At 34.0% G+C, this 72,089-nt stretch overlaps 2 protein-coding genes and 1 pseudogene across 3 annotated transcripts; 2 read left to right on the top strand and 1 right to left on the bottom strand.

Annotated features, from left to right (window-relative positions):
- The first annotated feature begins 2,147 nt into the window (after positions 1–2,147).
- Positions 2,148–6,206, top strand: LOC143587109 (eukaryotic translation initiation factor 3 subunit F-like; annotated as a pseudogene). The gene is made up of 6 exons (XR_013144815.1): positions 2,148–2,378; positions 4,862–4,941; positions 5,036–5,266; positions 5,351–5,472; positions 5,566–5,679; positions 5,756–6,206. The product of XR_013144815.1 is annotated as a eukaryotic translation initiation factor 3 subunit F-like (transcript).
- A 23,847-nt stretch (positions 6,207–30,053) lies between these two features.
- LOC143587110 (WUSCHEL-related homeobox 5-like) lies at positions 30,054–30,794 on the top strand. Its single transcript, XM_077068498.1, has 2 exons — positions 30,054–30,399; positions 30,466–30,794. Exons 1-2 carry the CDS (start codon positions 30,054–30,056, stop codon positions 30,696–30,698), a joined length of 579 nt encoding a protein of 192 aa, XP_076924613.1. The 3' UTR covers positions 30,699–30,794.
- Positions 30,795–50,907: 20,113 nt separating this feature from the next.
- Positions 50,908–52,675, bottom strand: LOC143587111 (uncharacterized). Its single transcript, XM_077068499.1, has 2 exons — positions 51,860–52,675; positions 50,908–51,702 (listed from the first exon to the last, which is right to left on the bottom strand). The coding sequence occupies exons 1-2, from the start codon at positions 52,673–52,675 to the stop codon at positions 51,088–51,090; spliced, it is 1,431 nt and encodes a 476-aa protein (XP_076924614.1). The 3' UTR covers positions 50,908–51,087.
- Positions 52,676–72,089: the final 19,414 nt, after the last annotated feature.

The following is a 72,089-nucleotide window of genomic DNA, read 5'->3' on the forward strand; positions in this document are numbered from 1 at the left end:
AAACTTAATTGTTTTAATATTATATATAGAGAGAGAGATATTTTGTATTTCATTTTTTTACATTTTAATCTTTCATTTTCTCTTTTTAATAATTCTTTCATGATTTAATCAATTAAATACTAACATAAATATATTTTTTTTTTGTTTTATATAAATATAGTATATTAGTTATTAATATTAGGCTTTTATAAATAACCAATTTTCACGTTGATATTGAATATTGATTCCAAAAATTAAGGTATTAAATATATTATATTAATTAAGGTTTTATAAGAAATGATATTATTGGATGAAGAGGCAACATTAATTTTAAAATTAAATTTCAATAAATTTTAACTTATTAAATATATAGAATTATTTATTAAATTACAAGTCTTTTTTTTTCAAACATTGAAAAGACAAATTCACTATCGATGTATTCTTTGTGTTTATGTTAACTTAAACAAGCGGGTTTCTTTAATAGGTTAAAATATCAAACATGGTTCAAGTGAAAACAATTTATGATTAAAATGAATTTCGTTCCACGGGTTGGCTTAAAAAAGTAACTATTTACAACTTCTTTTTAGTTAACTATTTAATCAACCCATCATTTATGTTAAGTTCATAATCTTAAAAAATCCACAAAAATATAAACACTAAACTACATATTTTGGTTTTTCAGGTGGATAAAACAAATTATCTTTGGAATACACATGTTAGACATTAGCACACTATTAATCATATGATAAATTGACTTTGTATATTCTTCTATTATTGAAGATTTTAATAATATAATTTCTTTAGTGAGCGATTTATACTTGCACCGAAAAATGAGGTCGCTCAAGAAACTAGCAAGAGTTCGCTATCCATGTTCTATCAGTCATAAAATGATACGTTACAAGAAAGTATTGGTGTCCTGATGTTTTAAATGACCTTAAAATCTAAGGTTGTCAAGTTATAGATTAGTCCTAAAAGGCGACGTTGAAGTAATGTTGCTTAAAATATTAACTAGAAAATTGGTATATGCAATGAAACTAAACTGTATGTGAAAATACAATATGATAACCGTGTTATAGAAGCCGAAATCATATACGAAAGTAATATTGGAACTCACATTTTTATTCTTAGAAAAAATCATATACCTTTAAATAAAATAATTAATTTCAAAGTATGAAATTTTCATTTTATTTTTGTTTTGCATTAAAGATTAATAAAAACTAAGATCAATCATTATAGATGGTTGGTTTGTTTTTGAGACAGTTTATTTTAACTCATGATAGTTATGTGTTGCATTATTTAGAGCTATAAACAGAAACGATGTAAAACTACTAAGTTTTCATATAGAAAATAAAATTACAAATAAAACTACAAGTGTTGTGTACAAAGAAATATTTAAATATTTATGAATTTCTAACAACTTTTTATTTCCATATTTTTGCAATGTGTAATTTATTCTACCATATAATATATCTTTATATCTTTTGAACATATATTCTGTAATTTACATTGTGTTATTATTTAAATAAATTTATTTATTCTAACTCGTGTGCTATACGGGTAACTAACATAGTATATAAATATATAGACAAAACACATAAATATAAGCTTACAATTTTTTAAACCCCTTAACTTTTTCCCATTCCGTCAATTTTATAGTTTTATTTGTTTGCTTTATGTTTTTAAAATACTAGAAGTTTGTTTACATGATCATTATATTTCACTTCAAACTTATTTAATAAAAATTTACAATATATTACACGTTTGTTTAGAAAATACAAATTTATTTATAAAATATATTATTTACAACCTTCAAATTTGTTTCTTATTGAAAATTTTCAAGTGAAAAAAATAAATAAATAATGCTCGAAATTGCTCGATGTTCGATCGAGAAATGCTCGATTCGATTTTGGCTCGTTGCAGTTTTCGCTCGGTTTGAATATCAACGGTTCAGTTCGGTTAGGTTGTAAATGAGTTAAGCAACGAGCAAGCCTTCGCTCGGTTCAGTTCGGCTCGTGAACAGCCCTACTAACAGGTTACGATGTGCCCCTCTAAATGGGCCTAAGATTGCATCACTTTTATGGACCATGTAACTAATGGGCCTTGATTTAGAATCTAATCTCTCTTTCTGTTCTGTTCAATCTCCGGCTATTCAAATTTCATTTCATCCGATGGCGTCAGCAGATCAAACAGTATTACAATTCGTCCCCTTATCAACCAGCTTATCCGCCAAGGTTCATCCTCTCGTCATCTTCAACATCTGCGATTGCTTCGTCAGACGCCCGGACCAGGCGGACCGGGTCATCGGGACGCTTCTTGGATCCGTGCTTCCGGACGGCACCGTTGATGTTCGGAATTCCTATGTCGTGCCGCATAATGAGTCGGCTGATCAGTTGCTAATTGTTTGCTTATAATTGAGTGTAGTGATTTACTTGAAATTGAGGTTTAATTTTTTATGATAATTACGGCTGTAATTTATGACTAGGCCTGCAAACGAACACATATATTTATTCCAACAAATATAAAACCCTTAAGTATACGACTTATCCCAATAACATTTAATTATGCTCTATTAATATGTAAAGGGACATGTTAAGGTTAGGGTTTACTTAACTTGGTAATTGTTTGTAGTTGTAGTTTTGTTGAGAATTAGTTGTAGGGTTTTAGCTGCTTTGAGTGAATTTGAAAATCTGTTAGGTTTTATGTTTGATGATAGTTAGGGCTGTAAACGAGCCCAGCATTAAGCTTTTATCTGACAAGCGAATGGTTCAAACGAGCCGAGCCCAGCTTGTTTAACTTACAAAGAGCTTGAGCTCTGTATCTAAAGCTCGAGCCTGGCTCGTCAGTAGTTTTCAGGCTCGAGCTCAGCTTAGGCTCGGCTCATTTACTACTTATTAATTAATTTTTTGAATATGTATAATTATTTATAGGAAAATTGGATTTTAATAATTCAAATTATTAATCATTGGCCAATAATAATTCCAACTAACAATGTGACCGGTGATAATCCCAACTTTCATTTTTGTTACCAATAACAATCTCAGTCTAACAAATTATTAACTCCGTTAGTTATTATTTTTAAGTTAGTACTAAATGACTAAAATACCCACTAACAAATAAATAATACTAAATAAAATTTAACAAACTCTTATTAAGTCACAGGTCACCGAATTCCCGTCACCACCTCCGGCCTGTCACCGTTGCTCCACCATCTCCGGCCTGTCACCGTCGCTCCACCATCTCCGGCACGTCGTTGTCGTTAATCGTCTCTGTCATCATCTTAGCCCGCTACTACCCATTTCCGGTCGACCACCATCATCTTCGCTCATCACCACCACGATTTTCCGGTGAAGTTTTCTGATCGGGGGTGGTGGTGTGGTTTGACGGTGGTGGTTGAACATTAGACAAGCGACGATATCGTGGCTGTTAACGGTTAGATCGGTGGCTAGGTTTTCTTCCGTTCATACGGCGGAGGTTGTTATGGTTGTCAGGGCCAGATCCGGTAACACTATAGGGATCCAATAGTTTGATGGTGGAGCTGGTATCATTCCGGTGTCTTATGATTGTCACAGCCTGATCTCAAGGATGTAGTGGGTGGCGGCGTTAAGTTCCGCCGGTACTCCGCAGCAGCTTTGGTTTTCTGGTGGTCTCAATAAGTTTGATCAAGAGATTAGTAGATATATCGGCAAATTGTAGATGTGGATAATGGTGGTTTGGCTGGAAATGGGAGCCGACGAACTGGTGTTGCCGGAGATGGTGAAGGTGACAGTGGCCGAAGATAGTTAACGGTATGGTGTGTGGGTATTGTGGTCATTTAAAACTAACTCAACGATAATAACTAACGGAGTTGATAGTTTGTTAGACTGAGATTGTTATTCGTAACAAAAATGAAAGTTGGGATTGTCACCAGTCACATTGTTAGTTGGGATTATTATTGGCCAATGGTTAATAGTTTGGATTATTAGCATCCAATTTTCCTTATTTATATATGTATAGTTTAAAAATTATAGATTTATAAATAGCATAATATATATATTATAGTTATTTTTTTTTTCACAATTGTATACGCACACATATATATAAAATAAAAAAATTATAAATGACAGGCTCGTGAGCTGCTTCAGCTTCGATAAGTGAAGCTCGGGCTTGTTTAGTAAACGGGCTTACTTTTAGGCTTGGGCTCGTTTAAGCTTGGCTCGATCAAGTTGTTTCATGAGCCAATTTTGAGTAGCTCGCGGTGTGTCGGCTTGTTTGCACCTCTACACAATACCTAATTGAATTTTGTTGTCATTGTGGTTTAGTAAGGAAATGAGCTTGTTAACACAAATGAACACAAAAAATGGTTTATTTTGATTTTGCTAATCGAGAATGATCGGTGTCAATGGTGGGTATGCCTACCAAATTTGTGTTGGTGGTTTTTTTTTAACATTCATATTTATATGCTAATTTTACTTATAAATTAATCACATATTACTCATGGATATTTTTGGTTTATGGTTAATAATTTTGTTAAGAGTCTATACTATAAGATAAGAAAAGTCATGAAAAGGTATTAAATACATTTAATGAATAAAGGAATGCATATTAACAAATAAATGGACGTAAAAGAACACGTTATTGAACTTTCATGAACACAATTGAACGAACATGGCTTATGTTCATGGTCGTTCATTTAGTTAATTGAACGAGTGTACTTGTTCATATCTTTATATTTATTAAACAAAAAACATAAACGAACTTTCCACTGAACTGTTCATGAGCAGCTCGCCGAACGTTCGGTCCGTTTACAGCTCTTAAATAAATGTTTTCTTTTTGTATTGAACGTTAGATATAATGAATTTATTATCTGACATGTGTTTCATGTTCTCCTTTATGTTGTTTCAAGGTTGCCCTGGATATAGATTATCATCACAGTATGCTATCATCTCACCAGAAGGTGAATCCAAAAGAAGTCATTGTTGGATGGTAATTCCTCATCAAATGTGTTAAATTTTCATTTTATTATTCAGTCAATGTAATCCTGGGAACTTATAATAATACCATGTTAAATCTGATTTAGGTTTTCAACTGGATTCGGCGTGACAGGTGGCAGTGCTCTTATTCATGAGTTTTATTCCAAAGAAGTCGCAAACCCTGTTCATTTGACTGTTGATACTGGATTCACAAATGGTGAAGCTTCCATCAAAGCTTTCGTCTCTGTGAACTTATCATTGGGTGATCAGCAACTCGCTGCTCAGTTTCAAGAAATCCCTCTGGATCTGCGTATGGTTGGAAGCTGAGCGTATTGGATGTAAGTCCTATAACATGTTCTTGATATAATAGAATATCTTAGTGATTAAACCGTTAAACCAAAGTATGGTATTTATGAATGTAGATGATGTTTTGAAGACCACAGCAGTTGATAAACTGCCTACCGATATGGAAGGAATGGAAGCTACAATGGAACGGTTGCTTGCACTAATAGATGATACCTACAAATATGTTGATGATGTTGTGGTGAGATTGATAGATTTCAAATTGGTTATATACTTATATCATATTATCATTACAATGTTTTTATTAATTTAAATATAAATTGTTGTTTTCCAGGAAGGGTGTGTTGCACCAGATAATACCATCGGAAGATTTATTTCAGAAACTGTATCCTCCATTCCAAAGATATCGCCATCAGCTTTTGATAGGCTTGTGAATGATAGTCTACAGGTAAAGATAATATTCCTAAACTACCCTTCATCTGTTGAGTACATTTGGTTGATGTTATGTTTTTGTTGTTGTGTAGGACCAATTGCTGCTATTATACTTGTCAAGCATTACGAGGACACAACTCAGCTTAGCGGGGAAATTGAACACAGCTGCCCAGATTCTGTAAACCAAATCTTATGTTTTTTTTCTTGAATTTGTTAAATCTGTGAGGTTGAGTTTGTTAGGGGAAGTTTGTAAGATGATTTTGGATATGTAGTAGCTGCAGATTATGTTCTGCTGGAACTGATATACTTCATGGATGCTACTAAAATGAGGCTTAGTTTCGACAAGTTGTGAAAAAGTTTTTTGCTTTTTTTTTTTGTACGCTTTGAACTAGAGTTGCACAAACTTGTTCGGTTTGAAACTGGATTTTGATAAAAACTAACATGTTCCGCCAAACCTGTTCGGCTGTTTGAATCCGGTTTCTGCCAAACCAGTTTCAACAGTTATAAGCATAGCGATTCCATACTGGCGGATTGGATTCGTTTTAAATCGGTACATAGCTTTTCTATAATCAAGCAAATGTAAACTAATAAAAAACTAAATCCTAGTCATTCACTCATACTTTTTATTGTTTTGTTGTAACCAATTATAAACATTTTCCTTTGCAGCTTATCTTGCCTTTTCCTGTTTTTCAAGCATATTCAATAAGCATGCAACCACCCTAATTATGGGTATGTGTTATGAGAGATGTAAATGTGAGATGTGATTTCCTTATGCTGGTGAGACGCAGATAGTGGAGCTTTCACATTTCACATAAAAAACATTGTTTTATGGTGTTGTGAGTTATGTAAAAAAACATTTTTTTACATAAATAATAATAAAAAAAAATCAATTTACACGCCCCTCACGCCCACGGTTTGGCTCACACAAGCACCCTTGCACACTGATCTCTGAGGTGGTGAGGTTTTAGCGTCATTTCGAGCTTCCATAACACATAGCCTAATTGCACATCCGATGGATTTGATGTTATCTTAAACTTTTCACAAGTCATAACCTTAACCTCACTATGAGTTACTTATGCAACAGCTTTATACACGGACAAACATAATTAGTGTTTTAATCAGTTTGGTCTGTGTCTTAACTGCCGGTTTCACACCGAATTAGAACTAAAAAACAGGACCATCTCAAACCATAAAAGCATTACATTACTTGTTTATTTGGGACCTAAGTATGGTCCCGATTAGATCCTTGGGGCCAGTCCGGTCCAGACCAAATATATCACAAACCAACTCATGTCACTATCTAAGAGTTTTATAAAAAGAATACAAAAATAAATAATAATATTATGAATGGCATGAATGATGGGAATGGTGGTCGGGTTAGTGAGGTTACCATTTTAACTAAAAGACGGATTTCAGGGCCGCCTCAATTTCACGCCTATACATACATACATTGATATATATTATCACACAGACAAAGACACAGACAGGCAGGCACACTTCACTATCACTTTTGTTTCTCTCGGTTTTAGACATTTATGGATTCTAAGAAAATATTATTATTGGGACATATGTTGTTCCACTTTTGAACACATTTTGTCACATTTTATTTTACTAGTCACCTACTTTAACTTTATACACAGTGTTTAATCAGTTTCATATCCTCCGATAATGTTGAAAGTGAATAATGTACGACATGCTGGGCCGGTTTTGATGAAAATTTTGGTTTGAACCGCTAATTGTGGTTTGTGGAAGGACAGACTGAACTGGATGGTTTCATGATTTTACGATTGAACGGTTTGATTTTTATTAGTTAGCGATTTTAGAAAAAAGTAGTTTTTTTAAAGAGCATAGTTTTGTATTAATTTTTAAAAAGCGGTAATGACTGTATATAAATTTAGTATACACATTACCTTATATATATATATTTCTTAAAATTATATAAAATATAATAAATATTAAAGGTCTGGTTCGGTTTACTCGACTGGTTCCAAATTTCAAAATTGTAAACCTAACTATCAAACCATTACAATCAAACGGGGTACCAGATCCCATATATACTGGCCAAATCAAACGACTTTCTTCGGTTTAGGTGGTTCAGTTAGTTTTAGCGGTTTATAAATAGACATGTAATAAACCCATGTTTATAGGCTTTACATGTGTCGTCAATGTTAGTTCCCATTCCAATGAAGTAAGAGATCCCCTCAAGGACTATCGAGCTGGCCACTTCTAGGGGGTGTTTGGCCTAGCTTTTATTTTTTGGCGTATGCTTATATCCTTACACAAATAAGCTTATTTAAATAAGTGAAAAAAACCATCTTCAAACAAGCTTATTCAAAATTAGCCTATATAAGAAAACTAGACAGGTGCCCGCGCTATGCAGCGGGGAATATGAACCTTGGTAATTACATTATAGATTTATGGGTGTTCGTCGTTTCGTATGTAATTGTGAAACCATTTATTGGTATATGTAGATTCATAGCTATTATTTTAAACTCATTTTAATATCGAAGTATAAACGAAATGGAACCAACCATTGTTAATGGTTTGATTTTGTTGGGTAATTTTCAATGGTTTAGTTTCAATTTTCGATGACCAAAAGCCGTTAATAATAGTTTGGCTCATGGTTTAATTTAAGACCATTAAAACCGGACAACAAACGGCTATATGTAAAATTTTATTTTTTTAACTAAAAAGAAATTATGACAATATCATACTCAAATTAAAGAGAATTAAATGTTCGTTTTTATGGTGCAATTTTTAAAAATAATATTAACGTATGAAAAAGTTATAACCGTTTAAAAATCGTTGGAGTATTTGGATTGGAAATTAAATTATGAAGAGTATATAGTTAAAAGATAAAGAACCAAAGTTATAACTATTTCTTATATTTGCAAAATATTATTAAAGTTAAAGGGACAATCTTGTAACTATTTTGGAGAAAAATGAAGCCTATGGACAATTTAATGTTAGAATGGCCACTTTGCCCTCATTTTAGGTAGTAACATATTCTTGAAAATTTATAAATCACTTAAAATCTACCGTCTTAATTTGCTCATCTTTCTCTCATTATATATAGTATAGATAAGCTTAAGCTTAAAAAGCTAAACCAAACATCAAATAAACTTATTTTATAAAAGAAAAAAAAACTAAAAAAACTATAAGCTTGGTTAAAAAAACTAGGCCACGCACCCTCTATTGCCCTCCAGTCAAAGGAGGCGAGTGGTATACATACATGAAATAGTTTTATTTGAGAAGCGATAAATAAAAATTCATTTTTAGTAGAGAAACCGTAAGAGTCATAAATATATGTATCTTTTGTTTTAGCTGTAATATGTAAGACATTTATGTAATTATAATTATCATTATACATATAATACCGTTAATTTATTTAACTGTTTTGGCAAATTTTTAAGAGAAGGAGACAAAAGACAGAAAGGAACCGCAGCCAACTAAGGTTCCAAATGCTATAAGACAAAAAGAACTAATTAAAATATTACATGTTTTGTCTCTGTTATTAAAGTTAACTATTAACAATTTATAGTGTATAATTAATTTGATCAAATGTCCAACATTTTGGGTTTCCAACAAGAAAAGAGAAAGGGCCAACATCTTATAGACTCTTAGTATATCACTTTAGCAACAAATATATATTTTACTAAGTTGATACAAAGCATTGTATTCTATTGCAATACTTTTGTAAATTAAAGTAAACATGATGCAAGAATATGATCAACACCATATTATGCAATTTTATTGTTATATATATATATATATATATATATATATATATATATATGGGAAAGTGAATATGAGACTGTTAAGCATCTAAGCTTATATGTGAAACCCTCAAAACTACATAGTTTTGATTAACAATTCCTAAAAAAGATGATTTTATTCCTTTCTTATTTTTGTTTCCTCTCCATTAAATTAACAAACTTCGACTAAATACCTACAGTAACTACTTCAATCATTCAACATTAACGATTACTAATTTTGCAGACTATAAGCAACTCATATTCTCAATCTTTAATCACAATTTCTCATATCAAAACTCAAAAGACGTCCTACTATTCTAACGAATAATGACTTCTCCTTTTTGTGTAAACCACCATTAATGTCCACTGATTCAAAAAAAATTTCTTATGTCTTATTGTTATGATTTACAAACATATATAATTTTTGTTGCAAAAATAAAGAATAAAAAAAATCTATTATTCAAGTGCTTCTGTTTAACCACATGCCCAGAGGTCTAGAAATGCTCCAACATAAATTTTGTTTTCAAACTTGTTTTCGTGCAAACTAGTTTTAAATGAATTGGAAAATTTAAACTAAAAATTTGATTGAAGAAGATTATTTGCTTGAAGATGAGAAATCCATGCGATGATATATTGAGTTAGGAATTTATCCTAAATTTGTTGAACTGATGGGAATGAAACAAAAATAAGAAAGGAATAAAATCATCTTTTTTAGGAATTGTTAATCAAAACTACGTAGTTTTGAGGGTTTCACATATAAGCTTAGATGCTTAACAGCCTCATATTCACTTGCTACATATATATATATATATATATATATATATATATATATATATATATATATGAAGACATAAAAATCTTACGTGTCGCGATATGGTCGCTCCCCCTTTTTTTGGAGTCACTAGATTTGCTTGATTTTTAAATGAAGACTTCTCATGCATTTGACCCGAATTCATGGGTATGAGTCTTACCAACCCCAGATATTCCTTAAACGGGTTATAACATCTCATTAAATTAAAAACTATTCTCACCAAATTATTAATGTAAAAATCCTATAAAATAGGATATAATAAAAATTAATATCTGATTTATTTAAAAAAAGTTATATATTATTTATAATTAAAAAACCAATTTGATAGTAAAAAAAAATAAACGGGTCATGGGTCTCATCAAACTGATATAGCTTTTAAACCGGGTTATAACATCTCATTTATTTATGAAACAATTTATCATCAAACCATAATTATATTATTAACTTTCATACAATAAAAAAATTAATAATTCTAAAATAAATAAATATTATAAACAAATAAGATAAAACAACCCCCGTAATACGGGGGATAAAAACTAGGATATATTTAAAAAAAATTATATATTATTTATAATTAAAAAACCAATTTGATAGTAAAAATAATAAGCGGGTCTTGGGTCTTCTTAAACCCAAATAACTTTTAAACAGGGTTATAACATCTTAGTTATTTGTGAAACCATTTTATCATCAAACTCTAAATATATTATAAATTTTCTTACAATAAATAAAAATTAAACTCAAAGAGTATATAAATATTAAAAACGAGTAATGCAAAACATCCCCCGTAATACGGGGGATTAAAACTAGTATATATATATATATATATATATATATATATATATATATAGGGGATGGTTCAAGAGAGAAATGATATTATTGTAAGAAATGAATATGGACCACTAGTTTTGTTTTAAGTTTTAAATGCTTAAAGCTAAACAAAGAAACTATTAATTATTTTCTTTCTTCAATTAATATAACTAATAACCCATAATACTTATTTATTTAATTAATATAACTAATTAAATTATTATAATTAGAAAATATTAAGAACTCATTTATTTTATAACTTACTTTTTGTTTCTTGAATTTTTATCCTACACAAGTATAATTTATTCATACATTAAAATTTCTTTCTATCCAAAACTAATTTCTTCAAACTCAATATATTAATATCCATCAACATATACTTACATTATGATGAATAATATCAAAAAACAATTTTACATGTGTTTACATTAGATATCAACAAAAAACATACAACCTACACAAAAGCGTATAATCTACACTTATTCTAAAATTAAGACAACATATAAGCTACACACGAAAAACATTTAACCTACACACAAAATTCATCATCAATAAAATACATACGCACACGAAAACATATAACCTACACACACAAAACATATAACTTACACACGAAAATTTTATCTTACACAGATACAATTTATTCATACGTTAATTTCTTTTCAAAACCAATTTCTTCAAATTCAGTATATCAATATCCATCAACACGTAGTTACATTGTGATGAATAATACAAAAAACTATCTTACACATAGTTGCATTAAATGTCAATAAAAAATATACAACCTACACAAAAACATATAACCTACACTTTTTCTAAGAATAAGAAAACATATAGTTTACATATGAAAAACATATGACCTACGCATGTGTAGGGTATGTGTATCTTTGTGTAGTTTATATAATTGTTGATGTCGAATTACATATGTAAGTTATATGCTTTTTGTATATTGTACGTTTTTATTGCTCAAAGCAAGTGTAGGTTATATAACTTTGTGTAGGTTGTATATTTATTGAACTTAAATACGTTGATATATGCTAATATATTGAGTGAAAATTATTTTTTTAATATAAAAAAATAGTATTATATGAATAAATTGTATTTATGTTGAATAAAATGAAGAATGTGTAAATAAAAAATATAACTAAAGTAGTGTTTTTATCTTTTTAATTATTATAGTTAAATTAGTTAGATATATTAATTAGAGATATTTATTATGGTTATATTAGTTGTATTAATTGGAGAGAGAGTGTGCATTTATTGTTGCATTTACATCTTTTTTATTTATTTTTAAATATTTAAAACCTAAAATAAAACTAGTGACTCATATTCATTTCTCTCATTTCTTGCAATAATTTGATTTATTTCTTGAACTTAAATACATATATATATATATGTGTGTGTGTAACTTTGTAGTATGCAAGAAACTCAAAGAGCACGATGAACACGAAACACACGATGATACATATTTATATTTTTATTGTAACATATACTTAATCATGTTGTAATATGTATAATTATAATGTAACTAAAAAAAGTTTATATACATATTTATATTATTAGTGGTTTTTACTAAAAAAAGGTTTTCATACATTTTCCCGTTTATATACATTAAAATTTATGGTTCATAGTCATTTCGAAATACAAAAAGAAGCTTCATGTTTACATACATATGTATATTGATATCTTTTATACTCTTATAAAAGTTAACCATGGATTACACTATGTAAATAGCCCCCGACGTCTTGATAATGGACGGGAAAAATTATTTATATGACCGTTTTCTAAGCCCAAAAACAGATTTGTCTAACATACCCCTAAACCCTCTAAACTTCAATCTATTTACAAAAATTGTCCAACTAGCTGATTTCTAACATGAATAAACAAGATTAGTAAAAAATACACATTCGAGATATACAATTACTCTCACGAAAAAGTACGATTGCATAGAAAAATTTCCATACCGTGTTTTGACAAACCTAATGTAAGGCCCCGTTACCGGTAGCCCTACTTTCGTGTTGGATTTACTCATAAACGCAGTTCTAAATATCAGAGTTAATTAAAACATTCGCGGAATTTAAAAGCTTTCATAAAACATTTTATAACAAAACACGTCTTGTCTTAAAACATCATTTTGTCTTTCAAAATAAACGAAACATTAAACTTAAACGTCTTGAGTCTTCCGATGCCAGCCTCTTATTCGGTGCCACGTGTCTCCTCAAGCGAGCTGCCTCATCCTACTCACCTGCGTGCATACTAAAAGTCAGCTACGCTGAGTGAGTTCTAGTTAATCATACACTATACAATACACATAAACTTATATTCTTTCATTCATACTTTCATACTTTCATTCTTTCTTTTGTATTAACTTACCTTCATATCTTACGTTATAAAGAGTATTACGCCCTACATTCCTCGAGTATTATTAGGGCTCGGTACCCTCATTCCTCGAGTATTATTAGGGCTCGGTACCCTCCTTCCTCGAGTATTATTATGGCTCGGTTTCCCTCTTTCCACGAGTATTATTAGGGCTCGGTTTCCCTCTTTCCTCGAATATTAGTAGGGTTCGGTTCCCTAGTTCTCGAATATTAGTAGGGTTCGATTCCCTCTTCGTTACCATACAACCATACATCATACCTCGAGTATTATTAGGGCTCGGTACCCTTTTCGTAACCATACAACCATGCAACCGTCATTTCCTTCTTTTATTAACTTTATCACGTTCATACACATAAGTATACATATCATACTTACCTTATACATAGCGTTACTACCTGACGGTACGTGCAATATCCGAAGATCGTTCACGTACCATCAAGCCATCATTCATACATATCATATTATTCACATAAGGCATACACTTATCTCTTAGGATAAGCGTATTTACAAACATATTGAGTATGCACACAGCCTCGAAAACATAACACATAAATGGGGCTAGAAACTCACCTGAACACGGTTACGTTCACCGTTAATCGTAATTCCTTTCTTCAGTTGTGCACGGCTGACTGTATAACAAGTATACGTATCAATTAACTATCACTTCTCATAATGTATTCCTATCTTTATATGTCCCACAACGAACGGGGGTCCGGGGGCAGCGCCCCTGGCAGCGGGGTCTAGGGGCGGCAGCCCCTAGCAGGGTCCAAGGGGCAGAGCCCCTGGCTGGGGTCGAGCTGCCAGGTCAGCTTGGAAAAATTTTATTTCCATTAACTGTCTTAACACATTTTTCATTAGATTTTTAATTTATTTTCTAAACGAACTTGACTTTAAGCGAAGTTAAACCTTAGGCGAACTTAGCTTTAGGTGAAGTTAAACCTCAGGCGAACTTAGCTCTAGGCGAAGTTATCAGACGAACTTGGCTTTAGGCGAAGTTATCAGACGAACTTGGCTTTAGGCGAAGTTAAACCTCAGGCGAACTTAGCTCTAGGCGAAGTTATCAGGCGAACTTGGCTTTAGGCGAAGTTACCAGTTAGGCGAACTTAGCCGTAGGCGAAGTTATCGCTTTGAAGGCGAAGTTATCGCTTTGAAGGCGAAGTTGCCCAGATGCAGGCGAAGTTGCCCAGATCAGCCGCTGTTTTAGTTTCTGACCAGCATTTCGAGCGATTTTAACACCCTTGCTATGGTTCGACATCACCCCCTACGTTCCCCAACCGTTTCCGGTCGTATATACGCTATAAAGCTCGGATCTTTAAACTTCAAAGATCAAGAATCATACCTTTTTGAGCTCGTTTGGATCTCGTTTACTTGTTTAATCACAACCAACGCTCGCTCTCTCTCTCTCTCTCCCGGATCTGCCCGGTTCTTCCTCGGCCGGCGGCGAAGTTGTGTGGTGTGTGTGTTTTGGGGTGTGTTAGAAAAGTGATAGAATGAAAGATATTTTTTGGTTTAGGGTGTACTTATATCCCTTAAATCTCATGGACCTAAGGCCCATTCTTATTTAACCCATCTCAATTATTCCAAGTCCATGATCCGCTCCTTACTCGATATTAAATAATTTATAACGCGAAATCACTAAACATAACTTTCTTTATTTAACATTATAAATTTTAGGATGTTACACCTAATGATTGTCGCCTATACAAATAAAAGAAATCCACTCATTTATAATAACCTCACAGCATATAAAGCGTGCAAAGAAACAAATCTAACGTATTTGGATTTTTATAGCAATGCATGTTAAAATTGTTCTAACAACGGTTTTATTTGATAGCTTTGATATTCATTATGAAAAAGTATTATGTTATATATTAACTATAATCATTCTTAATAATATATCATCCTAATTGTGACAATGGTTTTTAGTTGTATATATAATTACTCTAGTATTTTTTTTAATAACAGTCTCATTTATTCTTAATAAAACAACATTAATTTTCACGATTTGACTCAAAGCCTTGACCTTTAAATTAGGGGACATTTTATAGCGCTCTTAAACACCATTGAGCCATATATTCTTTAGTAGTTACTTTAGTTGTTAGGAAACAACTTATCAATTTACAAATCAACCTATCAATAAGAATGAGTCATATAATGAAAAAAGAAAATAATAGCAAGTATCAACAGTTGAGTGAAATACATCTAATTTAATTTGATCATCCAAATAATATTTCATAAAAAAAGTAATAATTTTTTAAGACAATGAGGTAGTCAAGGACATGGTTGGGAATTGGAGTGAGCAAATTGACCCTTTCACTTCTTCCAACAATTACACTCCGACCACATAAGTTAAACAACTTAATATTTATTTAACTAGGATCCCATATATATATTTTTTCTTTCAAAGCTATTATAATTATAAAAGTATGACAGACGATCCATAAACCCTAAAACGGTTTCACTATAAATATAAATCATAATTCATAATTCATAAATGTTAGTTATAACTTGATTACTTTTTAATGATGTTTGTAATTTATACGAGTATTGAAACTAAAGGGCTTTTTGGTATTTTTTATTTTGAACAAAAGGATTATATTAAAAACATTAAAAAGAGTACAGGTTAACAAAATCTAGCAAGAAGATGAGGAATAAGTCCAATAAAGACCGAAAGAAACTAAAACATCTAATACATCATTTCATCCAGGTTAAAACCAAACTATAACCTCCACTCTCTTATAAAAGTCGCGGACCATATAGAGAGCCACAAGGCAATTCTTTTATATCACCCAAAACTTTGTGAAACAAAATAGCATTGCCGTCAAAAATCTTCTCGTTACGATTACACCTTAAGCTCCACAATGTAGAGAAGAAGATAGTAATAAGCAATTTCCTTTTCACCTTATTGGAACTCTAATCTTCCCAAAAAAAGACAAAGTTGACTTGACGTCCACAAAATTCCCCGGGCTAGGAATTTTGACCCACCTACAAACCTCTTCCTAAATGGCCACCGAAAATGGACAACTCGCCAAAAGATGATCCGCGTTTTCATCCTCCATAGAACAAAAGGGGCAAAGCAAATCTGAAAATGTTATACCCCTATAGGCTGGGGGGAGGGGGATTTGGTAATCTCTTAATAATTTCATTAAGATGTTGCATCAGAATTGGTTAAAGGTAGAGTGCTTTTAGTTAACTAAAAAGACACATTTTAATGATTAATAACTAAGTTTAAGAGACATGTTAAATGATTTAAAGGTTATCTATTATATTCAGTTAGACATCTTAATGATTTAGCATAAGATTGTCAAATAATCTCTTAAATTTTATTTTGCAATTAAAAAAAAAGGTTAATGATCTTAAATTTATGAATTTAATGTTTTTTTATTAAAAGAAACATGTGAAGTGTGAGTAGAGATCTTCTGTCTTCTTTTATCTTGTCATGTCTTGGTCTAATAATATGTATTGTAGCTTTACATACTATAATATCACATGACACATTATATTTATAGTATAACGTTTTTATTCTAGATGAATCAAGTATAGGACACACATATATAAAGTAAAACAAGATATCTTAATTATGTAAAACACAATTAGTAAAATATGAATACCTTAAGTCAACTTGTGTAAGAGTAAAATTGACTATATGACATACTTACTAGTACGTTAATGATATTCTATTAAGTTTTATTATAACTTTTTGATCATGCAGATATATTATCAATTTGTAATGTCCATACACACAAAAGCCAATGAGGGAATCAATGTTCTTATATAGTTGATATTTGATAATTTCCAAAATTTTGTTAACTGCAATATTGTTTATTATTTATTATTTAAGAAGTACGCACGTTACTTTATTTTTGTCAATTTTGATGTTATATGCAAAATTCATTGATATGGACCATATGGTCCTTTTTTGATATGTTGACCATTACATCTATCTTTCATCCTTCAGAAACATAACTTTATTCAATCACAGATTTTCAAGCTTTCAAAAGTTGGTACAAATGTGGATTTAATTTTCAAACACTACCAAATATTACATGATATAGGCCCACTTTTATTCCAAGGTTTGGAACTTTTATATTTATTGAAATAAGGATTGACATTGATTGACATGAATTTTTGCAAAGTAATTAATGATCGAATTTATTATGCACTTTGCTTGATTTACTTTGCTTGATTTATTGTACAAACTATTTTGCAAGTATTAATTGGCCTAAGCAAGTGCAATTTTAATATTTGAAGGGGTAACACCTTTACAAAACCCTAGGACTCATGCACCAGTCACGGCAAGTCCTATAACGCACTCCTATCCCAGATAGGACACGACAAAAACTTGATGAAGGGTCGATCATGTCACAATCATTGCAAACTCAAAAACGACCGTATTCTGTGGAGGTTCATAATACGCAACAAATTTGAGATAGTTTCAAGTGACGCTTGATTCGGGTAAGAGTAGGCTACTAGTTCAAAAAGGGTTGTTCAGAAGCGATTTATTGATACGGAAACAAGGGTCACATACTCATACTGGCAAAGATATCTCATCGAATTCTGGTGAAAAGCCATATACTAAAGTGTTGACAAGATGTGAGGTGTAAGACGACCCATAACGATCCATTGACTTACATAGGCGGGAGGGGATGTTCATGAAGGGTTTATTTTTTTGCCATGAAACATGCCATGATTAAGGAACATGATTAATGTTAGATATAAAGTTTATGATGTTTGATATAAAGTTTTGAAATGTGCGTTGGGGTCAAGGAAGACGACATAATACAAAATGGTTTTACGTGTGATAGAATCATTTTGTAAGGATTTGCATGGGTTTCAGTGAATATTTATAGACGTGGTATGAGACGTGTCTTATTTTATGATAATTTGAATGCAGTATGAAAAGTTGTAAATGTATAGTGTCATAAGTGAAAATTAACGTTTTAATAATATATTTCAGTATTAACTATAGTAAGAACTAAGAAGTGATATGGTATCTCCGAGCTATTTTGATGAAAGGACAAAGTAAGGCGTTTTTCTTTTTTACTTTTGAATCATAATTAGTAAAGGGTAGAGTGTAGTTGATTGACTATAAGTTTGAGTTTTTTTAAGTCTTCTATTGTGTGATGTGTAAAACCCAACAAAAGTCCCACGTCCAGATGTTGAGGTATGAGTCTGCGACTTACACTTGGGATGTAAAGATCTACACAAGAATACAAAAAACTAGAATGAGAGAGCGGAAAAAGAAAAATCTTTAATATGGTGTTACATACAATCCAATACATCACAACATGACGGTCTACCACTGAAACAAGAAAGCCACAAAGCACCCCGAGAAGAGAGCAAAAGATAGACGACGAATCAAGCAGTATGACATAACAATCAAATCAACTATACCGACAATCAGTATTTATAAAAGGATCAATCGATCTTAATTGGTAGACTTGTTTATCTTCCCCCTCCTCTTAATATTCTCTTACCAATGGAAAACTCCAAAAGGCCACAATAGGCTCTCTTTTTATCATGCTGCCAATGATAAAAAGTCTATTACAAATCATAAGTTAATCAATCTAAAATGGGTTTTAGCCTGTTGACTATCACTTTTTTAGTTAAAGACTTTACAAAAGCTTGTGGGTCGATGATCAAAACAATGACAACAAACCAAAGAAATGTTTCTACAAATTATAAAAAAAGTTATAAATAAAAACACATGGTGCTTGTTTCTTCTTACACATGTATTGGTTACTTTATAAAGACATGTTTGCTTAAAAATATAAACCAAATACAAATTATTCACTCCTTTTCCCATTTTTTTTCTTTGCTTTTTTTGATACGGTAAAATAATTACAAGCATGCGTATAGTTGTTTATACACATGGGTTTTGATGCAGTTTATAACTTTATACATTAATCTTATAATTAAATAAATATAAATCCCATTTGCATTGTGCAAAAAGAGATACATGTTTGTGTTTATCCTTCTTTTCTTGATAAGTGCCCAATACTTAGTTTATATTTTTACGTGACCATTTTATTTTATTATAATTACTATTATTAGGGAATGTTAACGTACAAATGAAATTAACGTGCTAAACGTGAGAATCAAGTAAAGTAATTATATATACAAGTAGAATAATTATGTAATTACTCTATAATAATTAATCTATAATGTAATTACATAATTACTTTGTATATATAATTAATTATCACGTTTAACACGTTAATTTCATTATTATTTGATCCAAACCCTACTATTATTATAATGACATATGATATAAATACAATCAAGTTTTTCTCTCTTTATTTTCATTAAAGTTACTTCAAAACTTTTTTCTACATAATCTTTAATATATATTTGAAAATTTGATATTCAACACTAACTTTTTGAAGATGGTCAAATATCTACAACTCTAGGATGTGTGCAAGACTTCTTTTGATTTGAACTTTTCCCATTTTCGAAACTTCAAAATCCATCAAATCTGTTATATGTTAAAAAAGACAAATCATATGTTACAAAAAAATAAAAATGTTTGGTCAAATGTGTTTCCTCAACCTTCCAACAACCAATATGCAAAGTGATCTCCTTTGAAGTTCCCTAAAATAAAGCAATCCACTTTACCAAACAAAAGGCTAAAGACAAATGCCATATGCCACCAGAAAAGCCAATTTTAGTAGGGATGGCAAAAATCCCCGAATCCGACGGGGAAACCCGAAAACCGGCTTATTTCGGGTCGGGTCGGGTTTTGTTTTTTCGGTTTCGGGTCGGGTTTCGGAGATTGTTTCGGGGATTGTTTCGGGTTCGGGTTCGGGTTCGGGTTTGGGTACCCCCGCCCCGACCCGCCCCGATATAATATATATAAATATAAATAAAAATAATATATATATACATATATTAAAAACCTAAACCTAACCTAACAATCTCAAATCATCGCCGTCTCTGTCTCAGTCCTAATAACCACCAATCCACCGTGCACCACCAATCCACCACCAATCCACCATCAATCTGCAGTCCGCAGTGCACCACCAATCGGCCAATCCGCAGCACCATCAATCTGCACCACCAATCGGCAGTCCGCAGCACCACCAATCCACCACCAATCCACCACCAATCCACCATCAATCGCCCCGTCTGCACCACCGGACCACCCTCCTCCTCCTCGTTCTCATCCTACCACTCTACCAGGCTACCACCTGTAATGTAAGATCCCTAATTGTCAGTTGTATTATTTTGCATTCGGTTTTGTACATGTGTTAAGGATTCATTCCTATACTAAATTCATTCCTATATTTAGCATGAATTTGTGGTACATGAAATTGATATAAACCCTTTGGTGGTGTTATGAAGAAACCTTTTATTTTAGAGTTTTTTATGTGTTTGGACAATGGATCAGAAGATATAAACCTTTTTATGTGTTTGGATCAGAAGTTAGAGTTTTTATTACTTTATATTTTAAGGCAATAAATGTAAAGTAGTAATCTGTTTTGATCCAAACACATAAAACGGAAAATAAAACGAAATCAGGGCGGCTTAAATTAGACAATGGATCAAAGTAGGTTTATTCGAATCATTATAACATCTGTGACTTAAAATTAATTTAAATGAATTAACACTACGGTTGTTGCAGCCCGCCTCACACTACGGTTCAATCCGAGTTCAATTTAGAAACATCCGTTTTGACCCAAATAAATGTAACCATTTTCTGAAACAGCTTGATTCGACCTGAACTGTTTTGACCTGTGAGTCCGACCAAACCCACACGTTTTGCCAAGCTTACAACATACCCAGTCTTATCACCTCCACCATCTGATAAAGCAATACATGCATTAACAACTAGAATACAATCAAATGGGTGGTTCAAGATTAGGCTAACCCAAAATAACATTTTGATCCAAACAGATTACTACTTTACATTTAGCATGAAATTGTCAGTTAGTTTATCAGTTAGTTTATTTAGCATGAAATTGTCAGTTGTATTATTTTGCATTCGGTTTTGTACATGCATTAAAACTGACTTTTATGTGCCATTCTATTTCAGTTGCATCTACAACTATATGGCATCACAAGGTGATAAATTTGCTTCAGACACTTGTACTCCTACTCCCGTTGCTTCAAACACTCCTACTTATTCTACTCCTCAAGGAAGCAGTGAAGGGGTACATGATTCTAATGAACCACCACCAACTAACTTTACTACCCACGATGAGTCTAACCTTGATGATACTTTTGAAGATGGTCAAAATGTCGGTGGTAAAAGGAAAAGATCTGCCGTGTGGAACCATTTTAAATTAATGAAAGTGAACGGTGAAGATAAGGCGGAATGTAACTATTGTAAGAAAAAGCTAGGAGGTTCAAGCAAAAACGGCACATCGCATTTACGAGATCATTTTGAACGTTGTCCAAGACGAACTGTTAAAGATATACGACAAAGCATCTTGATTATGGAGCAAAAGAAAGTTGATGGTAGTTCATCATATCTCTCCAACTACACGTTTAATCCAGACAACTCAAGGAGAGATCTCGCGGAGATGATTATTGTGCACGAGTATCCTCTTACAACGGTGGACCATCATGGTTTTAGAAAGTTTGTTCAAGGTCTTCAACCTTTGTTTAAGGTTCCGAGTCGAAATACCATCAAGAGCGACATTTTAAAAATTTATGAATATGAAAGGGTGAAAACTAAGAAACTATTAGGGAGGATCACAAGTAGAGTGGCAATAACTACTGATATGTGGACAGCTAACCATCAAAGAAAAGGGTTTATGGCCGTCACTGCACACTTTATAGATGACTCTTGGAACTTGCAAAGCCGAATCATGAGGTAAAGCTGTACAAGTCTAATATAAAGTTAGTTTAAAACTTTAAATGTATTTTACACTTATATTGATGCATAAATTTTATATAGGTTTATTTATGTGCCTGCACCACATACAGCTGATGTTCTTGCAGATACGCTATATGATTGTCTATGTGATTGGAATATTGATAGAAAAGTGTCTACTCTTACCGTTGATAATTGTACCACAAATGATGCAATTATCAACAAGTTACTACAGAAGCTTCCATTGAGATCACTCATGAGGAAAGGAGAGTTGTTTCATATGCGTTGTTGCGCGCACATTCTCAATTTGATTGTTCAAGATGGTTTGTCTGTTATTGAGGATGGGATTGAAAGAATTAGAGATAGTGTTTTATTTTGGTCTGCATCAGGAAAAAGAGAGCAAAAATTTGAGGAAGCAGCCAATCAACTTGAAATGGAATACACAAAGAAACTGATCGTTGATTGCAAGACTCGCTGGAACTCTACTTATTTGATGCTTAGTGTTGCTATACCTTATAGACATGTTTTCACGCGATTAAAGCAAAGAGAGCCCAGGTATACTAGTTTGCCTACGGACCTTGATTGGGACTTAGCAACTGAGATATGTAACAAGCTACAACTATTCTATCGGGTAACTCTTTTGTTTTCTGGTAACAAGTATCCTACTGCTAATGTCTTTTTCCCTTTGATATGTGAGATTCGTTTTTCTATGCGGGAGTGGACTAAGTCTTCTATTGTTGACATTAGTCTAATGGCGTATAAAATGAGTAGCAAGTTTGATAAATATTGGTCTGTAATTCATGGGATTATGGGGATGGCTGCGGTTTTAGATCCACGTTACAAGCTAAAATACGTAGAGTTGCTTATGCCTGCCTTATACGGTGAAGAAATGGCAAAGGAAGAGTTTAAATCTCTTGAGGATTTTGTCCGAGCTTTTTTTAAAGAATATGAATCTACCAACTCACGTGGTAAAAACTACTATGAAGGTATAATCATATTAATATTTAATGAGTATAAATATAAATTGCTAATATTTGATTTATCTTGATTCACATTAATTTATAGGTGGTGGTTCTAGTTCATCTTTATTCAGTTCGGGGTTGTCAGAGTGTTCTTCTGGTGGATTCCAAAAATTCCTATCTGACATTAAATCCAAAGCTAAGGTGAATGATGACTTGAATGATATGGCAGAGTTAGATAACTACTTGAAAGAAAATCTTTTGCCTGATGAAGTAGAACTGGATTTGTTGCTTTGGTGGAAGACAAATGGAGGTAAGTATCCGACACTTCAAAGGATGGCAAAAGATGTATTGGCAATTCCAGTTTCCACCGTTGCCTCTGAATCTGCGTTCAGTACAAGTGGAAGATTAATAAGTCCTCACCGAAGTCGACTTCACCCAAAAACTTTGGAGGCTTTAATGTGTGCTCAAAGTTGGTTGTTGAATGAGATTCGAGGTAACGCTATATTGAATATTACATTATTACTCATGTTATTTATCTTCATAATCATGAATATATGTTTATGTTATTACTATTAAATATAGAAACTTGTTCGGAAGAGACCGAGGCATACTGCCGCACCATTGAATATGAAATGGATGTGGAAGAGGTAATAATATTTATAAAATTTACTATTTTTGTAACATAGCTTTTATTCTTTTAACTTGGTTGATTTATTGATAAATATTCTTAATGTAGGTAGGTACTAAAGAAAGTGGCACGACGACTTTGGATGATTTGGTTTGATTTGGTATTTAGATTTGGTCGCAATTTTGTAGTTTGTGTATTTGGCATGATTTTTCGGCCATGTAGACTTGGTTTTATTTCCTTTGTAACACATTGTTTCAGCTTTTATGTGTGTGATGCAGAAGTTTATTTCGATAAATGTTCAGTTTCGGGTTTTCGGGTTCGGGTTTTCGGGTTCGGGTTCGGGGACGGGTCGGGTCGGTTTCGGGTTTTCGGGTTCGGGGACGGGGCGGGTCGGGGGGGTACAAAAAACCAAACGGGGAATCCCCGAATTAAACCCGACGGGTAATGGGGCGGGTACGGGGATGGTTTTTGGTTTCGGGTTCGGGTTCGGGTTAAGCCAAACCCGCCCCAAACCCGCCCCGTTGCCATTCCTAAATTTTAGTTTCTTTCTTCTTTGGCTTCATCAACCCTTTTATCTTGCACTAAATATTGGGGTTTAACAACTATTAGAACTTTTATATTAATCTTTTATCATGTAAATTCTTTAAAGAAAAACTCACATAATACCACCAACACACTACAATCTAATGGTAGCATGTAAAGTGCAACTTATATATATAGTTATGTTAAGTAGTTGCGTTAAGCGTATGATTTTTAAAAGGTTAAAATTAACAAAGGATGGCAATGAGACGAGTCTTGCTAATTACAATCCATACTACAGTATAAACTATATTCCTTACTCGTTGGGTACCCTACTACTCAATTTCCAGTTGGTATATCAAGTATACCTGCAGGCATTGAATATACATATATACCTGTTAATTTGTTAAGAATTATCAGTCGAGAACGAAAAACATTGAATATACATATAAACCTGTTAATTTGTTAAGAATTATAAGTCGAGAACGAAAAATACATATATACTGTAACATCCCGAAATCAAAAATAATATTTAATATATTATTTATTTATGGCGTAATAGTTTACTCGGTTAATAGAGAAATGATAAAAGAATACAATAATAAAGATGGAAGGATAAGTAGGCTATTAGGTGGAATTAATTATGGACCAAAAAGAAAAGATGGGTCTTAGGTCCATGGGCTTAAGGGAGTATAAATACCCTCTTAAAACCCTAATCCTTTCCATTTCTATCAATCTCTATACCATAGCCTCCCTACACACTCTAAAACACACACATACACCACCCTTCACGGCCGCAAGCTAGAGAGAAATCCAAGAACAAAACCAAGCCAAGATCTTGTTAGATCTTTGATATACAAGCAAAATACAATATTAAAGTTCATAAACAAGCTAAACCGTAACCTAACGCTCTTTATCCTTACAAGTTATGTTTTATGAACAGTTTGCCATGAAACTTAAACACAGAGTAGATTGGGTCTAGATGAATCATTAAGTTACAATCTTGATGTTTAAAATGGATACAATGGACTCATGTATGTATACGGCTTATAAGAAACACTAGATCTAGCCTTGGACGTTTTTGACCATAAAGGTCCAAGCTTTATGGTTACACGGGTCAAGTTTTGGCTGAAAACGGTTAAGGAAATGTTTATGGGTTAATACCAAACCATAATAAAGTGTTAAGACAATGAAATATAATAATAACGGTGGTAAACGAACCTAAACTGACCAGCTCGTTCGATTACAAATGGACGGTTCGATTACATATGGCCAACTCGATTACAAATGGCCAATTCGATTACATATGGCCAACTCGATTTCAAATGGCCAATTCGATTACAATGGGCAATTCGATTACAATGCCTTATTTCGATTACAAATGGCCAATTCGATTACATATGGCCAACTCGATTACAAATGGCCAATTCGATTACATATGGCCAACTCGATTACAAATGGCCTACTCGATTACAATGGGCAATTCGATTACAATGCCTTATTTCGATTACAATGGGCTATTCGATTACAATGCATCATTAGATTACAATTCATGAATTAGATTACAATGTATCATTAGATTATAATTCATGAATTAGATTACAATGTATCATTAGATTACAATTCATGAATTAGATTACAATGTATCATTCAATTACAATTCATGAATTAGATTACAATGAATCATTCAATTACTATATGATCATTAGAATACAATGTGATCATTAGAATACAATATGATCAGTAGAATACAATATGCCCATTAGAATACAAATGTATGCTAACACAAATGTATTCTAATACCATTCGAATACAATGTGTTCAAATAGAATGCTATTAGAATAGACCAGACTTAACCATTTATGGTGAAACATGAATAAAATGACTAGAACAAGTATTGATACATGTGATTAATATACAGTTAGCAGAGCTCGTTTAAAGAAAGGAATAACATTGAACGGAGAATGTAACAGGATCCAGGTGAGTTTCTAGCCTCATTCCTTGTTATGTTTTTGGGGCTGTGTGCATACTCGATGTGATAGTTAATACACTTACCTTAAATGGTAAGTGTATGCCATGTATGATTTATATGTTATTTATATATGTCTTGAATGATAATGAAAGTTTTTCGGTACGTGAACGATCTTCGGATATTGCACATATCGCCAAAAGAAGTGATTATAGTTTTAGGTATGGTATGTGGAAGCAAGTGTATGAAAGGTATGCGGGCTCTATGTCTGATATCGTAGGTTAGGATGGCAAATCCCTCTAATTTTAATTGGACATAGACCCAGGAAGTGATAGTGTAGATAACGACTGTGAACATTATCAGTGTTCCTTAAATGGATATTAAATAATACAACATGTGTTCCTTAAATGGATATTAAATAATAAAATATAGTGTTCCTTTTAAGTATAATGAATAGTGTTCCTTCTATGGATAATATATGGTGTTCCTTTTATGAATAATATATAGAGTTCATTCTATGGATAATGTATAGTGTTCATTATATGGATGATATATAGAGTGTTCCTTGTATGGATAATATATAGAGTGTTCATTCTATGAATAATATATATAGATCATTCTTTCTATGGAGAATATATATATAGTATGGGTAATAGTAATGGTTCTTTTAATAGATATTACGTGACGTTCCTCTTATGGATCTTTATACAAGGTTAAGGTATTAATACGTGTCTTCGGATACGTGAAGTAATGTATGAGAATGTAATGTGTGTTACCTTTTTAACTAGAACTCACTCAGCGTAGCTGACTTTTAGTATGCACACAGGTGAGTAGAATGAGACGGCTGGCTTGAGAGAGGGACACATGGCGGATGAATAAGAGGCTGGTATCTGAAGTCCCAAGATGTTTTACGATTAATGTTTTATAATTGAAAGACAAGAATGTTGATTTCGACAACCTATGAAATGTTATGAATGTTTAATGAAAGTTTTATATTCCGCGTAAAGTTTTGATTAAATCTGATATTTAGAACTATGTTTATGAGTAAATCCAACGTCCAAAGTGAGGCACCGGTAACGGAGCCTTTCATATACCTAAAAGGTTATTCAACTGGTAGATTTCTCTAATTCAAAAGAACGAAAAAAATAAAATAAAATATTTACGAGTATGGTCTGGGCAAACGGATATGTCAGTTTCGAGTAACCGAGTCTGAGTTCATATCGTGTACTCGCATTTTTTTTAAATCAATCTTATACTTGAATCTCATACCTTGTGCATATCCTGAATATGTCTCAAGTTTCATGTAGACATGTTGGATCAAAGTCAGTCATAAATTTAACTAATGCGTTCCACTTAAAAGTTAACATGCATGAGTTAAGGAAACATTCAATTAAGGACTACATGCACACGATTTATGACCGTCCCGAGTTTGTTTCTTTGCCTTCTCATTACCCTATTTTCACAGCACTCACCTAATGCCAATGTCTGTGAACACTCGTCCGAATACACGACAATGCGGTAAGATAAAACCGTTCAGTACAAGTATCCAAACGATAGTGCGGTGAGATAGAACTTGTTCAGTTCAAATATCCAACTAGTGAATGTCACATACTCGCTTAGTCTTCTATCATCATCCTGATGTCACTGAAAATAGATGTTGAAGGCAGAAATCGAACCTGAATTACACGAAACATTAAATCTTTTTCTTAACAGTCCACCACCAGCTCATTAGCTTTCAAAATAAAAACCTAATATTCATAATCAAATAATATTACAATATTCAATAAAAAAGAAATAACTAAAGTGAAGAGTGATGAGGGAACAGTGATCACAACCGTCCAACTATAGCAGACAATTTAATCTTTGACTTTGAGTCACTGGTGTTAACCATTTCCAATGTTTCTACTTTCCCACCACATGTATATACTATAATTCAGTTTTTAAATATATTGTTGTTATATTTCTTTAAGCTGTATAAAAAATCTGTATCGAGTATCTTCTAAATGTGAACAAAATGACGAAATAGATAACCAATCTTAGCTTTTAATTAGTATCGGTCAGAAAATGTAACATGGAGTTGAATTAAAAATATCAACGGTTTCTGTCAAGCTAGTAACTTTTTATTTTTTTACCTAATTCTTATAAAGTAAAACAAATCCATAACCAGCTTTAAGCGGGAACTAAAACTTAAGTTAATATCTACCCTTAACGTAAAATGATTTTTAAACATCTTATTTTTATATTTCACAATCACATGCGTTTCCAATGTCAATAAACACTATATACATATCACATTTGTAGTGGACTTACATGAATCTTAACTATTTATTTTATTGTACACTGATTTTCCTGTTTAATTATAGTCTCAATTACTTTTTAACCTAATTTCATAGGGTGACATAAGATAATTTTTTTACCATTATTTTTCTCTTTTCCATATAGAAGTTATAACTACCGTGTGAGACGTATGATGATTTTTTAACCCTTATTTTTCTCTTTTCCAGTACACAAAAATTACTTTCTTTCACTATATAATGATCGATGATGATACATTTGAGAACATTTGAGTTATGATAAGTACTCGTATGAACCCCACTTAATAATAACTTTATTCTTAAATTTCATAAATATTATACTTAAGTTATGTTTATGAAAATAAATAAAAATATGTGGACCGACTCTTTACATATGTAAACATTCATTACATCTATGCAAATTACACTATTCATGTAAATATATAAATGTTCATTGCATCTGGTTGCATACAGAGGTGTAAATGAGCCAAGCTGCTCGCGAGCTACTCGAGATCGGCTTGTTAAAAAGCTTGATCAAGCCAAACTTAATCGATCCCGAGCCTAAAAATAAGTTCGTTTAATAAACGAGCCCGAACGAGCCCGAGCCCGATCTTCACTTATCGAGCTCGAGCTGGCTCACGAGCTTAAACGAGCCTGCCATTTATATAATTTTGTTAAAATATATATTTAATAATTATTAATTAATATATATAATGTTATGAAAAATTAAATAAATATAACTAAATAATATATAATATTTTATACATAAAATTTTAATAGAAAAATATATATAAAATAATTATATTTATATAAAAAATAATTGATATATAGTAAACAAGCCGAGCTCGAGCTTTAAAATTCATTCACGAACTGAGTTCGAGCATTGAAAATAGAGCTCGAAACGAGCCGAGCTCAAGCTCGGACTCTGTGTAAGTTAAACGAGTCAAGCTCCAGCCTAGTCATGCTCAAGCTCGGCTTGTTTGTACCCCTACTTGCATATACTTCTTTTATATTTTGGTTGATGTAATATCTCTTTTCTTATATATGCCTAAATGGCTAGATGTATAACAAACAATAATATGTAGACAATGACAATGACAATGACAATGACAATGACAATTTTGCCCTAGGTAATTATATATCTTGATAATTTGCAGCTTTGTGCATGTATCAAAGATTACACAAAAAACCAAGCAGAAAAAACATTCAACTTAAAAAAACAGATCAACTCCTCAAAACTCTCCCATCCCTTTCCTAAATTCAAAGCAACATTATTATTATTATTATATTATAAATAATCACACTTGCTACTCAACAAAAACCTTATTTTCCTCCACTCACTCACCATTTTCCAAATATAATAACACCCTAAACTGTACTATATAATGCACCAACACGTACACTGCATCTTTTCAGTTCTGAACCTGATCAAAACAAAAGGAGATCCAAATATGGATGAGGGAATGTCAGGGTTTGGTCTGATGAAACAACAACCACCTAGTAGTCGCAGCAGCAGTAGCAGTAGCAGTAGTAGTAAGTGTGGTCGGTGGAACCCTACTAATGAACAAGTTAAGGTCTTAACTGACTTGTTTAGGTCCGGGTTGAGAACACCTAGTACTGACCAAATACAAAAGATATCTTCTCAGTTGAGCTTTTATGGCAAGATTGAGAGCAAGAATGTTTTTTACTGGTTTCAGAATCATAAGGCTAGGGAGAGACAAAAACGTCGTCGGGTTTATGTTGAAACTAATCAGAATGACTACGATCTTAATCATGTTAGTCATGTTACAAAACCACGTAAGTAGTTTAAATATATATTATGTTATGTTATGTTATGTTTTTTAATATTTTTTTGTACTACAGATTTGGTTGAGGTGACTGAAAGTGGGAGGGTGATGGAAACGTTGCAGCTTTTTCCAGTGAACACTCTTGCCTTCTCAGACCAGTCTGAGAAGGCAAAAGTGTACACGAATGATAATCATGAATGTAAGGAGAATGCTTCACCGTATACAACTGGCTACACGTGTGGGACGGAAATGGAAAATCATTATAATCATCGACATCCATCGTTGGATCTACGTTTAAGTTTCATGTAACAAACATTAATGTTGTTGGTTAAGTGTTAATTTAGTTTGAATGATAATGTAGTTGTTATTGTGTTGTAATATCTTTGTGTGTGGATCCTTTGTTTACAACGAAAAACAAGCTCGACTGGCTGATCAAGAATGTCTATAATCATGATCGTATTCGTATGTACATCGATTCGACTGCTAGTTCACTTTGTTATGGAAGATTTGGCTTTGTTATGGAAGATTTGGCTTTGCAGTATATTTTGTTTTTCTTCATCAACCGTGTCCGTCGTTTTCATACGCTAGTTAAAAGAAACCAAAAAATAAACTATATTGATTATCGGTGAATAATATTTTCCGTGCATTGAATAACACAAAAATAATTAACTTAAAAATAATCAAAATAATAATAATAACTTTAATAAATGATACGTTCTGTTAAAAGTTACAAAGTTTATATTTTGCAACATGTTTTAGCACTTGTTATCAAGATGATTTCATGCATTTTTAAACTATTTAGTAAATATGGCAGGTTGTTGAAAGGTATTGCTGATAATTTATATACGAATCTAGCACAACTTTTAGTTCTAATGAGAAAATATAAGGTGAGCTCAAATATAAAGGCAGACCCAATTGAGCATGTTAACTAAAAATCAACATTCTCTAAGGGGGTGTTTGGTAGAGGGATTTGATTGGGGAGAAATGGAATTAGAAATATTTCTTTTGTTTGTTTTCCACTTTTCATTTCTATTTCTCTTTCTATTTCTCTAAAACTAGAGAATTCCATTTTTCTTTAAAACAAAGAGAAATCCATTTCTCAGCAGCCTCCTCATAGCATGTCACCACCTCGTCTCCGGCCACCACCCCGTCTCCGGCCACCACTTTGTCTCCAAGTCTGCAACCGCCACCTCGTCTCCAAGTCTGCAACCACCACCCCGTCTCCGCCGTTCGCAGTGGTGAACACAGAGATGGTAACCGGTTGTAGGTTGCAGGTGGTACGGGTGAACGGAGATTAGGGTTTCAAGTGGTGGTTCGTGGTAGGTTATGGTTTTCAGATGGTCGGGTGATTGTGGTCGCAGGTGGGTGACAGTGGTGGTGGAAATCGGCGGTGGTCGCAGGTGGCTTCTGATTATCATCATCATCATCGCCACCACAACCACCACCACAAAATCTCCAAAGAGGCAGTGATGACAGATCTGAGCCTCCTTTTTCTATATCTTATGTTCCAAAAATTTGAATTTTTTTAATTTCTTGTGTACTGTGGTTGAAGAAGGGGATTTGGTGGCGGCAGCCGGTGGTGGTGGGCTGTGGTTGAAGAAAGGGCTGTGGTGGTGGTGTTGGTGGTGTGGGGCTGTGGTGGTGGTGGGGCTGTGGTGGTGGTGCTGGTGGTGGTGGGGCTGCGGTGGTGAGTGGTGTCAGGTTGGGTGGAGGTGGGGTTGGGTATGGTAGAGTTCTCTGTTTATTTTCTCGTGTACCAAACAAGAGAAATGATTCTCATTCTTCATACCAATTCTCTTTCTCTACAATTCCATTTCCATTTCTATTTTCTCTCATTTTCCATTCTCTGTATCAAACACCCCCTAAATTTATCTATCATTTCGAAAGACACTGCATTACATTCTTTCTCTCTCTATATTTTTCTAATTATTTTTTTCTTTCTTCCATACTTGAGGTACGAACCATAATACTTGAGGCGTAAACCCAAACACATACTATATATATATATATATATATATATATAATTACTATTATTACAGAACTCTTAAATTATTTAAGAACTTGAAGGAACCTTTAAAAATTAATGTTTTTTATAATTTTTTTTGTATGTTAGTATTATTTGAGTGTAGTATTATCACTTTTTATATCTATAATTACGATTACAATTATGAAAATTAGTTTTTACACATATCTAAACTTTTTTCTGCATATATGTAAATTTGTTATTACATAAATTTTACACGTATGTAAACTTGTGATTTATATATGTAATAACAAATTTATATATAAAATATGATAAAACTAGTCTTAAACAATGTTAATATATGAAAAAAATTAAAAATATTTTTGTTTCTTATGAGTTTCTAGAAGTTCTGAACTTTTTTGGAGTTCTCAAAAGATACTAACCATATATATGTGTGTGTATATATATACTAGCTTTTACACGCGGGCTACTTTTAGTTTTTTTTAATAATTGTTTTTTTATTATTGTTTATGTATATTTTTCATGTCGGATGTGTTTAGGTATTAAACTTAAATGTTACATGAACTTATAAAATATGTTACGGAGTATATTTATTAGTTGTAGTTAAAATATAGTTTGTTTTGTATTTTGTTATATCTCAAATGGGTCTCATTGGTCTAGTAGTTAAATGTGACTCAACATTTTGTTATTTAAGATGCGAATTTTCGTCTTAATATACATGAATGCATAAAGAAATTTATATGGTTTGTGTTATTTTCGTTTGTATTGAGTTGTTACGGTTCGTTGGTGATGTAGAGCGTATATGTTCTTTAATGGATCACCAAAAATGGGCTCTCATGTGTCTGTCAATTAATGTAGCACAACATTTTGTTTTTTGTTGCTTAAAATATGTATTCTGTGCTTGATAGTGAATTAAACTTTTAGTAAATTGATGTATTTGAATTTCTATAGGCAAATTCTAGTTCCATGTATATCTGAAATGGGTACGTCATGTGTTATGATTTTATTTTGGGAGAATTATTAATTTATTATATTTTTTTCTAGTATGATGTTTAGTACCTGTGGTTTGGCTAACTACGCAACTTTAGTACCTATTCTTTATTTTGTGCAAATGGCTACCTCAGTTTCAAAAAACTTGCAATATTAGTACTTTTTTAACTCCGTCAATTTTCTTCCGTTAAGTCAAGGGTATTTGGATAATTTTGCCTTTTCTCTCTCTGTCTTCTACCACATCTCCCCTCTCTACCTATTCCCACAACCACCACCACCACCACCATATCTGTATATCTCCTCACCATTTCCGGCAAGATACCAACATATCTATGCTTAAATCCACAACCACAACCACAACCTCTTGAAAACCTACCACCATAACACTCACCCCCTCTTTCTCTTGCAGTTCATCCACTACCACCATCTACCACCAAAACCTCCGACAATCGTCACCGAAGCAACCACCACCACATGCGCCCTCAATACCACCCCATCCCCATCCCCATCCCCATCCCCCCACTTGTAGAACCTATGAAATCAACACGAAACAACTGCAACAACCCAGCAGCCACCGCCGGACCGCCGCAACAACCCAGCAGCCATCGCCGAACCGCCGCCACTAACCCTAGGCGCCACCCACCAAACCTGCCGCCACCAACTCTAACCTTACCTCCAATAACATGTTATGAGAATGTAAAAAAACTTCAGATGTTTAGGGTTTGAATTTTGGGATTTAGGGAAAATAATTTTAAGAGAGATAATAAGAAAAGTTAGGTATGTAGAAGACGGGGAGAGAAAAAGAAAAGGAAAAAAAGAGTAAAGAAAATTGTGAAATTACCAAAGTGCCCATGATTTAACGAACAAAATAAACGCTGTTAAAAAAGTATTAAAATTGCAAGTTTTTTGAAGCTGGGGTAGCCATTTGCACAAAATAAAGAATAGGTACTAAAGTTGCGTAGTTGACCAAACCACAGGTACTAAAATGACACTTAACTCTATAGATTTTGTAGTTTAGTTATTGTTGTGTATTAAAAGAGCATTAAATTTGTTAATTAGTTTTTATTCTTATCAAATATAATAGAAGTTATATTAGTTTATGAATTATATTAACAAAAATTTTATGATCATATTTAAAAACTAAGTGTTTAAAAATTTATTTTTTATTAATAATGTATACGTTTTTAATATTTTATACATAGATTTTTGTATTATGAAGTTTTGAAGATTTATTTCTTTTTTATATTTTAAAATGGGTAATAATTGGAAACCGTTATTTGAAAGTGACGCTATAATGATAATAACCCGCATTGAGAAACTCTTTTCTCGCCTTCTTAATCAAATCCTTCGTTTCATCTAACAATTAGAACCCCCCAAGTTAATATTCCCTTTAATTAGGACGAATTTTGTTGTTAAGTGGAAGTTTTGTAGGTTGTTGAAGGGATTTGTGTTTGTTCTTGGTTTATTTAATTAAACATTGTGTCAATAACAATTTACAACCACTTTTAAAATAATATATTGGTTTTAAATAATCTCAACTATCACCTTTTAGCCACTGCCGATCATAACTAACGAAATAACTAATGACAGTCCCACCTTTCATCATTTTTTTTCCTACCAATGAACCATGACTAATGAAATCCTAACGTCGTTAGTTTTCATGATGTGACATTCTTATTTGGCATGTATGTGGCATGCTTATGTGATATATTACACCGCCACCACCACTACAACCACGACCGCCACCACCACCACCAGTTTCCTAAAAATATTAAAATATTTTATATATATTTTATTGGGTGAATTTTGACTTTTGAAGTCAATCCGACAAATTTAAAAAGAAGATAATAAACTATTAATATGAATCTTGTCATTCTAGAGTTCACATTGTACTTCAATGAAGCAAATGATAATACAAGCTTTAATCTTGATGGCTCCTCTTGTCAAATATGAAGTTGATATTATGACTAATTTATAAACAATCCATTACAAAGCATGATCACAAATAAATTGTTTATACCTGTGGTATCTTCTTTATCAGAAGAATTATATTTTGGGATATAATGGAGCTAAAATAGCATTCATTTTTTGTCAAGGTATTCATAAAATTCTGTCAAGGTTAGGTCGGACTGCGTGAACCCGTTAGCATGATTACAAAAATACAATGCTATAAATTTAAGATGACTTTTAACCCGTGTGACCCATATGACTCTTTTAGGATTATGTTTTATTCTTTCTTATAGTATTGTTAATTAGAGCTTGTAAATGTAGAAAGTTTTTCTAAAAGTGTTTATATAAATATATATCTATAGTTACTACTCTAAAAATATACGTTATATATTGTAACTTTTAGATGTGTTTTCAATCAGCTTACATGCTAATTTAAGCATATAAAAGAGCCGAACATTAACGAACTGTTCGGCTGGAAGTTCATCTTCGTTTATTTAAAAAACAAACAAACATGATCATGCATTTTGTTTGTTCATTTATGTTCGTGAGCATCCGGTTATGTTCGTTTATTTACGTTGATGTATTTTTGTTCGTTTATGTTTTATAAACATCTAAGTATATATGAAAATAAAAAGGGCTCATTAAAATAAATAAGGTAAATTTAAGCCACTAATTTAGATGTGTTTTCTGAATAAATTATGATGTATTAGACTTGTTCATTTCCATTGAAAATTGTTCATTTAGATTTTAAATGAAAGAACATGAATGCACACGGACATGCCCTTGTTTTTTATGAACGAACATGAACAAAGTAATGATAAGGTACCTTAGAATACCAAGGATTTCATTATGTCAACGGCCTAGTGTTTCCATTTTCTGAAAGACGAAGCTAAATATTTTGGTCTAAATGTAAACAATGTAACCTCCATTATGACTGGATCTCAATCAAATATGCTTCTTGTTAACACTGGACCGTTTATGATTTATGACCCACATCAATTGAGAAAGAAACCAGCACATTAAATTTTGACTTTCTGAACTTGTTGTATTGATGCATGAAGATATTTATTCCATAATTAACCTTGTTTTCAACATGCTTGATATCTGATGATAAAATATATGTAAGTTGCTACTCGTTACCCAAAACAACATCAGCAATGTTCTTGAAATAACATTTTTTAATCATGTCAAATGCTTCAACATTTGAGATTCTTTTGCAATACAAAGTTGGTATTACCTACAAGTGATTTTTGTCTTTTTAGTTTTTTAATAAACAAATTATGTTAGTGATCATACTATTGTTGTAACAAAAGTAATTATCAAAGGTAAAACAAAGTTGCATACATTTTATTTTTACTTAATTACAGAGACTTCATTCCCGTCTCATAAAACAAGTCTTGTCTCACAAAAATGTATTTTTTGCTCATTTTTGACGAACTTCGTCGAAGATAAAACCTTGAGTGTAGTACCAAGACACTCTCATAAGATAGCTACTTCAAATAAATAGCACGCAACTCAAGTTGCAATAACAATTCTCCGTTTTTAATATGCGAAATTATATTATTTCTTTATTTATGTGAAAAACTGCAGATATCATAAAACCTTAAAAAATTCACGAAAAAACCTAATTAATAAAAAATTATGAATCTTTAATAGTTAACAAAGGCCGGTCTTAAATATAGAACAAAAGTCAATCAATTTTAGGTATACATATAGATTAGGGGAAATGATACAACTTTCTTATTGAATTCGATTTAAAATTAGCATAATAAGAAAAAGGCGCATAAAAATGATTCAAAATTAGTGCGCAATTAATGTGTTGCTGAAGCGAGGAAATCGCATCATGGAATAGTTGATTGAAAGGTAAGGTTTAGCAATTGTGAAGATAGAGAAAGACTTTCAATCCACTATGACTTTCGCTCAGTATTCTCCTTATTTCAATCCACACCAGCGATAAGGTGGGTGTGAGCAAGAGGAAAAGGTTAAGATGAGTTGTTATGACCCGTGGGCTATTCGGGTTTCATTAGAAGTGTCACACCCCCATCTTGGGCCTAGGCGTGTGACTCGATAGTTGGTACCACTTTTGTATATAAATCAAAGTTACGATTGTTATCGGAAGACTTTATAAAATATAAGGATTAAAGTTTTAAAATATTTACAATACAAAAGATGGAACGAAAGTTCCATTTACGTTTACTTGTTTTATATCTACAAAACCACCTTTTAATTCATAATTAAGTTTAACAAAAATTATCCGAGCCATCGGATTCTTGAGCCTTCGTCCTTTAGCTCTAATCTTGGTCACCTGCAAAATGTTATAACATACGTCAGCAACGAATGCTGGTGAATATGCTGACGCGAAAACATTTTCCTTTACTTTGTTACCCCTCGAGGGTTACGCGTGCCTCAGCCCATCTTGGCTTAGGAATAACAAAGTTAAAACAACATTATTATAAACTCGAGTCTCTACCTAGGTCACCCCAGCAAGACACCGCAGCGTCCCGACGTACTTAGGTACCATAAATATATACAATGTCATTCTCACTCGAACATACTTTGGTTCGGCCCATCGTGGCTGAAGGTCGTGACCAGGCGTGGTGCGATGTGCCCACCGCATTTTACCACATATGTAAGGATCCAGACAAACGTATACTACAGCCTGAGGGCTAGGCTTTTACTCTTATTCATAATGTTTTTAGAGACACTTAGTCTCATGTAAAGTTTTATTAGTCGGATATACAATCCGGCTTAAGACCTTTAGTCTTATTACCTCGATGAACCTTTAGTTCATTTCTTTTACTTTAAAACTTTTAGTTTTAAAAGCAATATTTATAAACCTTTAGCTTATTATAAAAACCCGACGTTTCTTCTTTTCTAAGAAACGTATTCTTTTTCTTTTATCATATAAGAATATCATTATTACTTATATAATATTCATAACAAAGAATTATATAATTCACACACACACACACATATATATACACACTTCCATATTTCTTTATTTTATTTTCTTTGTTATATAATTTCTCTCCATAAACATCGAGTATAATTCCGACTTAGGGCATTAAACCTTTATAATATTTTATTATTATTTTAGTCGGGTAGTAATCCTTACCTTTCCTCGGCTTATAATTCCCTAGATACTCGAGCAGCACTTCTACGCCGCTTAGCCTTTTCAACACTCGCCTTAATCGCCACTTCACTTCGGCAAGCAAATCGAGACACCCACTCTTTTCGGCACGCACTTCGAGGTGATCGTCGGGTTGTAAAACGGCACCACCTTCTTGCTCGGAACGTCGTCGGGGAGTATCGATGGCACGAATTTCGAGGAATCGGGACACGGTTTTTGAGGTGTATCGATGGCACGAATTTTGAGGTTTAGAGAGAGGTATGAGAGCAGGTTGTGAGGTGTGAAATTATCAAACCCGGACCTTGCTATTTATAGGCAAATTCTGGGTCCCATCGCGGCACGCGCCCGGCTCCTTGGCACCCGTCGCGTACCGCGACGTAGCCATGACGAGTCGCAACGTAGGTCTGCCACGTGTGGCCACGTATCCGGACACGTGGCGACCGGTGTGCCACGTGTGGACACGTGGTGAAAAGGTGTTAGGCCACATCATCGCGGTACGCGATGACGTAGGCTCAACGGCGATCGCGTATCGCCATTGACATCTTCTAGAAAGCTTGACCAAGCCCCATCGCGGTACGCGATGGGCTCATTCACTGACCGGTCGCGTATCACGATCAGACATAAAAACAGATTTCTTATTTTAGCCCTTGGAGTTTGGAAGTTGGCATAATTGATCCCTATACTTTGGAAACTTGTCATTTTGGCCCAAAATTCCCGTGATGTTACAAGAAGCCTCATACCCGTCAAAGCGGTTCAAACGCATAAAAAGACTCCATTTACAAATGAAGCAATCTGGTGGCTTGAGAGGGGGCGGAGAGTGACTAGAGCGCAACACGTAGGATATTAAAGGTTTCGTTCGTATTACGGGGTTATTTTATATTACTCATTCTAAATATATATATATATATATATATATATATATATATATAATTTCAATTTTATGTATTGTAAGGAAGTTAATAATTATAAACTTAGGATTTGATAATGAAAATTGTTTCACAAATAAATTGGATGTTACAACCCGGTTTAAAATTTATATGGGTTTGGTAAAACTCATCAACTGCTTCTGTTTTTTAATATAAAATAGTTTATTAATTATAAAGCATATCTTTTTTTTTAAAAAAAATATTAATTTTTAGTATTATCCATATTTTATAAGATTTTCATATCAAATATTTGGTGAGATTAATTTTTAATTTAATGAGATGTTATAACATGTTTAAGGTCTGTCTGGGTTTGATAAGACCCATACCCGTGAATTCGGGTCAAATGCATGAGAAACCTCCATTTAAAAATCAAGCAATCCAGTGGCTTCTATAAAAAGGGGGAGCGACCATATCGCGACACGTGTGATTTTTGACCTTTCGTTTATATATAGTACTAGGTTAGGTACCCATGTAATACACGGGTTGAACAATGTTAACTCCATAAATAATTGAAATATAAGTGAATTGCATATTAGATTAAAGAACTAAAAAAGTAAAGTTTCAATTATGATTCACAAACATATAAATAATCCATAAATCTCTAAAGATATCATTGTATACAACATTTGATATTTTCTATAGTCCCACATATTACATAGGTTAAATAATGAAAATGATATATATCATAAATCTGTAAATACTTATTATAAATTAGATTACAAGTTATATATAATAAGGAAAATTTAAATTACAATTATACTATAATTCACAAAACTCTAATATCTTGGATGTAATGTCCTCACAAACTTGATTTACCCACAAACAATGTTGCAGATTATTTTCGATACGTTGTTCCCAACTTTATGCTCAAAATAGTACCTGAAATTATGCTAAAAATATTACCTGAAAGTTTAAACATTCAAAAATCTAAATAGAGACCACAAGATAAAATGTTTTTACAAAAAATCCAACCTTTTCAAAGTGTATGTGAGTTTGACTTTGACTAAAGTCAGACTTTCATATCAAAATTATATGGGTAGTGGATAGTAGTTATATTAAAAGCTAACACCTCAATATTCTCAAAATGAATGTGTGTCGTTATGTTCAACTATTTTGTAACTAAGAATTTTCATGTTCTTTGAAGTAACCATATTGATTTTGAAATAAAAACTTTGGTTATATCTTTCTTTGCTAAGTTGTTTTACTAAAACTTTGAATCGTAGTTGTAGTTGTACTTTTTTATTTTATAATCATATCTCATGTACACCAACTGCTTGTGCAACACAATAGAATATATAATATTTGACCCATCACATGTTTTTGATGGTCAAGCATGGATTAAAAGAAAACATGATATGCAGCAACAAAAAGGGAACCATCAATTGAAAATTGTGAGGCATAAGCCTGATCAGTGGTGAATTGTAAGACATAAATGCAGCAAAAAGAAAAGGGAACCATCATTTGAAAATTCTCCACCATTTTTGTCTCTCATTAATAATATTTGAGTTAATATCATGAACGTGTAGTACACAATCAAGTCAATTTAATTAAATTCTGCAGCTAATGGTAAAAAAATAAAGATTTAAACCTTTGGCTTCCTTACACATGTTTAAGCCATCCCTCAAAGCCATTCCACCATCAACCGCGCAAATCTTTACTTATTTAATCGTAAAAGGATCACCATAATTAGTTCCTAAATATCAAACAAACAAACCTAATAAAACAAAATGGTGCAAACCAAATTTTCACATACTAACTTATCAGCTTTCAAAAACTTTGATTTTCATCATTGTGATCTTGTAATGGACAAAATTGCTCAACCTTTTGAAAGCAAAATATATAATCTTTAATATATTACATAATTTATAATATAACATTTTAGAGTTTGTGAATAGTAACTTATATAACAGATTATACACAAATAATATATGTAAAACTTTGATTAGCAGACTCGTTAAAAGAAAATAGTAAACATCGTACCAACAATTATCACATGAATGCCTCCTCTAATAAAAGCCTTATTCTGGTTCATTAAATGCTTCCTTACATATCCAAAGATAAGGCTGAAAGAGAGATAATAAACATCAGTTTATACATATATTAAAACAACTACACTAAACTAAGCAATGACAAATTAACTACAACAAAATGATACCTGTACACTAAATATATAAAAATGAATAAAAGATTGGTGATCAAGTTAAAAATAAGCAAATGGATTGATACATAATGAATAGCAAAGTAAACCAATATATGCTAGAGTTGTAACTCTGTTACTGACAATGGTAACTGAACAATTTAAACAAAAGAATGAGAAACAAACTAAAACACTTTCAATCGTCAAAATTACGATGTTCAATATCTCATTGCATATCTTGAAATCAGTCACTAAAAGAAAACAAAACGAAGGCAACTTTCAACTCCACACTAATATATATATATATTTCTTCAAAATCAATATATAAATTGAATATTTTTCAAAACTTACTGGTTTGGAAGAAAGATTATATAAGAACAAACAAACATGGTTCCAACCGATTGGAAGATCGATCGTAAAATTCCAAATGGTCCAGATTCAAACCTTGTCCCTTCAACTCCGGCTTTCTCATTATTCACCATCACAACTTCATTAGAATTTTTAGAGCTATAAATAATCTCGAGGCCTTTAATGGAAACCACAAACTGTTATGTTTCTTACGATCATCGCCTAAATATAATATGCAATGTGTAAAATTCAAAAGGAAATAATAAGATTCATCTTTACTCTACCATCCAACAATCATTGATATGTTAATTGACATTTGTATAATGTGAATTAATATTTACTCAATAACTAAAATAATTACCTTAATCGTTCGAGCCACCAAACCCATGTTCATTATTTGGACTAAGTACAACAAATCTCAAACATTAAACTGCTGAGCAATGATATGCAATTATCAAAATTCTAACATCGACTTCCCCTTTCTCAAACATTGTTGGGCATAGCCAAATTAAGAGAAACCACCCCTAAAATATTACTGTGGATCAGGGTTCGATCTCAAATCGGTGAGTTAGAAAATATAAGTTTAAAGTTGTTATTTCCGTTCTTGGAGTTTAATTTTCATTGCAATTTTCATCTTTATGATTTGTTAATATCTGCTATTGCAGTCAAACATATGTAACGAGATGGACGAAAATGGCAAAAGAAATAAATTCTAATAACAGAAATAACAAATTTTAAACTTTTGAATTAGAATTAAAATAACGATTTTGAACAAACCACATTAACGAGAAACCACATCTCTCTCAATAAAAAAAAGTGTGAATGGTAATTTCTAACGTGTGAATAGAATACCCTTACTCTAAATTTAATATACCAAACTTAAACCAAGTGGTTTATGAGTTTTTTTTTTAATTTTAACTAATATAATAAGTAATTAGTCTACATCTTTGTGATTGGATCGACGACTTTACGTCAACATTTTTATTGTTTAGGTGTTTTGATAGTTTAATGCAACATTATGTAAGGTTATAAATCATATCTTTTTTTAAAAAAATATATATTAATTTTTAGTATATCCCTATTTTATAGGTTTTTCATATTAAATATTTGATGAGATTAATTTTTTATTTCATGAGATGTTATAACCCGTTTAAGAAATATCTGGGTTTTGTGAGACCCATACCCATGCATTCGGGTCAAATGCATAAGAAGCCTCCATTTAAAAATCAAGAAAATCTGTTGTCTCCAAAAAAAGGGGAAGCGACCCCATCGCGACACATATGATTTTTATGTTTTCGTTTATATATATATATATATATATATATATATATATATATATATATATATATGTATATGTGTATATATATATATAAAGATTCGCCATTCCTAAATCTTCAAACTTTAAAAATAGAGATTCTGATGTAGATGACAAATGATAAATACTTTAAAAGTAATTAAATATTTTAGAGATTGGTGAGATATTTCATTATAAATAATAATATGCTCAAATAGGCGTATGTGTATTGGGTTTTAGCAATCTAATAAAAGCCCACACTCTTACACCTTAAGGTTTGCTATTAATATTTAATAGTACTGGACTACTACTGTCTAAAAAAGCCCATATATAATTAAAGACCATTAACCAACATATGCAACAATTTAAAAAAGAGTTCTAGCAAAAGGTTGGGACTTGGGAATTTTAGTAGGGTCCTTTTATTTTATACTAGGTTATGTACCCGTGTACAACACGGGTTTAACAAATTTAATTTTTTAAGCCTAAAAACATTCAAATTATCATAAAAAGAAATTTGGTATAAAATATAAAAGGTAGAAATATACATTGTAGTTAAAACAAATAAATAAATTAGTAAACACATTAATCATAAAACAAAAGCAAAATATTATATGACTGGACCAGATGCAGCTATTCATGGAGTGAGTGAAAAAAAAAAGACAAAAGGTGGTAAATTAAAGTACCTTATTATTATAGAAATTCTTTTCGAGTTTAGAAATTATTTTCGAATCTTTGTCAGTTTAGTAATTGAAAAAATATTCAACATTGTTATTAAGATTATAGTTCTTGATCTTGATTCTAAAGGCGAACTTTCTTTCTAATAAAGCGTTGAAAGTAGCAGGGAGCGTTAAAATTCAGCCGACTGTGGAAAGCATCAAATTTATTTATTTCAAACATTAAAAGATACAAAATTTCACTATTATAAGAATATTATTATAAACGATTGAAAAGGACAATGTACTTGTTCCTGTTCGTCTAGCACGTTTTTAACAATTTGTCCTATAAGTTTGTTAGCCTCCCGCTCAAACATTGTAAGAGTCATAGTCATTGCGCAATTCTGGACTATTATGGGGATCTTGTATTTAAAAATAAGAATGATTAAAATAAATTTAAAAGATAAAGCATGATCACTATTGTAAATAAAAAAGTAAAAAAGAATTAAGAACCTAACACATTTGTACTACTTCACATAAAAAACATTTGAATCTTCTCCCTTGTCAATTCTAACCTTTTTGGTTTCAACTATATTTTTACATAAATCACAACTACAATAATTCCATGATTTTTCATTGCATACAGTTTTGATCTTACCAACAACAAGGGATAGAACCTATCCAGTATTAATATAATGTTAATAATGGTATTTCTATGAATCCAAAAACAAATAATTTAAAAAACATAACATACCTATTTTATTTCATTAATTTCACAAATGCTGATAAAATCAATTTCATTAAGAAATTCTTCTTCCAGTGACTTGACCAGACTTGACCATAGATGTAACAACGTACCGATGAGAGGATGTTTCTTTACCAATGTTAGACAGAAAGCTGGTGTGATGGAACTTAGGAAAGTAAGTTTTGAAGACGCTTGCCTGCATTTTCGTTCGTTCCCTGAAACTTTAATCTAGTTATGATTGCTGAATACTAATGTAAAAAATGATGCTAAATATTTACCTCCTAATCCATTATAATCAATTCAATTGACCAAATTTCGTTAAGGGTTCTTGTTGTTTGGTTTTCTCCATAGTCTAAGAATTCTAACTTCTATCGTATAGTTTGCCTTGTATCATCAAGTTCTCTCAGCTTAATCAAAATTTTTTGGCTCCATGCTTCTGTGTATTAGAGACATTGATAAAAAAAATTACCTAATTTATTGTGTTTTGTATTTAATAAGATATAGTAAAGTATAATTAGCAATTCTTAGATTTTGGATGCTGGTGGTTAAGAAAATGGGTTTAACAAAATGAGTAGAGAAGTCAACCTTATATATATTTGGCATCACATTATGGAATTTATAACATTATATAATTAACGATCATTGAATGAGTTTAATGGATTTTGGTAACACAATTATTTGATTGAGCAAAAATCAATCAATTTAACAGATTACATATTTAAAATAAATTCCATAACTAAAGCAAATTGTCAAAAAAATATGAGTTAACAAAAATAAGTTGAAATTTAAAAATTCAAACAGTTTGTCAAATAATGTACTACATATTTTGAATTTGAGAAATCACTTAATTAAAAGTTTACAAATATACATTCTCCTTTTTGGTAATGGAAACTAATTTAAAACAACTTACTTAGTTAAACTCGAATAAAATCAAAATGAATCCATTTTGATTAAAGTAAATGATTAATAAACAATTTATAACAATTCATTCCAAACTTATAATGTACCTTTTCTGAATAACAATTTTGTTGTTTAATGCATACATAGTAAACCATCCATAATCAGTTTTAAGAAATCTCAAATTTTTCGATCTGAATCACAATGGAAAGACTTTGTAAATCATCATAATACCAACTTAAGTTATAAAATAAAAACATATAAAAAATTGTTTTCTAAAGACTTACGACATGCGGTCGTTAAATGGTTAAGCAGTCCACATGGAGTGCCTTGTGCGTGTCAGCAAGATATACAAACTCAATGACCTGTGAATATGTCATTGAAAAAAAGCATACAAAAATATGCATTCTCTGGCAAACAACTTACGCAAGCTTGTTGTGCCAAGTCCTGTGTGTGACGAGCTACTGAAATAATCCAAACCAAAACAATATTAAGCATAGTTAAGTTAATGAAAAGTTTGTCTTCATAATACAAGAAAAAAGAGCATACAACTAAAAAAAACACTCAAATACCAAATTCAAATGTTGAACTAAAAGACAAACAACCATATGAACATATAAATCATTTATGATGGAACAAAAGACGAAGATTATTCAATCACATTTGTAAACACACTTTAATAAATAGAGGAAAATAATAAAAATATAAGCATTATGATTCAAGCACTGTGTATGTAAAGATTGACTTAGATTTTATTGAAGAAACACTACGAAATCCAGATGGAAATTTAAATAATCACGAATTTATAAGTTATACATGCATAGTAATTAATTACAAAATTGTATACAAAATTGAAATTTGAACCCTAACATTGAATATGTATCATATGAACATAATCACATAATCACAAATTTATAAGTTATACAACTATATGACTGTCGGATCGAGGAAAACCCTAACATAACAGGAACTATAGACATATAATAGTATGTAAAACGCATAGAAAGAAACAATTAGGAACAAATTATATACCTAAGTAGCAGAATCGTCAAAGCAACATATAACATATCTGTTTTCTGATCTGAATAGAAGATTACGGTGGACAGATCGATGAGATATGGATGATGACGACGACGACGATGATGATAACACAAAGTGATAAGGATTGCGGGATCGAGAAGACGTCGATTTGAGTATCGCTCTTTGACAGACTTGTATCATTGGGAAAGGGGAAAGAATGATTTAGGGTTTATGTAAAAGATGAATGTTGTTATGTGGGTTATTAGATGATAACAGGGTCGGATAAGGAGACCCGGTTTGGAAAAGGTGTGTGGTGGGAGGCGGGAAATGGTGAGGAAGGGTGTGGTAAAAAGATGACACGTGACATAAGGAAAGTTTTATTTATTTAGTAGTATAGATTATTAGAAGCAGGATATATTTACGACTAATAATAATAATAATAATAAGTTGCACATTGCGTTAAAAGTTTGTTTATTTACTTATTTTAGGAGGCAAGAGAGTTGAATAGTTGATTGTAATGGGTAGCAATAGCCCGGAAAAAAATGTACTGACAGCAACCTTGTCTATAAGTAGAAAAATTGCACATGGTCAAGCACCCACCGGTGAAAAAGAGGACAGTGTCGAGATGGAAGAAGATTATATCTATGAGGGGTTAAGAGCGAAAGATATGACGTTTGCCAGTTAACATGCGCCAACATGGAGGAGCGAGGTGCCCATGAAGATGGTGCCATTGTGAATGTTGTCTCTTAACACCAAGCAAGGAAAAAATCGAATCTAGTGTTGATATAAAACAACTGCCACATCCTGACTGGTGTAAACTAATCAAGTCGCTCGTGAGTTGTTCAAGATCAACTTGTTAAAGCTCGAATTGAGCCAAGGTTAAACAAGCTCAAGCCTCTATCGGAGTTCTTCAAATAAATGAGCTCAAGATTTACATATTGAGCTTAACTACGCTTGCGCTTAAACAAGGTTGTTATCAATTTAATTATAAATTAACATAACAATTAATATAATATATATTATACTATGATAAATAATTAAAAAATATTATATTATGCAATACATAAGGATTAAAATCACATGAATAGATAAAAAATAAATAATAAACTAACCGAACCCAAGTCAAAATCGAGATTAAAACCTACTCACGAGCCAAACTCGAGCTTTAGAAATAAAGCTCTAAACGAGTCGACTTACTCGAGATCTCTTAAGTTACACCTCTACATATCATACACAGACAGTGTATTCCCTACATATTATATAGATCAGTATGTGACAATTAGCACAGGTGACAACAATCATAAAGATGAACAAGTTGACTAGTAAAATTACCAGAATTAACAATGAGTTGCCTAAATTTCCTATAAACATCAAATATTTTTTTGCCAATTAACCAGTTACATATTGCATCTTTGATGATATTGAGTATAATCTCGACCCAATAAGTCGCAATCAGAGCTTCTACTACTCGTACGAAAAATACCCAAATTCTGCATTACAATCAACTACAGCAGTGCCACCCTATCGTATCTCTTAATCCTCATCACTGTCATCAGACCGAACGGATTGCTCAAACTCGGCCTCCATAACCACTCCATCCATAACATGAATCACCATCTCCCCTTTCCTCAAGTTCAACCGTGTTGATCGAACCCTATTAACTACGAGCATCTTATCTACATCTTTCGATACATGCAGTTTAAGCCCAGATAAAGAATCCCAAATCATCTCTTCAGTGTCCGATACAGATTCAGAAACAATTTTCCATGGGACAACCATGAAGCTCAACACGCGTGTAAGTATCGCATATGTATCATTTACTTTCTCCCCGGTTAAACTCTCGTTTAACCTCAACTTCAAATCACGCTCAAAAGCTGTTTGCGATGGAACGAATACTGTAAACGAAAGATCCCGAGGCAACATTTCGATCATCATCTCACCGAACTTTCCTATACTGTCACTATTCTCTGTAACTTTCTTTGTACCATTACTTAACGATACGTCTGGAAGTCTAAGAATAGAAAGGATCAAGACAACAAAGCAAGAAACCGAAACAAATACAACAAGAAAGGCGATCGGGTTAATCAGATACTTTGATCGACCTCGTTTCATCCTCAAAACCTGATCTACAGCCTTTCTATTCTGTCTATCGTTACATTTTAATACCTATAAAAAACAACAATTCACTGAGGCATTTCGTCGAACAGGTTACGAGCAATCTTGCATACATAAAATTTGGGGATTAACAAACCAAATATAAAACAACTACAACACGAAACGCAATTGGGTTCTTCGATCGGCCTCTTCTCATCCCCAAAACCTGATATACACTCAATAGATTCTGTCTACTGTTGCATTTACAGACCTATAAAAATCAAAACTTCACTGAGGCATTTCGTCGAACAGGTTATGTGCAATATTGCAAATATGAAATTGGGGATTAATAAGTTTACCTTGAAATGGGTATCAAACAATTTGTCATCTAGAGCAAGAATATGCTGCCATAGTTCCGGTTATCAGTAGAAAGAGTTGTAAATTTGGTGGTGATCCAAACAATTTCGTGCTTTTTAAGGAACAGTTTGGAAAGCTATTATTGACTTTTAAATAAACTGAGGAAGATTGTTAATTAATATTATTAATAACATGGGCTTGATTTTGGGCAAAGAGTGATGATGCCTTTTAAGCCCAAAACCGAACCGTTTCGATTTATCAGAAAAATCATATTTATAACCGGTTTCACCTCTACCCGGTAAAAAGCTGGAACCGACCCAACCCAAAACCAGATAAAAACCCGGGTATCAGGCCTAATACCTTATCATACCCAGATCCGGTTTATATCCGATCCGTTTTTTAATTTTTATTACCATACCCAGAACCGGTTCCTACCTGATACCAATTCTTGAAAATACCGGTTTTATGTACCTCTGAGCTCGTTGAAAACTTAAATAAATACTTATACAAACCAAGTTCTGTACCTTTTCAAAAATAACTAATTTATAAATTCATATATTTATATACAGAAAAGATTACATAGATAAAATCATAATTTAGTTCTTTTTCGGTTTTACCTTATAGTTTAACCTCAAAAAGACTCGTTGATATTGTCAATGATTTACATTAAAGAGTGGTGTTTTATATCGAAATGAAAGGCAAACGGGCTCGTTGATAGAAATGGCTTTCTTAAGGAATTTGTAAACTAATTATAAAAGTATATTTGTTTTTTAAATTGCAAAAATTATAATTTGCAAAGAAGTTATGTGATTGAGATTTTATGACATTACTTAATTTGATTATGTTGACATAGATTTTGAAATGTTCATATATTAGGTGGTTACAAAACTTAAAAGGATGATAAGTTAAAATGTAAAATGATTAAGAAAATAAAAAGGGTTAAGTGGGCTTTACTTGTTTAAATGTCAAACCCTTTTTAGCCCAACTTATCCTATCTGCTAATATTTGGTTTCAAATAACTTCTAGCCTTTTAATGTGTAAACATTGGACTTTAATAAATAACTTGTCTTTTTTCAGCCATAATTTGTTTGTGTATTCATATTACATATATGCAAATAGAGTTGGTGGTTTTAAATTTTTGGGTTCATATTATTGTAACCTATATGCTTGGAACATGACTTTGAGTTGCGGTAAACTAAAGAGATATGTACATGGGTTTTGATTTTGATGGTAGAGTGAGTGACCATGGGGACAAAGTGTAACGTTTGTGAAGGAGTTTGTGTTTGAAAAGTGGTAGGGAACTAGGGATATTGGTGCCGGTGGTTAAAGGTGTTCAAATGTGACACCTTGGACCTGAGACTTAAGTGTTCTGTTGGTGATTTTAGTGTATCAGGTTATTTGAGTAATCGGGTATTTACTTGCAAACTATATAAAAATTCACAATTCAAATTTGAGTCCGACCCCCCCTCGTTTGTGAAATTTTGTATACATTTTGAGCTCGCCTCCCCCCCCCCCCCCCCGTGCTTCAGTCCAAGCTTCGCCTCTGGGTTGAACCTTTATATTTTCGGAGAAGGTTCCAAGAGGCACTGCCCCCGTAGGGTCAAGGGGTTGACGCCATGTGAGGTCCGAGGGGCAACACACCTAGTTCGCTAGTCACTTTGAACTCCGATGGTGAAGTTGAAGGTCGGTCATGGCTGAGGAAATAATTAGCTATTGATTTGCTACCAAAATACAGTTTCTTGTACTAAAATTATTACTTAACTGCAATAACCGCCTCTAAATAGTTGTAACGTTTCAACTCAATCTTAATGTCATATGAACACCTGTATAAAGATGTCACTTCGTCTAATTTCATCATTTTAATTTAAAAAAAAAAGTAACTTCTCTTTGTTGGAAAACTTTCCCAAGACCTTTTTTTTTCATTACACATTTTAATACATCTTTTCTAAATATGTGATAAATAAAATTTCAATTGTAGTATATAATACTTTCAAAATAATATTTAACAAGCTTTCATGTGTTGTTTCACATCCAAGTCTTAAATTGTTATTAAGGGAACAATAAAATGATCCATAAGACAAAGGAGTGAGTTATCATTAATTAGAACTTAAATTACAAGCATACAACAACATAAACTTCACAACTAGACATAAACACAATGACATCAACTGTCTTATGAAACATATTGCATGAACTCAGGGTCCAATTCCAACTCCACCATTGTCTCCGGACACAACACCACCTCCAAATCCACACTCCCACCATCCGCCCTCCCGGGAAACGCCGAAATCTTGCCATCAAACTTATTCGCACGTCCACTTCTGACCGCCACTGGTTTTCCCCACCCAAAATCATTATCAAACATAGGAAACCTCGGCGAACTGCCCATCGTTAACATGGTACCGTCGAAGTTCCCTAAAGGGAAACACCGTGGGTCCCGCTCCCAATTTTGTACAAAACGACGCACCATTGTGTCGTCATGGGATAACACGTTTTTGTTCAGCTGCTCTGCGCACCACCGAAGATCGTGTGATAATACATCTTCGGTGGTTGCGTATGTGGGAACGCTTTGAATAGCGTTCCCGAAGTAAAGTGTTTCTAGCTTCGGTTCCAGCCTATGCCGGCAATTTACCGCCATCCTAAACGTTGTCGTTTTAAAGTTCGGGAACTTTCTAGCACGTGTCACTGCCCGCCAGAGCAACGCGCAAAGCGACTGGAAAGAAGAAATTTCGGGTTCTGGTTCGGTCTTTCCAACGACAACATTTCGTAACCAATCACCTATCCTCGTCTGTTAGACACAATGTAATTAGTACAATAATATTAAAGGTAGCAATATCTAAATATAGGTAAAGTATATAATTTATGACCCCGCGGGCCTGTAAAAAAAATAAAAATCTAATCGTATATTATCAATATACAAAACGCATTTACATCTTTATTATTACCTTTTCGTCTGAGAGTTTAATCGGGTCATTACTTAGTTTCCCCATTACTTCAACCGCGTTAATTTCTCCATTAACCGAACAATTTAATATTTTTCGGTTATTAACCGCGTCTTTCAATTTCAAAATCGATTCTCTACTAAAGCTAAAAATCCTCTCGGTCAACGGTGCATACTCGTCAAAAGTCACTTTCGGGACCGAAACCGAAAGTATCTCAGACGATATCAAAACCGATTCACGAGTAAAACTAGGCGGTTTCGAAATATTTTTCACTCCTCTACAAACCTCAGAGAACATATTAATAAAATTCCACAAGGACGTTCCATCCGCAACGGCGTGATTAACGGAAAACCCGATAAACACGCCGTCGCAAAGGTCCGTCACTTGAACGGACAAAAGCGGATTAAAATGTCCGTTATAGCTAACCATTCCGTCAAAGGCGAAAAACCCCTTGACGCAATCGGGGACATGAATTGCGGAATTGATGTCGGTAACAGTGATATGAGTGGCTTCGGCGTGGACGAATTGCCCGCCCGCGTCGTTACATGTTATATAGACGTAGCCGTTAGCGTCGGTTATAAGACGACCCGCGAGCGGTGGGAAATGGGTGAGAACGGTCGAAAGACCTTCTTGGAGAAGGTAAATAAGTTCGGGAATGGACAGTGGAGGTCGGAGGAACAAATTGCCTTTCTGGATGTAGTGGCAAGAGAGCATGGGGAGGTCGGAAACCGAGAGTTTGAGGTCGGGGAGGGTCGATTTGGTCGCCGGAAAGACGGTTGATTTTGAAATAATCTGAGACATTGTTGTTTCACAAGGCATGTTTTTTTGTGTTTATGAATATAAGCAACGCAGAGCTGAATCTCAGTGTGTTTTTTTCTTTTTTTTTTTCGGTTATGGGAGTGTGAGGATATTGTGAGGAGGTGGAAGGGGTATAAATAGGGTGGGTGGGTTCATGAACTTAACGGTGCTGCTGTTGGCGCCATTAACAAACTTGATTCTAGTTGAGAGTTGACTATATATATATATTTTTTTTCAATATATATTTGTTGTAGCTATGGAAGAAAATAATAGGAACAAAAAAATAAGCCGAAGACTAAAATCCGACTGGCTGTCACGTGTCCAGTATAACTTTTCTTTCAATTATTGGAATAATTTCCTTAAGCCAAAATTTTGATGTCAAGAATTTTAAATATCTAAAACTGAATATAAAATATTTGATGTATTAAACTTGATGAAAAGGATCTCCAAGAAATTTTAAATATGAAATATCGCTATAATAAAGAACGGGTTTTCTTGTGGCTCTTGATTTGGCCCAAGATAGCAAGACATCTTTAAGGAGTGGAGATGTGGTCCGATTTTAGTTTGGATGGCATTTTCTTATTGTGTTTTTTTAGTTTGTTTGTTTGTTCCGGTTCTCAACATCTTGTTGGTTTGGTTTGTAATCTTAGTTCGTTGTTAGTAATCAAAGCGGTGTTTTTTTTATGAAAAAAAGGTTATCTTCAAGATATTTGGTGTAAATTTAGCGCATACCAGAATACATGTTTGTTTGGAATAGTTGGGTTCCAACGAAAGTAGGAACGGTTGTTTGGAGGGCTGTTTTAGATCGACACCGATCCAGGCCGCGTTGGCGAGGAGGAATATAAATGTGTCTGTTCTGCTCTACTATTTTGTGTGGAGGCTGATGAAACAAACGAACACTGCGTTTCATGTGGGCTGGCACAAGAACTCTGGCAGGTAATTGCAACATGATGTAAGATTATGAGTATTTACGCGTTCAGTATTCGGGATGTTGTTGATCAATATAAATACTCAAATTCACAAAAAGGAAGGCAAAGGCATTCTATGCAATTACGTTGATTGCAATATTGGCTCTGTGGAAAGCGAGAAATGCGTTGGTGTTCGAAGAAAAACCGGCTCTAGTGGTCAATTTAGTGGAAAGATTTAAAGTGTTGGGGTTTTTTGGATTCGGAATAGATCAAGGTCGACATCGGTTTCATGGGAGGTTTGGAAAAGTTTTATCCTATGACTATGTCTCTTTGTTTTTTATGGTGTTTTTTTTTGTTAGTTAGTTTGTTTGTACTTGTTGCTGCTCTGGAAGGGTAGTAGCTCGCTATTCCCTTTGTTGATTTCCTCTTAATAAAATTATTGTTCATTGGTAAAAATAAAAATAAAATATTAGCGGATACCAGATATGTAGCCATATATTCAGTTTTTTTTATTATTATAGAGTAATAACTATTACGCTACAACAAAGTATCTATAAAATGATAATAATTATTCTACATTTTACAAACAACCGAATTATATTATCATTATTCTCTTGTATCCGGTTGTAGCGATTATTTTTATAAAAGTAATTATGAAAATGCCATCTCTTCTCTTTTTTTTCGATTGATATGCCTTGCTTAGCATGAAAAAATTATTAATTTGTATTTTGAACCAAACTCGAACTATTATGGTATTTATAAGCAAAATGATTTACTCTATATGTTACAGAAAAAGCTCTTTGTATTGATCATATATATATATATATATAATCAAATCTATTCATATAAATCTTCTTTGGAATATAAACTACATTATAAAATTTCCTTGAATAAATGGAAGATTTGAAGTGATTTAAGAGAGTCAAATATTTGATTTGGTTTGAAACCTTTGTGTGATCCGATGTTCCAAGAAGGTTGGTGATAAAAAATAAAATGGACAAAAATAGATTTGTTGCGAACAAGGAAGGCAAGACCAACACTGTGCGGCGGTTAACTATGGCACACACACCTAAATGATCCGAAGCACCAAAACCAAGAGGTTTATGAGTCAAAAGAGTTGACCACTTGTGTTTCAACTTTAAGAAACTATATGTGGTATGATTGTATTATGATATAAGGGTATGTTTGGCTATAATAATGGAACTAAGGGGGAATAAAATTAGAGAAAGAATGTAATAAACAAGGGAATGAAATAAATCATTATCATTTATTTGTCTTTGTTGGTTAACCTATAAGAATAAAATGAATTATTAGTTAATGTTGTTTGGTTTCCATAAAATTTGTAGAAATGAAATAGAAATAATAAAAACACTCTTATCTCAAAGCAAATATTTTTACCAAAAAAAAAAACTAAACTAAACTGCAATGGCAAGGGTGGAGGTGGTAGTTCCGGCGACGAAAATGATGTTGACGACAGTTGCGGTAGTGCTAGCCAGGCGGCAAGGCGGTGGTTGTGGCGGTGGTGGTCAAGCGATGGTAGCATTGGTAGTGATGACGATGGTAGGGTGGCAACGACGGTGGTGGAGGCCAGGTGCGGTGGTTAGGCAACGATAGTGGTGGCGGCGGTGATGGTCAAACGGCGACGGGGGCAATGGTTGCGGTGACAATGGTTGGGGTGGTTACGATGACAATGGTGGCGGAGGCGGTAGCGCTTGTGGTAAGATGGTGGTGGTGGCGGCAGCGACGACGACGGTGGTGGTGGAGACGACGATGGTGGTGGTGGTGGTTAGGTGGTGGTGGTGGTTGTTGTTGTTAGGTGGTGGTGATGTTGAGAAAGTAGGGTGAAAGATGAATGAAATAAAAAAAAGGGGTGGAAATGAATGGTTTTGATGGATCCATGTAGGGATGGGCTCGGTATCGTACCGGTACCGAAAATAACGATCCTGAAAGGGGGTGGAAAGGAATGGTTTTGATGGATCCATGTAGGGATGGTTTTAAGAGTCGGGTAACCAGGTTTCAATGGTCCAACCCTTATCTTGCTCACCCCTACCGGCAATGTTGTAAAAGTAGGTCTACAAGGCCGAGTACTCTCCGAGTACTCGCTACAAGGTATGGTGCCGATGGATGTTTCTTTAACTCCGCCTAGTTACTAAAAATTGGTCAAAGGTGGTCAGCATTAGCCTGAACCACATCTAGTCGGTTAACTTGGGTCTATTTTGACTTAAAAAATACAACATAATTCGTATTTCTATAATATTAAAGAACAAATATCATTATTTTTAATTAATGATTAACAGTTTTTAGAATAATTTAGTGTTTAAAAATATATTTCTTTTATTTATTTTGATAATCATTTATTTTGCTATAAATATTAGTAAACTTATGATATTTAAATATATATATATATATATATATATATATATATTACCCAAAATCTAATTTTCTTTATATTTATCATGTCCGAGTACTCCCTCCAAGGTGGTTGGCCGCCTAGGGACCGCCTATCGACTTTTGCAACATTGCCTACCGGTACCGTACCGTACCAATCCCGAAATTCAAAACTTTGGTACCTATCCGGTACCGACGATACCAAATCGATACCGATTTCAGTACCGGTATCGAATTTGCTCATCCCTAATTCCATGTGTAATGGATGATTCTGTCACACCCCCATCTCGGGCCTGGGCGTGCGACCAACAGTTGATACCGTTTTTGTAATTAAATCTGAGTTGCGGGTTTAAGTGTGGAAATTATACTTGCGTGCATTAAAATATTATATTTACATAGTCAAAACACGGGATTATAAAATACCCGTTTAATGTTTACAAAATGTTACTTGTTTATCTAAACCATCATTTACACATTTTAATGTTTAACAAAAAGATTTGAGCCATCAGATTATCTACTACCACTTCGATTCTTCAAGCGGCTAATCTTCGTTACCTGTAAAATGTTTAAAAAATACGTTAGCAACACATGCTGGTGAATAAGCTGACGCATAAAATACTTTCTTTTACTTGATTACCCCTCGAGACATAACTTAGGTCCGGTCCATCGTGGCTTAGAAATAATCAAGTTATAAAACAAAACACAATTATAAACTTAAGTTCTACACAAACCACTCAACAAACACCGCAGCATTCGACATTACTTAGGTACCATCAGTAACACATGATCACCCTCACTCGGACATAACTTAGGTCCAACCCATCGTGGCGGAGGCTCATGACCAGGTGTGGCGCGGTGTGCCCACCGAGTTTTTACCACTGATGTATATAAAAATATACATCTTTTTAGCATCAAATAATCTCTAAAACTGCAACTTCTATCATATAATATAGTTAAAATAACTACTTATCATGTTAAAATGTATTTTCAGGTGAATCCAAGCCTCAAACGAAGAAATGAATGAAAAGCCAAAGAAAAACCAAAGAAAACAGCAAAACATGGGGTTTTGCTTTTGGAAACACGAGGTTATGCTTTCAGGAAACACGGGGCCGTGCTTTTGGAAGCACGAGGCCGTGCTCACCTTTCAGAAACGACAAAAAGAATTAGCACATGTCACTAAAAAGCACGGGGCGTGCCTCAGGAAGCACGGGGCCGTGCTTACCTTCCAGAAACGACAAAAAGAATTAGCACATGTCACTAAAAAGCACGGGGCCGTGTCTCTCAACCACGGGGCCGTGGCCACGTCACAGAAAAGACAAAACAAATCTGGCACATGACTTAAAAATGCACGGGGGCGTGCTCATCAAGCACGGGGCCGTGCCTCACTATCCAGATTGCCTATAAATAGTGGCTCATGTTGCACTCATTTGATGTGCCTTGAAAAGAGTTCTATCCGGTTTTCACTTAAAAAAAACACACACTAACACTCACATAGAAGATTTAGTGAAGAGTTTGAAGGCTTGGAGGTCATCACCATCAACCATCATCATCATCCATCATCATCATCATTAAGAAGGAAGATTCATCTACATTTGGTTAGATTGTTCCAAGTTTAATCATGTATTTGTTATTATCATTCATCTTAATGTTTATCATCATGCTCATTATGAGCTAAACTCCTTTTACCATCTAAAATATATGAAGAATCTTTTTTTTACTTGATAATTATATAAAATATGTGGTGTAGTCTAGTAAAGTACATGTTATATTACAATTATCTTTTGATGAGAAATGTTTCACCATCTTAAATCACTAATTCAAAGTTGGTGGTTGTCAATTCTATTGGCAATCGTTCATGATCGATTCATGTTCTTGAAAGATAGAAATACTTTGATACATTATCGAAACACGGATCCTTATATTGTACTTAGAAATGATGAGATACAAGTTATGATGTATTTCTCTAAGTCTTGATAATCCGAAAATGGCTTTGCTTAAGATATCATGCTAGTTAAAGAAATCATATGTTAATGGAATGTGTAATTATAACCTACATAAATCAACCAAGGGGAGGTTGTGTGACTAAACTACAACCACCCGAAGTTGTTAGAATTGGTATTTGAGAAATCGAAGTCAATCCTAATCTTTCTACTTTACGAAACTACTTGCCAACTTAAATTGACATCATTGAGATGGCATGACATTAGGAAAGGGTGGACTTTAAAATGCGCATGCCATCTCCTTAGTGCCAAAGATGCTCACTTAAGGTTTAAGGAGCTATCTATCATATATTATTATGGCAAGTTTACCACATGTTCAAATATTATTTATCAATGCTAAAATAAAGTGGATTCTTGATCTTAGATGGTAACCTTTGCATAATTGAACAACTCGTTTAGAATCTCTTTTCTTGGTCACCTATATATATTATATATATAAGTATTTATATTTTTTAAGAAGTTTGAAGAAAATTAACCCCAAAATGATTAAAACCTCCGATTAAAGTAAAACAACGATTTATCATTAGAAACATTTGTGTCCACGGATCGATACTTGGTTCTTACCAATACTATTCTACATATACGATAGGTACACTTGCCTATTTTGTGTGTGTTTAGTCTTTGTAGAAATCACTTTTATAAATTTAAAACACGATCATGTGCAAAAGCAAATCATCCAACCTCTTATATTTTAAGACGCACGCGCACACACATCAACCACATATGTAAGGATCCAAACAAACGTACACAACAGCCTGAGGGTTAGCAATTACTTTTGTTTATAACGTTTTAGAGATAGTAATCTCACATAATTTCATTTATTTGGCTCGATTAAACAAGTTTATAAAGTTGGGCGTATTCACCTTTCTTTGAAAAGATCAGGTTCAATACACTGGCTGGTTCTTCCTTGGTATCTCGGACCTATAGTACGAGTATAACCTTTTATTAATACCAGATCTTTAATCCGGCTTAAGACCTCTAATCTTTTTTTTTGTATAATCTTTACCTCGATTATATTTTCTTTTAAACCTTTAGTTTAAGTATTCTTTCTTTCTTTTATAAGTTAAAAATATTTAATTTAATTTATTTACTTTTCTTAAACACTACGTTTCTTCTTCTATAAGAAACGTATACTTTACTTATTTATTATTTAAGAATCTTAATAATAAACTTAAATAATATTTATAACAAAGAATCACATATTTCAATCTCATTCTTTTACACTTCCTTGATATGTTTTCTTTTGTTTATTTTCGAGATATCAAGTATACCCTTGACTTAGGGTTTTAAGCCTTTATTATTTTATTATCTTTTATTCGGCTATTATGCCTACCTTGCTTTGCTTATAAAACCCTAGTAACTAAAGCAGCACTTCGACGCCTCTTTGTTTTCTCGAACTTTTTGATCAACACCTCTTTGGCACGCAAATCGAATCACGCAAATCTTCAAAACTCGTCTGCATGCTTATCGAGGCGGGTCGTCAAGTCGTCTTGGGATGGCTCGGCCTTTAATAAAATGTTGTCGATGGGCGGCACACACTTCGAGATAACTTCGGTTTTGGGCTCGGAAATCGAGGAGAATTGGCACATACTTCGAGGTAGAGAGAAATTGTATTTTAGAGAGAGAAAGATGTATGAAAGTTGGTGTGAGAAGTGAGAGGGCCGAAGGCCTCTATTTATAGGCTAATCTAGGGACCCATCGCGATACGCGATTGTCCCTTGATCATGCCGTTGCGTGTTGCGACGTAGGTGTGGTGAGTCACACATAGGTTTGCCACGTGGCGGACGCTTTGCCACGTGGCGAACTCAGTGCCGTCTGTCAGACCACGTAATCGCGATACGCAATGATGTTGGTTTTTTGGTCCGTTGCATATCGCCCACTGCCCGTTTATTGGGTTTTGAAAACATGCCCATCACGATACGTGATGGGCTTCCTTATGATCTGTCGCGTATCGCGACGAGACAGGAAAACAAAATTTTACTTTTTGGTCCTTAAACTTTGGAAACTTGGTAATTTAGATCCGATATTTTCATGATGTTACATATTTCATTACATTGAGCAACCAAACACCATTTTTTTCATTCCCAAACAATGAATCATTTCATTCCCCTTGTGATTACTGCATACCAAACGTTACCTAAAGGATTAAAGCCTCTATATATTAGAAAATCTTATTTTAAATAAACTAAAATACCACTTTCATTTTAGAGAAATAGGGGAGGGGGGGGGGGGGGGGCTTTAAACCGTGTATGTTGAGAAAAGATTTGTGAATATTTGATTTGCGCATGAGTTGAGTTTTTTATCGTTTTTGTTCAATCACAAATCTGTTCATGCACATGATAAATTTCACGCTAGATGAGTTTTTTTTTTGTGATATTTCAAATGAGTTGCTAAAACTACTGAGATTTCGTTTTAGTTTAAGGAGTTATCATTGTTCATAAAATAGTCTCTAAATTTATAGTTCATAAAATAGTTGGTAACCCTCATGGTTCTAAAATGTACCGGTTGACGCGTTTAGTTTATAAAAGTACATTAATTATCAGTTCTTAATTACTATGTACCGACTTAACTAATTTACTTTTATGAACTGTAAAAGTTAAGCTGACATGTTACATTTAAAGAACATGAGGTGTACCTATCACTCCAAACACTCTATATTCTATGTCATGTAAGTGTCACAAGATCATCTTGGTTCATCTATAAACCATGAAAATACTTATCGTTCAGACGTTCACCACTAAACCTTTTAAATTTTAAAGAATTATTGTAGGGTATACAACTTGTAAGAATAATATATAATAATATATATTTATATATGGCCATTATAATCATTTATATTATAATAGATCAAAATATTAAATATACCTTATTATATATTAGTTTGTTAATTGTTGATGCGCCATATTACCTATAATTAACTAATAAAGGGTTTTCCCTTGGGTGTATATATAGAGAGATAAATATTAACATCATAACCTAATCACACACACATAACAATTTTGTGTGCCTCCTCTCTCATAAAACCGGGGTTTCTCTCAAGAACCCTAACACCATCCTTAACTATGCATCCTAAAGGGGAACTCGATCAACCTGACAACTACGTCGTCTACATCCTTCTCCAATGCGGTTAGTGCCCTCCATGCTATAACAGGTACACATTTAATTATATGTTTAATATTTATCATGTTTTCTATTACTTACATGAAGAACTGATCAACATGTGGTATCAGAGCGATGTTGTTTAATCGGTTTTATATGGTTTTCCATTAAATCTGGATTTAAACCGGAAGACTTGAATCTAAAATCTTGATAAAGCTAATTAAAATTTTTTTTATGCTTGTACTCATTGAAATCGGTTTATAAATAAATTGTTTAAATCTTTTAGAACCCGATTTCACATTAAAAACCTGTTAAAAATTTATGGTTTTTCGGTGATGTTCTTCGTGCTCATCATGGGTTTTTCGAAAATAATGTATATTTTGGTTAAAATTTAGATTATGATTGTGTTTTTTCCTAAAATAATTGAAAAACAAATCTCAAAGATTTTTTGAAATCTGAATAATTATTAAGAATATAAATTTCAATTAAACAAATCTTGGAGATAAAATTAATCTCTAACAATTTGAACCAAAATATTATTACCTTAAATAATTTTTGGATTTTAATGCTTACCAAAATCTCGGTCAATCTGAAATTTCATCAAAACCTAAATCTAATTAAAACCGAGATCCCATTAAAAACCGAAAATATTAAAAACCGAAAACCCAATAAAACTGAGAACTCATTACTAGAATCGAGAACTCATTACAAAACCGAAAACCAAAACTCTTTTAATCCAAACAGGTTATTATTAACTAATTAAATGTTTTGTAAATACTTAAAACTTAAAAAAAAAAACCTTTTACAAAACATAAAAGCTTTACTTGAATGAATTTTGATGTGTCACTTCTGCCCAAAGGTGATGTGTTACATATCTACTCCTCATTCAAGTCTAATTACAAAGCTTTGTTAATTTTGTCTACATGATTTAAATGTCTCATTTCTGCCCAAAGGTGATGTGTTGTTACATTTATATTCAGCAAAGTTAACTAGTTCATAATTAAAATAATTGTCTCACTTCTGCACAAAGGTGATATGCTACAATTGTTTTACACACATATACTTAAATAAATTTTAATTCTGCCCAAAGGTGATTTATTTTTTGTTTAAGTAGAACTTTTAATTATAGTCTATTAGTTTGATGTTAATAATAGACATATCACATCTTCAATAAAATATAATGATCCTCACATTAATGATCCTTCATTAATCTAATGATCATAAATTTTAATATGTATTATTTTAGTATCCCATAACATTACTCACTATAATTTTCTCCTATAAATAATAATCTCATTCAAATCATCCACTCTAATCTCAAACCCAAATATGTTTTGCTTCATAAAGAGTTTCATTAACTTTTAGCTCTTCTCATTTTTTGATTATCCTCAAGAGATGACCATCTCGTTGCTCCTAATAATAGTAATAAGTAAGAAACCTGGAGCATGAAAAATGGGATGAGTCAAACATAATGTCTCTTATGATAATCAATAAACTCATGCTATCAAATAGAGTTATCCTAGATTTAGTTTTTCCTAAAACTAATATAATATCTATTAAATAATTAAAATAACTCATAAGATGCATGTGTTCATTGAAAATTCTATAAGGTTAAATGGCATTACCGAATACATCATAATGTACAGTACCATGACTCATAAAAATTAAGGGCTCAAACATGGATATAAGTACACTTTTCTTATGCATTACATACTAAAATTTTCTATTATTACAATTTGTTGCCTTAAAAATCAACTATAACACTCACAAGTACAAAAGGAAAAACGAGTATGTTGATTAGCAACACATGTAAAAGAAAAGAATATGGCAGTGGAACATAAGATGTTATTCAACTCGCTACCACTAAAACCTTAAAGAGAATAATTCTAATGTTCATTGACAAAATACAAGTATTACATCCAGCTTTAAGTTCTCTAAGGAGAAGTCTCATTATAAAAATATGTCATTATATTAGGCATAAGTAACAAGACTATCCATAATTCAAAGAATATCTGGCTAAAACAGTAGTCGTATATTAATGATATTTAAGTATTCTAATCCTAATATTCCAATTAATACATGATAGATTGAGTCTAGTTTTATAATTTTCTTTACTGATATCAACAAATAACTAACATGAGTGTTTGTGACAAAATTTAAATGTTAAAGCTATTATAACCATAAAAAAAACTGTCTTCTAATTATGCTTTATGATACCTTAAATATTCTAGAGATTAATCAGAGTTTAGTATCATACTTAAGCTACAATATGACAGTTATGAGGTTTGCATAGCCAACATAAAGTCACTCTTACCTTAAACTCTCAGATTATTTGTTATCAATATCTGGATTGAAACATTTTTAAAATAGAACTAAATGATATTATATACTTTCACAACTTTTGTTACCATGCAAATAAAAATTTAACAAAAGACAAATGAGACTTATAAAATTCATCCATTAAAACCAAATTTCATGTGAAATCATGACATGGTTGATGAGGGTGATTTTTCATCTAATCTCATTCTTAGTGATTTTAATCATGTGTTAGATGCCCTAAACATTACTTGGCATAAGGAATAATTATGGGTCCACCATAAGTTATATTTCACTGACATTCGTGGAACTTATTCAAACGGAATATTCAGACATAATTCTTTTATCATTTAAAAGGCTTTTACTTGTATCTAATCTGTCTTCTATGGTCCACGGTCTTAAAGAGATCCATTCATATATACTTAATAAGATTTCTTCTAAATATGTCCCTAAGTCTATTATGACATCTGGACGTTAATGAAATCAAATCAAGTCTAGCACATATATATAACAGATTCCCATGTCACGTACATCATTGAAACTTCTCTTGTATATTTCCTAGAGATATTAAAGATCAGTGGGAGCCTTAAGTGTCTCAATCATAACTTACAAGATTTGCAAGAGGTGGGGGAGTGAAAACTTATATTATCTCAATTACACATCTTGTACAAGACACTGCTCCATCACAACACTATTCTATCAAAACTTATCTCTTTAGAATTTACAATCTCTTACAAAAGTTTCATTGTTGCTTAAAGTGGGAAAATTCGGATTTCTTACTAAACTAATCATCAACAAGAGAAACTCCAACAATTTATATTATTAACTTGTTTCTCTGTTAAAATCTATTGGTTTATAAATATTGACCCTAAGCATGCTAATTTCCTAACGATTTCTAAGGTCAGTGGGAGCAGTAAAAGTCCTTATAATGACTTGGCAAAAGTACAAGAGGCAAGGGGAAGAGAGTTATTAAATTTTACTCCAAATTTAACTCCAATTACACATCTTGTACACCATATTGTACCAACTCTTACACACTTAGAATTCTGAAAATGATAGCAACCTAACCAAGAGCTAATTCATAAAACTGAAACTTCAAATAAACCAAATTATCAACTCAGGAGGTCATTTAGGTTTTAAAACCTACTAACTTTGATGATCATGTAAGCTCCCTAACTAAAGTTGAAATGGATGTTGGAAAGTTTAATGATCATTGTGACATCTGACCAATCCGACCCGACCCAGGTACCCGTTTTCGAATTCGATTCTTTTTATGATTTAAAATTTGATTATTAATCTTTGTAAATTTAACATTAAATAAATTATATATATATTTTTATATTACTTACTAATAATAATAATTCCTTTCCGCCGTCTCGCCCCTTTTTCTCTCTTTTCGCCATCTCGCCCCTTTTTCTCTCTTTTCGCCATCTCGCCCTTTTTCTCTCTTGTCGCCATCTCGCCCTTTTTCTCTCTTGTCGCCATCCCGCCCCTCTGCCTAACCCTTGAGCCTTGAACCCCTTTTTCTCTTAACTCTTTGCTTGTCCTTTGGTTCTTTCCGCCTAAGGATGTCTGCGCAGCTCCACGCGCCAGACTCCTTACAAGGAAGCCTGCGTGAAGACCAGCTGTTCCTGCGATACGTGAGGCGAACTGTTCCCGCGACGCGTTAAGGATTGTAGTTCTTCCCGCGACGCGCTAAGGATTTTAGTTCTTCCCGCGGCGCGCTAAGGATTGTAGTTCTTCCCGCGGCGCGCGAAGGATTGTTGTTCTTCCCGCGGCGCGCTAAGGATTGTTGTTCTTCCCGCGGCGCGCTAAGGATCGTTCTGTCTGCCTTCGCCCTCGCGCGCTCGAGCCTTCTCGCGCTAGACACTTAAGTCTTTTCCCCAGTTTAGGTCAGCCTGTATTCTTTTGAAATATCTTATCTTTTGTATGAGCACTGTAGGTCAGTTCCGACATCTGTCCGAAAAGCCACTTTCGGCGCAGCATGCGCACCAATCCTATTGGTTGACAGAAAAAGTGACTGGCATAATCTTTTGAAATCTTCTTTTGCATGTCTTGAACAGTGCTTTATCTGACACCTCCCATGCTTTGATCTGTAACCTGTCAGCTTTTCCACATCCCCTGCAGCTGCCGGCATATCTTTTAATATCTTTTGCTTTTGGTTTCTTGTGCTTTTTAATATCTTTTGCTTGATTTGATAGGATCTTTTCCCCTTTCAAGGGATTGTGTTCCCTTGGGTTTTCCTATAAATTAAGCTAATTTCTTGTTTATTAACACTACACACACTACACTTAAACACTCCCCAAAATCTCTCTCCCTTTGCTCTCTGCCGAAGTTCCTCAGCAACGCCACTCCTCTCTTTGCCTCCGTCTTCTCTTCTGTTATGCCCAGAATCTCGGTAAATATAAATAATATATTTTGTTTTAATTTGTTTAACTAACAAAAATCAATACTTACTGCATACATTCAAGACATAAAAACAAATCGTTAAACCAATAACCTCTTACTTATAGGTTAACTTGTGCTTGTTTAAAAATTTGGATTCTTGCATTATCTTTCAACGCACCATTTATAAGTGAGTAATCTCGTACTTAATCCCCTTTTATTTTTTAACGTTTTGGGATGTTCATGTGTTCGTACAACTTGAGTCTTAAACTTGTTTATGAAATTTATGTGCGCAAAACCCCATGTGTTATGGACGTTTACTTGGCTGTTTATTTGTATGTGTGAATCATTAACCGCTTTGTTCGGCCTATTCCGAAGTTTTCATGGATCCATTAGATGAACACGGGAGACCTATCGTTTATGGTTTTCTTGTTTTGTTTACACATGCACGTATGATTATTTGTTTTTGTGCTCGATTGGGAGCACGGATTGAACTATGAGCTATGATCTATTTAGGCTTGATCACAATCTGATTACACCCTATGTTAAACCCCAGTTAAGCACATGTTGCGCGCAGTGTTTATTATTATCTATTTATATCTATTAAACTTGATTTCTCACCGACACGCAAGTGTTGACGTTTTATTTTAACACATGTTCAGGTTTGCTGTAGCTGCTTTTGGGAATCTCAAGGACACGTAGGATGTTCTCTTTTTCTTTGGACCTAGATTAAAATGTAACAAGACAAATTATGTTATTTGAATATTTTAAGTTATGATATGATTTATGTTACTTTACGATTTGTGTTCTGCGCGTGCGCAATGAAAATGTATTTATTAAATATTGACACCCAAATAGTGTCACGAGTAATGAAACAATACGTGGCGCCCCGATGTATAATCCGCCATCGGTCGGGGTGTTACAGATTGGTATCAGAGCTCCGTGACTTTAGGATAGGTGGTTAGACGTAACGACCTAGAATACCTAAGAGTCCCTTCTCGCGCATGAGAAATATCTCATGTTTGCGCGCTAATTGCTAATTACTCGATATTTATAAAATATGCTTGCGCATACGCAGCACATGATTTCGTGTTTTATCCGCGATCTTTCGATTTTTATTATTAAATTTCAATTTATTTCTTTACTTACACATTCGTTTGTTGTTGGGATTTAGCATTGAAAATCCGAAAAGTCATGGTGATACATGAATAGTTGATTTTCAATCCCCATTAACTTTATGTTTTAAATTGAAGATTTGAAAAGTTATGGTGATACATGAATTGTCAATCTCCGATATTCATTTACTCGATATTTTAAATTGAGAATTCGGAAAGTCATGGTGATGCATGAATTGTCGATTTTCAATTCGAATTCATTACATGTATTAAGTTTGCATTTAAATTCATATTTTACTTCAGAATTTGATAGCATTTAACTCCGCGAAACAAGCTTTACGACGATATACTTTGCGCTAAAACGATTTCCCATACCAAGATATTAACAAAAACTAAAACTTTTATAGAATGCCTCCGCTATCAGCTCGTCGTCATCAGAGGAGAGAAGCCTTGCGCAGACGTATGCAGCGTCGTTCCCAGGAAATGGCCGCCGCAATAGCACAAGCCTTAAACCAAAATAATACCAACCCCTCCGGATACAATATTAAATCCTTTAATGCGGGTAACCCTCTGAAATTCACAGGGCTTGAAGGAGCCACCGTAATGCTCCAATGGCTCGAGAAAATTGAGAACACCTTCCTCCATACCCAATGCCCTCAAGACCGACGAACCTTATACGCCTCAAGTGTACTAGAATCAAGGGCGCTTACTTGGTGGAACGGAGTAGCTCACGCGCGTGGCGCAGAGGCTGCTTCTAGCATGCTCTGGGAGGAATTCAAGGAACTTTTGACTAGAGAATTCTGCCCTCCCAACGAAATAAAGCGCCTTGAGGAGGAATTTTGGAACTTGAAGCAGTACAGTGGCGAAGCGCGCGAGTACGCTACGCGCTTCCACGAACTAAGTTTGCTTGTCCCGCACCTAGTTACCCCTTCCCGCCGAGCCATCGAGAAGTTTCTTGGGGGTCTCCCCATGGAAATCAAGATTCTGTATGGGCCAGGAACCCAGCAACCCTCTCTGACGCCATCGAGTTGGCCGCTGTGCTCAGCGACAACCATGTCAGGGCAGGAACCCTGTTCCTGCGGGGAGCCGAGAAGACCAAACTCACCAAGATTGTCCCAGAACCAACAGAAACCAAGCCAGAACCCTCAAACCGTAACAACCTCAAGCGTAGGCGCAGACCCAATCATCAAACCTACGCGGTTACCAACCCGCTCGTTGTCCAGCAACCCGTCTACCAACCTCCAGTACACGCTCCTAACCCACTATCAACCTACCCAACACCCCCTGTAGTCCATAACTATGCCTTAGCCAATTCCGCACTCCCTGCCCCGTCAACTAAGAAACCTTACTCAGGAAACCAACCCTTTTGCCCAACCTGTAGACTTCACCATCCAACTCAAGTCCCGTGTCGACAATGTAACCGATGTGGCCGTACTGGTCACACTGCTGAGAACTGTAGAGTCATTCCCGCCAACCCAATCGCGCAAACACCACCAACTTACCCGCTAAACCCACAACCAACATACCCTAATCCACGACCCAGGTCGTGCTATAACTGCGGTGACCCCAGTCATTTCCGGAACGCGTGCCCGAGACTGCAAGTACAAATTACGCAAGCTAATCCGGTTAACCAAATTTCAAACCAAGTGACGCGCGGACGAGCTTTTAATATAACCGCGCACCAAGCGCAAGCAAATAATGACGTGGTTAATGGTACATTTTTACTTAACGGACAATATGCATCTATACTTTTTGATACTGGCGCCGATAGAAGTTTTATTTCTCGCGCATTTGAACAAAAACTTGCGCGACCACGAGTAAACTTAAACGAAAACTTTTCAGTTGAATTGGCTAATGGTGAAACTATTTTAATAAACTCCGTGATCAAAGATTGCACGCTTAACCTTAATGAACATGATTTTCTAATCGACCTCATTCCCATGCCTCTTGGAAGTTTTGATGTGATTATTGGAATGGACTGGCTCTCGCAAAATCGCGCCGAAGTAATCTGCGCCAAGAAATTGATTCGCATTCCTCGGGAAAATGGTCAAGATCTTCATATCTACGGCGAGAAACCATCTAACGGTCTTAAACTTATGTCATGCTCCGAAGCCCGAAGACTTTTGCGGAAGAAATGTGTCGCGTTCTTAGCTCATGTGGTCAAACCCGATGAAGGAAAGAAGAAACTTCATGAAATCCCCATCGTGCGTGACTTTCCTGAAGTCTTCCCCGATGATCTTTCTGGTTTACCTCCCGCTCGGGAAGTCGAGTTTCGTGTTGATCTTGTCCCTGGTGCATCCCCCGTAGCCAAATCTCCTTATCGACTTGCACCCGCTGAAATGCAAGAATTAGCAAGTCAACTTCAAGTGTTGACCGATAAAGGATTCATTCGCCCTAGCTCTTCGCCTTGGGGTGCTCCGGTGTTGTTCGTTAAAAAGAAAGACGGATCGTTTCGCATGTGTATCGATTACCGCGAGCTGAACAAGCTCACCATTAAGAACCGGTATCCCTTACCGCGTATTGACGACCTCTTTGATCAACTCCAAGGTGCCTCTTGTTTCTCCAAAATCGATCTCCGTTCTGGCTATCACCAGTTGCGTATCCGCGAAGAGGATATTCCCAAGACTGCCTTTCGAACCCGCTACGGTCATTTTGAATTCTTGGTCATGCCCTTCGGTTTAACCAACGCACCCGCTGTCTTCATGGACCTAATGAACCGGGTGTGTAGGCCTTTCTTGGACCAATTCGTGATCGTGTTTATCGATGACGTTCTGGTATATTCCAAAACCAAGGCCGAGCATGAACAACATCTTCAGTTGGTGTTGCAAAAGCTTCGAACCGAACAACTCTATGCCAAACTCTCCAAATGTGATTTTTGGTCTGATGAAGTACAGTTTCTTGGTCATGTTGTAAACAAGATGGGTATTCATGTCGACCCATCCAAAATTGAAGCAATCAAGAACCGGATTACACCGTCCACTCCTACCGAAATCCGTTCCTTTTTGGGCTTAGCTGGTTACTACCGGCGATTCATTTCGAACTTCTCAAAAATCGCCTTGCCTTTAACAGCATTAACGCACAAAGGCAAACCGTATATTTGGGGCTCGAAGCAAGAAGAAGCCTTCCAAACGCTCAAGCGAAAGTTGTGCGAAGCTCCTGTTCTAGCGTTACCTGAGGGTACTGACGACTTTGTCGATTATTGTGATGCCTCCAACCAAGGTCTCGGTTGTGTACTTATGCAACGAGGCAAGGTTATCGCTTACGCGTCTAGGCAACTCAAAATTCATGAAAAGAATTATACGACTCACGACCTCGAACTTGGTGCAGTTGTATTTGCCTTAAAAATCTGGAGACACTACCTCTATGGGACTAAGTGTATCATTTACACAGACCATAAAAGCCTTCAGCACATTTTTGATCAAAAGGAACTTAACATGAGACAACGCCGATGGAACGAACTCATCAGCGATTACGATTGTGAGATCCGATATCACCCTGGAAAGGCTAATGTGGTAGCCGATGCGCTCAGCCGCAAACCCAGTCAACTCAACTGTATCTTGCCGCGCACGCAGCTTCATTTTGCGCCGATCCAAAACGATCTTGAATCGCGCATTCGCGACGCGCAGCGCGCATCGATCAGCAAAGGCAACCTACGCGCCGAGTTAGCGTGTGGTGCAGAAGCGCATCTAGTCCCTAACCTGAATGGAATTCTCTGTTATCTCAATCGCATCTGGATCCCCAATGATGAGAATCTTCGCTCTGTCATACTGAGTGAAGCGCACAAAACTCGGTATTCCGTTCATCCTGGTGCTGACAAAATGTACAAAGATTTGCGCCTTTCTTTTTGGTGGCCTGGTATGAAAAAGGATATTGCTGTGTTCGTAGCTAAATGCCTAACTTGTTCTAAGGTAAAAGCTGAACATCAACGCCCATCTGGTTTGCTCGAACAACCTGAGATTCCTATGTGGAAATGGGAAAGTATAGCAATGGACTTTATCACCAAGTTACCCTTGACTGCAAGCAAACATGATAGCATTTGGGTAATAGTGGATCGATTGACCAAGTCTGCCCACTTTCTGCCCATTCGTGAAACCTACCGTGTTGAACAACTTGCGCATCTATATGTCAAGGAAATTGTCTGCCGTCATGGTACTCCCTTGAGCATCATATCCGATCGCGATGGCCGTTTTATATCTCGCTTTTGGAAATCTCTCCAAACTGCGTTAGGAACTCGTTTGGACATGAGTACTGCATATCATCCTCAGACTGACGGACAGTCTGAGCGAACCATCCAAACCTTTGAGGATATGCTTCGATCTTGTGTTCTTGATTTTGGAGGCAACTGGGATTCACACCTACCTCTGATCGAGTTCTCTTATAATAACAGCTATCATTCCAGCATCGGTATGGCCCCATTTGAAGCACTTTACGGTCGAAAGTGTCGCTCGCCGATTTGTTGGAACGAAGTGGGTGAATTTCAAATCACAGGACCCGAACTAGTTCAAGAGACAACCGATAAAATCGCCAAGATCCGTGATCATCTGCTGACTGCCAGAAGCCGACAGAAGAGTTACGCAGATCGCAGGCGGAAGCCTCTCGAATTTCTAGTTGGTGATCTTGTTCTCCTCAAAGTGTCGCCCTGGAAGGGTGTTGTCCGCTTTGGGAAGAAAGGTAAGCTTGCACCTCGTTATGTTGGTCCGTTCAAGATTCTTGCGAGGGTGGGAAAAGTTGCCTACAAGCTGGACCTGCCGCCCGCGCTCAGCAATGTGCATCCGACGTTCCATGTATCCAATCTCAAGAAATGTTTAGCTGACGAGAACCTCCACATACCACTTGATGAAGTTCAAGTTGATGAGTCTATGCATTTCGTTGAGAAGCCTGTTGAGATTATGGATCGCGAGGTGAAGCAAACCAAGCGCAGTCGCATCCCTATTGTCAAAGTTCGTTGGCAGTCCAAGCGCGGAGCCGAGTTCACTTGGGAAAGGGAAGATCAGTTGAAGATCAAGTACCCGCACCTTTTCTCTGCGCAACCTACTTTGAGATAAATTTCGGGACGAAATTTCTTAAAGTAGGGGAGACTGTGACATCTGCCCAATCCGACCCGACCCAGGTACCCGTTTTCGAATCCGATTCTTTTTATGATTTAAAATTTGATTATTAATCTTTGTAAATTTAACATTAAATAAATTATATATATATTTTTATATTACTTACTAATAATAAT

This window comes from Bidens hawaiensis, unplaced genomic scaffold (genome assembly GCF_021521415.1).
Source record: "Bidens hawaiensis isolate Kalapana, Puna unplaced genomic scaffold, B.hawaiensis_p1.1 tig00035142_1, whole genome shotgun sequence".
Lineage (NCBI taxonomy): Eukaryota > Viridiplantae > Streptophyta > Magnoliopsida > Asterales > Asteraceae > Bidens > Bidens hawaiensis.

Bases quoted from the DNA above. Each gene is read 5' to 3' on its own strand.
- LOC143587110 (XM_077068498.1), top strand. From the start codon at position 30,054: ATGGATGAGGGAATGTCAGGGTTTGGTCTGATGAAACAACAACCACCT. The intron at 30,400-30,465 runs GTAAGTAGTTTA...TTTGTACTACAG, and splicing joins TAGTCATGTTACAAAACCAC to ATTTGGTTGAGGTGACTGAA.
- LOC143587111 (XM_077068499.1), bottom strand. From the start codon at position 52,675: ATGCCTTGTGAAACAACAATGTCTCAGATTATTTCAAAATCAACCGTC. The intron at 51,703-51,859 runs GTAATAATAAAG...TGTGTCTAACAG, and splicing joins TTAAACTCTCAGACGAAAAG to ACGAGGATAGGTGATTGGTT.